This window comes from Blennius ocellaris, assembly GCF_963422515.1.
Source record: "Blennius ocellaris genome assembly, chromosome: 8".
Taxonomy (NCBI): Eukaryota; Metazoa; Chordata; class Actinopteri; order Blenniiformes; family Blenniidae; genus Blennius; species Blennius ocellaris.
Genome location: NC_137657.1, coordinates 18630379 through 18702467, shown reverse-complemented (window position 1 = coordinate 18702467; position 72089 = coordinate 18630379). Strand labels below are relative to the sequence as shown.

The 72089-nt window shown below is 40.8% G+C and overlaps 3 protein-coding genes across 4 annotated transcripts; 1 reads left to right on the top strand and 2 right to left on the bottom strand.

The window, feature by feature from the left end:
* Positions 1 to 16034: 16034 nt before the first annotated feature.
* On the top strand, positions 16035 to 22368 carry LOC308133226 (protein lifeguard 1; the record flags this gene model as incomplete). The annotated part of the gene is made up of 10 exons (XM_080500527.1): positions 16035 to 16139; positions 16444 to 16609; positions 17010 to 17088; positions 17521 to 17574; positions 17857 to 17947; positions 18105 to 18142; positions 18816 to 18903; positions 20962 to 21051; positions 21568 to 21615; positions 22216 to 22368. The coding sequence occupies 10 exons, from the start codon at positions 16035 to 16037 to the stop codon at positions 22366 to 22368; spliced, it is 912 nt and encodes a 303-aa protein (XP_080356653.1).
* A 788-nt stretch (positions 22369 to 23156) lies between these two features.
* LOC308133556 (ankyrin repeat and IBR domain-containing protein 1-like) lies at positions 23157 to 56397 on the bottom strand. Of its 2 annotated transcripts, none has more exons than XM_080500980.1 (20): positions 56263 to 56397; positions 54363 to 54648; positions 53382 to 53682; positions 52134 to 52316; positions 51506 to 51623; positions 46763 to 46971; positions 43511 to 43599; positions 43023 to 43167; positions 42214 to 42380; positions 42001 to 42089; positions 41162 to 41292; positions 37212 to 37346; positions 36581 to 36667; positions 36167 to 36233; positions 35240 to 35385; positions 34544 to 34722; positions 34308 to 34359; positions 30427 to 30538; positions 27738 to 27781; positions 23157 to 26473 (listed from the first exon to the last, which is right to left on the bottom strand). In XM_080500980.1, exons 2-20 carry the CDS (start codon positions 54548 to 54550, stop codon positions 25553 to 25555), a joined length of 3363 nt encoding a protein of 1120 aa, XP_080357106.1. In that variant the 5' UTR covers positions 54551 to 54648; positions 56263 to 56397; the 3' UTR covers positions 23157 to 25552. The 2 variants fall into 2 exon arrangements, with proteins under 2 accessions (XP_080357106.1, XP_080357107.1); XM_080500981.1 differs by lacking the exon at positions 56263 to 56397 and adding an exon at positions 55978 to 56113.
* Positions 56398 to 58025: 1628 nt separating this feature from the next.
* On the bottom strand, positions 58026 to 60982 carry eomesb (eomesodermin homolog b; the record flags this gene model as incomplete). Its single annotated transcript, XM_080501473.1, has 6 exons — positions 58026 to 58812; positions 58951 to 59012; positions 59242 to 59400; positions 59842 to 59963; positions 60214 to 60368; positions 60462 to 60982. The coding sequence occupies 6 exons, from the start codon at positions 60980 to 60982 to the stop codon at positions 58026 to 58028; spliced, it is 1806 nt and encodes a 601-aa protein (XP_080357599.1).
* Positions 60983 to 72089: the final 11107 nt, after the last annotated feature.

Genomic DNA, 72089 nt, shown 5'->3' with positions numbered 1-72089 from the left:
ATAGTGCTGCAGACATATTTGCCAGGGACAAGGCTTCTGAATAAGTATAGATGATACACATTAAAGTGTCAAACCTTTGAGGATTTGACACTCAAATTTAAACGCTTGATTTGATGATGATGCAAACAATGTTTTTTTTAAACAATGCCATATGTGGGAATCTGGATGTGAAACACTAAGAAAATCCACTTTATGTTAGCGCCACATTCACACAGCTCTTTGCCCACACTCCCCTGTACATGTAGATCAGAGATTACCTGAACAGGGGATTACAAAGCCATGAGCCAGATCCATATGACCTTGATATTGTATCAACTCAGCGTGAATGCTAAAACTCTTCTCAGCACATGACAACTTCCATCTAATTACTCACAGGGTGTCCAACTTAATAGGCCCCCTGTCTCCATCAATTAATTGTGGAAATTTTCTAAATTAGCTTCTGATGTCTTGTGACATGCTCCTGAAGGGAGCAGATTTAGTCTGTGTAGAAAAAGAAGGGGTGGGGGGGGGAATCATCTGCACACAACAGAGACTTCTTTTTCTCTTTCTTTGAAAAAGATGCTTTAGATGAGCCAATCACATCTGTCACGTAAGGCATTCTTCACAGCAGAAAATCACTTCTCCCACAAGGCAAATCCTTAAGACATCAAATTGATGCCGGTAATGTACTCCGCTGTAGGATGAGCCTTACAAAGGACAGGAGTGCGGCTTTAAAAACACACAGTGCATTATTGTCATTTGATCAGCTCTCAAAGCTTCAATCACAGCAGTCATAAAAAAAAAAAAAAGAAAGAAAGAAAACGCCTACGCTTCCCCAAATTCCCCCCAGGAAAATCCAGAGAAAGGGAACCCACAGCAGAACAGCAGAGCCTTCTTTTGATCACTCTGGCAAGTGAGCGAGTAATTGGACTTCATAATTGAAACAGCATATGTAATATTTTATTCAGAAGGTCCAGGACAACTGAACCACATTCCATTTCTCTCTTTGTTTCTTAGGACCTGCTTTCTTGGATTTTCCTCACATGGTCACAAAAACAGCCTAAACACATGTCCCGGTGGCTGTATGGTGAGCAGAAAGGCAAGAAACGCAGTGCATAATATAATAGAGGGAGATTGTTGTATTTTGTAGATACAGCATGTTTGTGTTTGCTTTCTACCCGCATCTAGTGAATATGCACTTTTGTGTTGGTACAAGTTCAGTTACTTCGATATGTTTTTGGGTTTTTTTTTCCCCCACAGGGCAGCATCCTGAGCGCTCTTGAATCAAGAATGTCTCCAATCTAGTTCCAAGTTTGGATTGCCAAACTTCGAGTTACAAGCTTGTTACCTCAACCTCTAAACCAAGGTGTCAACCGACATTTAATTCAGGGGCCACATTCAGTCCAGTTTGATCTTGAGTGGGCCTGGCCAAGAAAACACGATCCTATAACCTTTTTTATAACCTCAGTTTTAGTGTGGAAAAAAAATCTCTTCTGAAAACGTTTAGGCTTACGACACCTCTTACAAAGTCTATGCTGGACAACTTTTTTTCTTTTTAACTACGTATTTGTCTTCAGACTACTGGGCTTTCACTACTGCATTGCAATGCAAAGAGCATTGTTGGCATCTTTATCAATGTACATTTGAGCAGAAATAAGTATAATACATGAATATATATATGTACTCCACTGCAAGTATTCTTAATTCTTAAAGTAAGGAGTAGACGTCCAAAAACTAAATTTTGTAAGATTAATAAACTACTTGGATGAAATAATTCTATCTTAACAAAATAACACATTAAATAAAATAGAATAGAAATACTTCATTAATCCCAGAGGGAGGATTTAATGCTTTTTTCAAATTTAATAATCCCATTAGAATTTGTGATCAATGCTGAAGGAATGAAAACTGAATATTAAGCGTGTGTTTGAATTCAACTTCCTTGAAATAGAATAACTGGACCACACACTTGCTGATCAGAATATTTTCACTGCCACATCCAAAAAGACACATATGCAAAAAAAAAAAAAAAAAAAAAAAGCTGCAGTCATGAGCCATGAATTAGTTTGTGACATTTCTTCTTGTCAGTGAAATGTTGGAGTATGATTTATAACCTGTCAGTATAAATCATACGACACTGACATTTTAGATTTGTTATCATGCATGCTCTAAAGGAAGTGCAACTCATTTTGACCATAAAACTGAAGGGGAGGGGAAAGTGGGCCACATGTGATGCTATCTAAGCATATGATTGAGCACATTTGTCCTGCGAGGAATAATTACATGGTCTTTGGTTGATGTTAATGTGCCACTGTGGCACCCGTGGTGATTTCTGAGAGAGGATGGCTTAGGTTGTCCATTAAACAGCATGCAGACAAAACGCGCTGCCGTTCATGACAGGGATTTGTGTTGGCTAAGAGGCAGGTGTAAGTATAGGTTTATTAATGTGTTTTGTTGGGGGGGCGTTATTTCCTTCTTCAGCTCCATTCAGCATTTGGGTCACTGGCTGTGAACTTAGATATGTTTCATTGGGGGAAACAACATCAGAAGTAATGAGAGTGAGTTGCTGTTAAGAAGCAATTTTGGTGTCAAGGATCACTGAATGTGTGTTTTGGAAGGCCTCCTGCTCAGACAAGCTAAGAATTGCAAAAAAAAAAAACCCAACAACAACGAACCAGACTAGACTGGATTCAGGAATAAATTGTACTCTTCTGTTTTGTGCTGATGCAAGGTTTGATGATTCAAATTCATTTTTCACCATTTAAATGTCATTGAAAAAATTGAGACTCTACATAACTGCTGTGGTTTTTGTTTTTTTCTATGTAAATGGCTGTATAAAGGGAGGAGTGTGGGGGCGGTTACAATCTCTTCAGATGTCAGCGACAGTTTGATGGATGACCCACGCTGTCCCTGCAGTCTGCTGCCACTTCTGTTTGGCTCGTTGCTCAATGTTGTGCGAGCTGTTTCCTCAGATCCATGTAACATTGTACGAACATTGGTCGTGGTCACATTTAATTAAGGGTTGAAAAGCCTTCAATTAAATCCACAAGGAAAGTGGACTCCCCATGATTCAAACTTTTGTCACTTTCTGTACCGACTTTGGTTGAATCACGAAATAATCAAAGCTCACTGGTTTATGGAAAAGAATCATTTGTTTGGTATTGACTGAAGTTCGTCCTGCTTTTGTTTCCTCCACTTTCTGAAGCTCGAGCCACCTGGCCACCGTCTCCGAGTGTGTGTGGTCATTTCTGTGCTCTGTGCCACTGAGTGGGATTTGCATCATTTGCTATTGCTTCGCACAATTGGAGCCATATAGCGAAGGTCACATTCGTTGTCCTGCTGATTTCTAATGTACTCCAGCTGCCTCTGAATACATCTGTGTATGCTGGATGAAAACAAAATACGAGATGGGTTTTTTTCAAGACGATTACTCATAATTCTATTCACATTACATGCGTGAAATATCTGCTCAGTGTACTGAGAGAATTACTGAGCTGCGAAAAGCTTTGTGTTCACAAACTTTGTGATAATAAACATGTCATAACTGTGAAAGGAAGGAGTTGAAAATTTTATAAAAAAAAAAACAAAAACCCACAAGTGCTATATTTGTGACAAGGAGGTCATTAGAGTTGGGCAGAAAAGGTCACCCGTACCCGCACTCACTGACTCGCGTACATACTTTGTTTTCCCTTCATAGAACGTATAAGTGAAAACCAGGGTCCACCTTAACTTTGCTCAGTGTATTGATTTAAGCTCCCCACCTTTGTTGTTGTGTTCCTGCACTGTCAAACACAGCGGAGTGGTGATTTCTTTATTGGGAGGGAAGTTAACTGTATTCAGGTGTGTGTGGTGGAGCATACCATGTGTTAATTGACAAGGAATTCACTCTCACTCTTTGTTGAATTGAAGTATTTGCTGCACATGAAGGGGGGTATGCGTGAATGTGATTTTGATGATTTTTTTTAAGAGTAAAAAGTCAGAAAGATTGTGAAGAGGGTAAGATCCAGAGGGAAGGGGCTAACCACATAAAAGCCTGTGGTCTCCAATCCTCTGGGTGAGTGAAACTTGAGGGCACCTAACCAAAGACACATAACCTGTGAGGGACTGAAGCTTTCTGGACAGAGTGGGAGGAATCAACCTCAAATCTATAGCGCTGGTCACAATCATAGCACCTGCAGTCTGCAGGTGCATGTTTTTGTACTCACTCCTGGCACATAGCTGTGGGCGCAAAATAAAGTTGAAGTCGCTCTGGTTCACCTACTCTGCTGCAGACAGAAATGTCCTTTGTCATCACTGTATGTATCGCTCGCGTCTTCGCAGCCATGATGACGCCTGGTGAAACTCAACAAAGGAAGATCCCAATGAATAATATTAACTGAAGGAGATTTCCCATGCACTCACCAAAGCCTCCTTTTAGCTGCTTCTTAACTCATTTTTATTCGTATGGCAGTCCATTGAGCACTTGTTCAGTCAACTACTGCTCACAAGGTTAGCTTTAAGGTTTTTGTGAAAATTCCTCTTCCAGAGTAAGATATCAGTGATCACCTTTGCATAGTTTTGCAATGAGCTTGGCCTCTAAAATGTTCTCGTTTCTGCCCAACGATTAAAGAAAATAGTTAACATTGTATGAAACATTGCTTCTAAGATAACAGAGAAAGGAATCTTAATGTTTTACTGTTTGACCTTTCTTCTCCGGTTAAAATTTCACCACTCAGGCCTGCCGTATCTGTAATTTTCTGGTGCTGAAGAAGGAAATATTTGCCCCTTGTTTTTTTTTTTATTTGTATTACAGTTTTACATGCAGTCTCTCTGTAAGGTCAAAGAAAGGTATCCAGTTTTAAATCTAATTTAATAGAACATCTGTTGAACATGACTTGAAAAGTCCTCAAGCATTTGCTATTCACAAGTAAGATAGTTTATTATCTGGGGGCTAAGTTCAACAAGCAATCTATATCTTGAACTTCAGCAAAAATGTGGAGACTGAAAAAATTGTTTGTATATTCAACATCATTGCTAAGTCATTGTGTGAAGTTCCAGTTTCCAGTTTGAATTCTGCTTCAGTTGCATCCCTTTTACTTTGGATATCTTTGTACCAACTTCATTTTATAAGTAATGTCTGGTAGTTGGAAGTTGTTGTTTTTTTTGAGTCTCCAGTTCAGGGTGTTGCAGGTGTAACGGATGTGTTGTTTTGTTCAGCGATCATTTCTGACTTGGGATATCACCAAGTTGTTGGTGTTTTTTTTCCCCTCTCTTATTGTGTAGAATCCCAAGCTGTTGATACTTGACAACCAGAGGAGGGGAGTAGAGGTGAGCTCCTGGATACGTGTGATGCTGACAGTGACAGAGTGACAGGATATCCTGAAAACATAAACTGTGATATCCCAAGTCAGGAATGAACTCACTGCAGCATGAAATGCATCCAGTGCTTGGACAACATCCTGAATTGATGGTTCTGGGGTCAGAAAGCAAACTGCAGAAGTTTTACAAGTTGGCTTTCATACTTGAGTTTGACAATGATTCATATACATTAAAAGAAGCATGATTATATTGCACTTTTGTTTTTTGTTCAACCGACTTTTTCGCTCATCATAAACTCTAAGGAGTGACTGAAAAGACCTTAGTTTATATCCCTCCTTGTATTATCCTCACTTGAACTCTGATTAATTGAATAAATAAAAGGTGCTCTTTATTGCAAAGGTCTCAGACAGCAGACAGCTATTCCTGTATCCCCACTTAACTGCTACATTGTAAGTAAGATTATTAACCAGGCAGGCAATGTGATTAAAGTAGGAGAAGAACTGGCTGACATTTGACCAGTGGCTGGTGGTGGCAGTCGCTCCTCCTGTCAGCTATAACAGCAGTGAAATGCCACTGTCAGTTATTGTTCTGCGGTTGTCATGGCTTATGTGAAATCCATTTTCTCTGTTTGAATACACTCTGTCAGGGAAGAAAAGACCCAAACTCAAATCTTCTCTGCCCAGTTTTTGACAGGGACCATCTGACAGCAAATGGCTGTATTGGCCTCTTCGCAGATGAGACTTCCATCTGTCCGTAGACTGCCTGCTGTCCTTTACAATGGCTTCATTTTCTTTACACCACTTTGCTGTTGCTCTCCTGTTGTTTTGATCATCTGCCAGATTGGAAGGGAGAATGTGACAGAGTCAGCTCGGGCGTCAGTGCGTTTATTGTTATGGTTTCAATGACAGTGCAGAACGCTATTGGGGGAGAAAAAAAATCCTTGTTGGATCTATTTTTGTATGAACATAATTAGTCATGAGAGTACTTATACTTGCTTTTCTTTTTCATATATAGAGTTCAGTATGTGACCGAAGCTCGTATTCAATCACTGACATTATTTAAGTCGTAGTTGGATGTTGCAATTTGCATAAATAATCTCAGCATTCATGTATTTCTGTAGCAGGTGTACTATCACTGACATGACTCTTGTCAAATAAGCACATCGTAACTTAAAATAACATACAACTTTACAATGCAATGGCATTTCATGACAATAAGGACAAACCCATGTTAACCGGACCCTGTTTATTTGTGACTTGAAATGCCAGCTCTTTTTCAACTGCAGTGGAGATACTGATTACCACAAACTCTTGTATCCGCAGGAACAGTCTGTCAAATTCACCCACTGCCCCAATAGTGCTCGCAAACCACCGTTAAACAGAAGACAATTAAAAAATCATGTTGTGTTTCCCCTGGCCCACAGTATGCAGAAAGGATAGACGGTGAAAATGTACCAGACGGTTGACTTTTTTTTTTTTCCAATGAATTTGCTATTGAGTTGCATCCTAATTGAGGAAAATATTGCAGGAGACCTGTTCGATCCTGCCTGGACCAACACAAGTTTAGTAGAGGAAGAATCTTGATTTGGTGTTACTCCCAGTGTGTGAGGGATCTGCGCAATTTAAAAAAAATAAATAAATAAATAAGACTAAAACTCTCACCAGATGTCTTTAAAAAACTTTCACAATCCAGTTGTTTCTTCCTAATGACCACATGGTACCAGTGTTGTGCCGAACAAAATGTTTTTATCAGAAAAAAATATAGTTCTTTACTATATCTATTATCTATATATCACTACTTTGTTAGTATTAAAAGAAACAAGAAAAATCTGGAAACAGCCATATATGGCTACTTGCACTTAAAAGGTTTAGTGCAATGACGACGGCTTTCGACCCCGAGGGATTTCACACAGCTCTCGTCTGTATTTGACCTGGCAGCATGTACCCAGCCTGTCAGACACTGCCATGGCTTTGAAGAAACTTTCCCTCTATCCTTTTTCAGCATTTTGACATTCCGCTCAACCAAAACTCAACATCCAGCAGAAAAGTAAGCAGTCACTCGGGTCAGATCAAACTTTATGGACTTTAATTAAATGTTCAAGGTCCTGCATTAAAAATGTAGACATTTTATGATTAGATGCTGAAGCAAAAATATACCGCAAATGTGAGATTCATCAAATGCTACAAATAAATTTCAGCAGTATTCATAAGATAACAAAACTGTGTTTTTAACCAAGGGGATATATTTGAGTTCCTAATCAGTTATGTCGTCAATCTGATCTGACCTCTTACTGTTTCATCACGGAAAACAAAACCTCAAAGCGACTTCTATCATCTTTCCACTTTGATGCAAGTAACAAATAACATTTAAATAACTTGAGGATAGAGCTGATGTCGGCAATCGCTTCAAAACTACAGAAATGTGGGTCTTGGTCAACAGTATCAACCTAAAAGTGTTGAATAACAAGCTGAGTGCTATTTGTGGCTGATTAATGCAGTTATTTCTTTGATTAACAGTACTGATGTTTATATATTCCAGTTTTGTTGGTAAAAGTAGCACAATTGTGTGACAGCGCCCCGAGCAAAATAAAAAGTTAATTTGATGCCGTCTTAAAGTAAATACGAGTCACAAAGGAGTCAGAGAGAAATAGAATCTGCAGAATTTGTGCCCTCCAGGAGATACGTAAACATCTTGTTGTATTGTGTTTGCGGTCATTCTTCCCCACATCCTGTACACCTTTAACTTTCTTTTGATTAACTGCCAAAACTTACTTTGCCACCATGAAGGAGTTGGAATCATAAGGAGTATTTTTGAGTTTCCTTCCAATTTTGTGTCAGTGGTGGCCTAGAGGTTAGCGAGGCAGACGTGGGGCGTTTACAGGTTTAAATCCCACTGCTGATAAGACTGCCACTGTGGCTGCCTGAGTACAACCCTCAGTCCCCACCACCGGTAGCCAACCTTATTTATCATATATGTTGGCAATTTCACCTATGAAAAGGATGGATCCAATGCAGACAACTCATTTTAACAATGTGGTTGATAATGTATGCTTTCTTTATTTCTCATACATCAACTTTTAACAACATTTGCATCCCTATGTTTCATACAGGCAATTGGTTATTCACTTCACTCCATATCTAACTGAACTGTTTGTTGGAATGGATCTTTTCACCCTTCATCCAATGTATGCCTTGTTTTTCTTGAATGCTTTTTTGGCACAGGATAGATAAAATCCTTCTTCCTCTTACCACTTCACCAGTAGCCTGGATAAAACACATGATTGTATTTTAAAATCTCAGTAAAACAAGGGTGCCAACTCTCACGCAGGAGCGACAGTCACACCAATCACTGGAATTATATGTTTGCATATAGTAAGTATATCTAACTCATCTAAATACCTTTCTTGGTTATAGTTGTAATACATGTCATAACACATCAACCTCACTAAATTTCAAAACATCTACTATAGAGCATTTTAAATCATTTTAGTAGCTTTTCTAACAACACAGCACCTTTCGGTGGGTGTTAAACACCTCTTAGATAATACTGTTCCTGGCATGCACTTTTTGACCTGCTCAGTCACAAGTCCATAGATTCCATCCAGCATGGTCCATCTTGTTTCTGAAGCCACAATTCTGTTGTTATGCAGAACTGGGCCTTAATGCTGGGAGAGAAATACAAGACCACTCCACCTTTTTAGGTCTGTTCTCTGGCAAAAAGAACGCCGGCATATATTTGGATGAATACAGAAGTTGATGCTGGGTTTTCTGAGGAATTTAACATTAAATGATATTGTTGATTACAAGTGGAGAAGGACTCTTTATACTGGACTGCAACTGTGATACCTGTTATGAGTTGTGGTTGATTTCAACATGTTTAATCATTTGTTAGCATTGCATTTAGAATACAGTCAAAAAAGGGTCTTTTAACACTTTAAAATTGGAAATTGTTGTAAATCCTTTCTCATCATTTCATGTCAAATATTTCGAGGCATTATGCTTTTTCTGCTGGTTCTTCACAAATCTCTGACTGGATGTAACACACTGCCAGTTAAGGGAAAGGCTCAGAGAATAGTACAGAAATGAGACATGATGTGACACTTTACATGATGCAGTTAGTGCTCATTACTCATTTTAAAAGGTTGATCTCTGGCAGTATCCAGCTGCTGCTTGTGAGCACAGCTGCAGCTGCTCCGCCTGGCTGTGACGGGTGAAGCCGTGACTGGATATAGTTTTGTTCAGACCTCATCTGCCGCTACCGTTCAATCTACGATGCCACGGATGTGTCCTGCTGTGGCTATTTGAACCTGTGGTGCCTCTGTGACTAATATCTTCCAAACACATTGCAGGAGTTCACAACTACAGGGGCTTTATTGCAATGCCCAGCCAGCCCGGCTTACATTGCATACACTCACAAGAAATGTGTGTCTTCAGTCTTATACCTGATAAAAAAAAAAAAACAAATGTGTCGAGCGAGAATCAGACAAGCCAAAGCGCTACCATGGCAGCCGCCGCAATCACAGTGACAGCTGTGTCATCTCAAGGCTGCAGTCTTTATAAGAGTTAGTCTGACTCTGGTCAGGGAGAGAGTTGGTAAACCACCTCCTCTGGTTTTTATGCTGAACGCGGTGTTGCAGACGTGTGCCCGAGCAGACGGCTGGTTTGCACTGACTCTCAATGTGGTCACAGACAGTGGTGCTCCACTACATAATACATGATGCCGTGTCATAATACTGCTCAGCTTTCCCTTTGGGTGAGAAGGAAAATGCAAAGGTTAGAGGGAGGTAAAGTGATAGCTATGGCACGTTAACACAAACACAGTCACTTGACCTTTTAGGTGCTTCTTAAATGAAGCACAGCATATGAAGCCAGCCATGACCAGCTCCTATTTCTACTTTGCACAGGAGCTGTCCCTCATAACACTTGTTCTGAAAAGGTGCATAACCACGGAAAGAGTTTGTCCCCATTTAGTGGGGTGCCTAAGCAAAGAGTCCATTGACCTGAAGTCGTGAATTCCAGAATTGCTGAATTTAACAAGGCAGAGGCACAAAGATAACACAGACTCCTGTGGCGTTGCTAGATTTAAATCTAGATTTATAACCACCAGCAAAGCCTTAATTCAAAAACAGAGAGAAGGGTGATTAAAGAAGTCAGGAAAGAGTCCACAACAACCACCAGTCAGCAATGAACGTGTTGGAAGCTGGAAAGCAGCTCTGTAAATCTTCTGTGGGGAGAAAAGAATGTTTGGCTTCTCCTCGGAAAGCTCCAGGTGTGGGTGTCTGTGTGTGTGTACATGGGGTCGGGTGTTGCTTCGACTCTCTGTCACCGTGGAGCCTGAAAACCGAAATCACTACTTCATGTGTGGAGTTAAATACATATTGTGGATGGCCCCACACCCATTCACATGTATTCGATGGTTGATGTGATTAAATTAAGGTAAAGGATAGGATCCATGACGTCTGCAACAAGTGTTGAAATGTTGTGTGTGCGCATGTGAGCTTTTTTTTTTTTTTTTTTTTTAAAGAAAACCATGGTGACATTTCCAAATAATTTGATTGAAGTGTTGCATTAAATATGTTTTGATAGGTGTCCAGCTGAGTTATGATTATTGAAAAATTGGATTGCGTCGTTCATTTGACGCCATGGCTCTCCAAATGTGGAGCAGAAACAGTCTGAGGATCGAGGACGATGCCTTTTCCCAGCATTTTTTTCGCTTTTCATTTTTGACAAGAAATCCTGATAAAAAAGATGAGTGTAGGATAACAACAATAACAAAGTTTAGTGAACCAGCAATTTTATGCTGAATTGGTTGGTGAGCTTTAGTACAAAATCATAAGTGGACAAACAGTGACAGCCTCTATATAAACACTTTTCCAATCCAAGATTAAAAGCCTGTATCTTACACAAGAAGAGTTCAGCTTTTTAGTACCTATAGACCTCAGCATCCATTAACCGTTATGTCTTATAATGTGAAAAAATATTACAGAATTGGGTGTTGGACCATAAAATAGTGTTGGCCTTGAGACAAAAGGTGGACTCTTGGTTCAAGCTGTGTGTGCGTTTCCATCTTTTCATACATAAATGATTGTGACACTATGAATGAAAATGAATGGATTCAATATGGAGGATAAATGTATTTAAAGTGTGTCTGCTGCACAACTGATGATACTCCTCAGTTAAATTTCTCATTGAATATGTTTTGACAGAAGTTTTTGGAGAATATTTACGGCAACGGAGCGTTTCACTGCAGACGAACGAGCCTGACTCTTAACAGGGACAAATTCATGTGTGATTTGGTGCTCTCTGCTACAGTAGTGTAACGTATTAAATCAACTATGGATAACAGTCATTTATTCACTTAATTATGTCCATTGAGTTAGTTTGAGTGCAGCTGTGCCTTTTGTATCGCACTCATTTGCTTAACAAGATAATGCAAGTCATTCTGAAAACTAATGCAATGCTGATTTGGTCCTCTTAGCAAGTCAAAATATTGTCAGGATTCTTCATTTACTAAGTGGGGAAGGAATTCCTCCTTCAACAGAGCTGGACGAGCTGATATTAAATGAAACACAGTGCAGGGTGTCTCATTATTTAACACACACTGTCTCCCTGTGTAGTGTTGTAGAACTCTCCCACCAGCCATACATCCTGCTGAAATTCTACATTAGCAGCTTCAGGAGGGTTGTAAATTAGAAATGAAGAGGCATCCAGTGGCACAGATCCACAGACCTGCGTCGGGGCTCTCCGGGGCCACACAAAACACCATTTCAATTCTCCAAATAAATCCTTCTGTGGCCAGACTGGCCGGGAAGCAGTAATTCACGACCACATGCAGCGGAAAGAGAGACTCACATGATGGCTACATCTCTCCTCCGGTGACACCACAACACTCCCCTATGTGGTCCTCCGCCCCTAAAGCCCCAAAGAGTGTCGTGGCACTCTGACAAAACAGAGCTGTCAAAATCTGTCTGCATCCAAAGAAAAGACAGATTCACACTCACATCTTGTGTCTGTTGTTCTGTGCAGCTCTCTTCTTGCCTGCAGTTTTTTTTTTGATTAATTCTCTCTCTCTCTCTCTCTCTCTCTCTCTCTCTCTCTTCCCCCCCCCCCCCCCCCCCAGTCTTTTCGTTTACCAGATAACAGTGTTGGGAATAACACGTAAAGGAATAACACATTATGAAGTAACACATTGCTACTTTTGGCAGTAACACAGTAACAGATTACTATCAATAAATTAATAACTCGTTTCCAAAGTTTCTGTGATTGTTATTTGTCACTTATGTCGTAGAGGAAAACAGCTGTAGAGCTGTTTCCTTTCTGTCACACTCGCTCTCTGTGGCATCTGTGAGCTTTAGTGTTAAAGCTTTTTTTTTTTTTTACTCCCAGTACCTGTGATGTATGCATGGCCCTAAATGAACATTAGCTTATCTTATTAAGAGCTGTCTGCTGCTGTCGGCTGGTTGGTGGTTATCTCATCTGTTTTGCTGCTTCTTGTTCTTGTCGCCATTCATTTCTTCTGGTCTGCTGGGATCATCCTCACAGGAGCGCTCACATTCGAGAAAACTAAGCTGTGATAGTAACACAAACAGACTAAAATAATGTGCATCATCATTAGATTAGGTCATTAGATCGACTCGCAGAAACACTCCAATATAAATAATGTCCTTTATTGGTCCTGAGTTAAATTTCCCTGATCGTATAGCTATAATCAACTATTTATCATGCCTAATTCTTGCCCATGTTTATTTTTCCCCCTTTCTGTCTTTCTTCCCAGCCGTCCCTCCATCCGTCCCGTGCATGACGGTCTGGACACAGCTCCCTGCTCTGCACACATTGCGCTCCATGTGGCCTCAGCCTCATGTGTTTCTCCTGTTTGGACAGCGCTGAGGCAATCAGATCCGTGTTAAATGTGGCCTCACACTGGGCTCCACACTGATTGGTGTGTCAACACAGGCTGGATTTCAACTGCCTGCTCAAATGTGACCGTGTTTGTTGTGCCACCCATTCAAATCCGACTGAGATCTGACGAGTAGGTGAGCGCAAGCTCATCAGATTTGAGCAGGCAGTGTAAACCCAGCCTGTGTTGACTGACACACCAATCAGCGGAGAACAGAGTGAGAGTCTATTGTTCGTTGCAGGAAATCTGTCTCTACCTTCATTTGTGACCCTCGCCCCACAGAGTCTTGATTTTCTTCTTGTTTTTGCTTAATTTTTTTTATTCATTGCTTCCAACACCTAATTAAAAAAACATGCCTTCATTTGTGTTTGCGGGACTTTGAAAGAAACTAAAAGATGACACGTAGGTGAGGGAATTGAAGGACTTGATCTCGTAGTTAAAATGAAGAGGCTGCTGGTTTAAGAGCTCTCTCTGGAGGATTTGATGCTGCTGGTCGGGTAGGGAGGTGGCAGCCTGGGAAGGAAGAACACCACAAGCAAATCACTGCAATTAGCGGAGCAAGAACAGGAGACTAGTGCCCCCCAGTGTTGACTTGTTGTATAATTTTTTTTTTAAGTATGTTGTTGAGAAATATCTGGATGGAAAACCGTCAAGGGGGTATAAAAGAAAAAAAGAAAGCGTTATACCCCTAAATGCAAATACAATTAACTCAATTGTATCTTGTACATCGATGTCTTTCAGAGTCGAAGCCGAGGCCAAACTGTCGAGTGTGTGCACATTAGGAAGCCAGTCTTTTGGGTTGTTTTGCTGGAATGCCATTCAGAGGTTAAGCATCTAATCGCTATGTATGTGATCACTTTAATAATCACATCAAAACACTTTCTGTCTGCTGTAATCAAATGTAATCAAGGCTAAGAAGTAGAAATTATAATTCACTTGAGTGATCTTTTTATGCTGAATTGATTAATCCTGGACTGGTTTCTGATTCATGCATGACATCTTTCTTATAACCCTTTCAGTGACAGCTCTCCACGGGGAAGCATGAAGACTGAACTGACCTACATTACATGATTTTCCGTTATCCCTTTTAACCTTTTGCTGTAATCCCTTTATTATATTGTTGTATTTTAACTCATTCGAGCACTTTACTTTTACAGGATGCAGATATTTCAAAACTGCCTTTTCTCCTAAGACATTTTAAGGTTTTCAACTATTGCTACTAATACGACCATGTAACTGGCACGGTTTGGTGTTGTGGGTACATCGTTGGGTTTGAATGTGAAGCTCTCTGCTACCTGTGAATGCAAAGTGTCCCCATCAGATATGTCTGAATGAGAATCAGCTCAAGTCCCTAACAGAGTGACTGGTTCATGTATGAACATATTAGTTTTTATTTGGCACCAGATAATTTGCGTGACAAGGTTGCAGTCAATGTTTAACTCAGGTGAACCACAAAGGTCACATGACTTGGGGGAAGTTACACTGTCAATGTATGATGCATTTATTCATAATTGCTATTGCAACTCTTTCAAATACAGCAGGTTAATAATACACCATATGTGAAATGTAGATCTCTTCACAAACAATAAGTGTTCATTTAATTTGTGCGCATGAGTGAATGGGGGGTTGGGGGGGGGGGGGGGGAGCTCAAAGGTAAAGACACAATCTGCTTTGGTTTTGAGGACAACCTCAAAAAATGGTCTAAATATCTCATTGAGAATAATGAGGGATATACTTCCTTTTTCCACGCGCTGAAGTCCTGTCACTGTGGGAACCAACAGATAGCTGTTAGACTTTGCCCTGAAGGGGAACCAAAGCTACAGGAAGAGCAGTGGAGCAAATTCCTGGCTGCCGCGGCAGAGGTAAGACACATTCTAATAAATCTGAGTTATGATTCAATGATTCATTTGAGCATGCCCAAGTCAGAGAGAGAGAGAGAGAGAGACGTTGGTCACTTATTGAACACTCACACACATAATTTCTGCTTTCTCAAAGAGTTGTGCTTTTATCTTTTCTCAGAGTTGATGTTGAAGCGTTTGTGGCTTTGTAAGCGAACAGAAACAAAGTCCAATTTTAGCCTTGAGCTAATAGTTTTATTCTTCTCTGTACATCACACATTTTAGTTTGGCGAGTTCAACGGAGAAAAAAAAAAAAGTTAAAAAGCGATTATTTTTAATCTGGTAAATAATTTATTACTGCCATTGAGTGCAAAAGTCATGACTAATTACTGACATTAAAGGAAGTGAATATTGTTATTCATTAAACCATGCAGGAATTAATGTGCTGTGCTGATGTTTTTTTTTAAGTGGTTGTATGTACCCTGTAATAACTTCTTATCTACAGTCATTGCCGTCTTTGCTGCATTGCTTTTGTTCTACATCACACAGCATTGATCACTGTATAGCTAATGATGACTTTATCTCTTGAATGATTGTTGAAAACAAGGATGCTAACTGTCAATGTTTTGCTTCGTGTCTTCAAATCATATAAAATATGATCCCTGAGTTTATTATCTGCCTGTCCTTCATTATTGCAGCTGAATTTCCGCTGACATCAATTAACTACAATCTATTTGGCTATTAAATATACATACAACTCTATTAAATTGAGGTTTAAGTCCATAATTATGGATGTTAGTCATGGATGGCTCTGTGTTTGTGTGATGCATCATTTTGTAATTACCCGTTTATTTGTTCCGGTCTGACATTGCCCCCATTTGCCAATTTAACATCACTGATGAAAGCGCTGACACTGCCCAGAAGGACACTTTTGTGTCTCGGCCGTGACCTCAACTTAACTGATTCCTTCCCCTGTCACTATGTCTCCCCGGTCAATGAAAAGATTTGCAGAGTTTTGGTGGAATGGACAAGGCGAATAACAGCAGCAATGGTGGACATGGACCGCACCCTCCTCCCTACAGCGAGCAAGACTATGGCCAGAATTCTTCCACAGGGATGAGCTATCAGGTCAGCAGTACTTTTTTGCTTCAAAGAAAGATAGAAGGTGAGATACTGAAGCACTTTTCTTTTTTTGACTTTCATTTTGTATTGAATGTCTGAGTGTAATTCAAGCCAGAATTACACACAATTAGACTTTGATCATGGGATCACCAGAAAAACCTTCACTAATAACAACTTGATGTGTCTGCACACAGTTTATTATGCAGAAATTACTCATTAAATTCCATTAATTCGCTCCCAAAAAAACAACACAAAAAATCCATTAAAAGTCGTCATAATTGGAGGGTTTTTTCTGCGTTGGATGATTCAGGTTGGGAAAGGCGGCATAGTGGTGGTCTCCCCTTCCGCACCCTATGATACCACGGAGCATTCTGGTGGCCAAGCGGCATTCGTTGGCCAGCAGTATGGTGAGGCTCCACCTGAGTACGCTCCTTCCTCGGAGGCTGACTGCTTCAGCGACCCTGCCATACGAAGAGGTGAGAGGGTAAAAAAAAAAGAGGAAAGAGAAAGAGAAGCCAGAGAAATGAATGTTTTTGTTTGCATCATCGGGGACAAACAGGGATAAACAATATTTATACTCCCTGATTCTCTTCGCAGTGTTTTCTTAAAATTGATTTGAAATTGAAAGTTGTTCCCTGGTTTTCGCGGCGCCCTGCCACCGTTCTTCACCTCCTACACGGCACAAATCATTTTCAAATGAGAGGGCGAAATGCAGGGTTGGTAAAAACCTAAGGTTTTTTTTTTTTTTGCAAACGCCGTGCAGCAAAACAAGCCCCCTGCCTGTGTGAAAAATGTTGTTGTTGTCATCGTACGTCTCTCTACCTCTCCACCTGTCTCACATCGCCTTGTGACTGAATCCTTTTTTGTTCCGCACAGGTTTTATCAGAAAAGTCTATTTGACCTTGATGCTTCAGCTGCTGGTGACTGTCGGATTTATCTGCATGTTTCTTTACTGGTGAGGCGCCGCTACACAAGGGAATTCTTTCTAAAAAGAGATACATTCCTTCTAACTTTGCACCGTTTAGAGTACGTAGTCTGTGAGCGAGTGAGAGCATCGTCAGAGCGGCAGTACTCGAGCTGCCCGTCACAGATTCAAGCATGCAACTAACACTGTTCAAATTCTTATGCACTTGTGAACTCCGACATGATGACGCACAATAAAGGAGCATTTCCTCTCTGTGGTTTGTATAATGGATGTGGTGGATGGTTGCTTCAGTAATATCATCCCATAAATTGTCTTGAGTTCCCTTGTGCACAAAGCTCCATCCTGCGTTAATATTTAACAAAATCATTCCACTGCTTCTCTCAAATAAATGGAGGCTCAATCACACCGCCCCCTTCTTTTTCTGTCTCTGTTTTAATTCCTTTTTTTCTTATCAAATAACAGGGAAACACTGAGGAAGTGGGCATACGGAAACTACTGGTTCTCCTACTCGATGATGTAAGATTTATGTCAGATTGCATAGGTGCACAGCACACTTGTTTTTACAGATTTCCTGTTTGGGGAGTTCGCTAAATGAGAATGTTGCACACAGAAATCTCTCCAAGTAAATCCAAAACAGTCATTGCAGTCTGGATCCCCGATCTAAGAGAGTGCATGCAATACTGTGTATAAATAATGCATCCATGCATTCAGGTATTGAGCGCAAAGCTTTTTTCCCCCCCCTGTTTATAGCCTGTTTGTTTGCTATTTACGATACACTCTATATTCCGTGTGAAACAGGATCGCAGTGCTGGTGCTCATCTTGGCCTTGTCCTGCTGTGGCAACCTCCGTCGTCGAGTCCCCATCAATTTTATCGCCCTGGGCCTGTTTGTGAGTAGAGGCAGTACCAGCCAGGCATCAAATTAAATCGCCATCACACCTGCTCTATTTCACAGTTTTTTGTCATGTATTTACTTTCCATTTGTCTCTCCATTCCACCCCTCACTCTCTCTCTCTCTCTCTCTCTCGCTCTCTCTCTCTCTCTCAGACTATCGTAGAGGGGTTGATGCTCGGCTCAGTGACAGTGTGAGTGTTTGCCCCCCCATACACACACACACACACACACACACACACACACACACACACCTGATGCTGACTCATTTACACAATAATAATCCCGTGTGATCCGTATTTGATGCCGTGTTTGATGCCAGAGAAGGAGCCATCAGACCAGATGAGACGTAATCATTGGTGGTTTGCCAAATTAAAAAAAAAAAAGCATATGGTATTACATTTTCTAGGGTTTTGGGCTCAAGATAAATCTGACGCATCGCAAATGGTTGAAATCCAATTTCTCTCGACACACAAGTTACCTTTCTTCTATCTGTGAAACATTTCTTTTTATAGCACCCCCTTGTCTGTCAGGGGAAAAAAGACATCAGTTGAACCCGGGATATCAATAAAACATAGAAATTATCATATTTATGGGATATTGCTATAACTGAAACAGGAACTGATAGGAAATGAACGTTGGCAATGCATTATGCAGCTCACGTCCAGCGAGGGTCTCTGTCATTGCTCTTGTTGAGACACATAATACAGACTGTTTAATGAAGAAAAAAAAAAAAGTTTTCTAAAAGAAAGCAATGTTCCTCTTTTTGCATGGGACAGGGCCCCACTCTTCCTGTCTGCGATCTGCCTGCTGACTTGTTAAGAGATGACACGATGTGTCAAATTTGTTTGATCTTTCTGTCTGCAGGTACTTTCAAGCTGAGGCAGTTTTGTGGGCGGTCGGAGCAACGGCGCTTGTGTCCTTTGCCATGAGTGTGTTTGCCATGCAGTCAAAGGTAAGATCTGTCTCACACACTGAGCTCCGTTTGCAGTGCAGTCGCAAGTGAAATTTCATAAACTGCAGCGACTTAGTTTTGCAGCGTGTGGCAAACGTCCACACACCGAGCTGCGTTCCCTGTGCAGTCGGAGGGAACGCGCATAGCTGAGATGCTGCGGTCAGTTTATTTACTTTCTCCCTCCCTCCCGCAGAGTTTTCCTTAATGTGCCAGCAAAAGGTTTAAGACTCTTGATGGCTTTGCTGCTCTGGCAAAACTGTGATTACTGCTGAGATCAGGGTATTTGCCCATCACACCTAATTCCTCATGTCCAGTGGTGACACAGTGTTAAACCTGAGTCGCTGCTGTCATCATAGCCAAGCGAAACTCCCGCCGCAGATGTGGGGATTGAAAAATACTCAGGATGCTTGATTTGTTAAGTGACCCGTCTTCTTTCTTTTCATGTCTCTCCCCATCTCTTCTGATCACATCTAATGAATTCAACCTGTTACAAAGCCTCAAAAGGGAACATGTGATGCTTCTTCAGAAGGCAGAGTTTAATAACAAAAAAATGAATTTGTATTGGTTAAAAAAAAAAAAAAAAAAGCAACACCAAAAATACGAAAGGGTGATAATGGATCAGAGTGACACTGAAGTAGCTGTGAAATTGTTTCCTGGAACTTTTTTTTTCTTTTTTTAATCTCTGCCGTTCAACTAAACTCAGAAATGAAAAGATATAATACTGCAACTTTGTTGCAATACCTATTAAAAAGGTATTACCGTGTATCATTTCTCGTAAAGTGTATTTGAACCTGATTCTCGCCATCTGTCAACGAGAGAACAATCAAAATAGACTGCTTTGCATTTCCCGGCCACCCACAAACAACATCAATTATAATCCTTCTGTTTGGTTTATTCTGTGCTGACCTTTCTCTAAGACGTTATTCAGTTTAGTTCATGTAATACAGCCCATGCATGTGCATGTGATAATACGGGTTTTATTAGCCAGAACAAGTGTGCACAAGTCAGGAGACCTTTTGAGTCACTTCATTGATGACTTGGCGTGCTGCTTCAATAAGTGGCTCATATTCAGAACAAAAGTAATCACACAGTCAGCGGGGGTAATGCAAAAACAGACAAGTGAGGTAAATTGACTGCCTTGTTTAAGCTGCATTTAGAGTCCATTTTTAATTGTTCCTAAATGTACTTTGGCATCTTGCACATTTTTGTGGCTTTTTTTTCTGTGTGAAGGAGCTGCAGACATTTATTCTTTCTGCTTAAACCGGATAAAACAAGCAAGCAGGTGTCTAATGATGGTACTGAGAATATCTCTGGGCTTAAAAGCTTTCTGCTCATTATTCATCTGCAGCCAGACGGCACATGCATCAGGTTTAAATAGCCGGCATACAGAGGGAAACTGTGCTGTAAAAGTGACCTTACCCTCAGTTCATAATGCAGTTTTATCGGCTGAGCAAGTGGCCACCACCTAAAACACTTTGAGTTTATTTTTACGACTTCACCTTCATCTTACAGTTTGCCACCGCTGATGGCTCCGCAGGTCACGCCGTGTGCAGCGCTCCTTCATCTCTGTCGCCATGACATAAATGTCACAAGGACCACCATGCGTGTCCGGCTCATAGCTCTTCATGTTGGGAGCGTCGCTGGTTCCCGCTGCCATAGCTCGCGTCTTTATGCTGTCAATCTGAAAAGAGCACACAGACCAAAAGGCTGCGTCTCCACCTGTAATGCAGTTTGCTGACGAATCGTCCCAGATCGTTATATCGCGGATTGTTTAGAGCTGCGTGTGTGTTGAACTTCAGTATGTCTTCATGGTTTTGTAATCTGCAGCGCCTCACAGAACAGCTGCAGTCCAGATGACCTTGAGCACCCTGGCTTTTATGGCACTGATGAGTGTAAAATGTTCTGTCTACAGTTTTCTGTTTGAGAGGCTTGTCACACTCAATGTCTCTCTCTTGCTCTCTCTCGCTCTCGCTCTCTCTCTCGCTCTCTCTCGCTCTCGCTCTCTCTCTCGCTCTCTCTCTCGCTCTCTCTCTCGCTCTCTCTCTTTTGTGACACCAGTGGGACTTCACTGCAGCTAGCGGGAGCCTGTGGGTGTTTGCCTGGACCCTCTTTTCATTCGCGATGCTTTGTGCAATTTTGCGATCGCAGGTAAATCAAGGTGCTCTGTTTACACGCGCGTTTGCAGCGAGAGATTTAGAAAAGAACTGCAACGGTGTACATTCACAGGCCGGCAGTATATACGGCCTCGTAGCTCTTATCCCCAGAATGCACTGGCACTGACCTGTGTGCTGAGCAGACTATAAAGAAGAGAGCGAGCTCACCGAGACCTTGCAGGAGTTACACTTATCTCAGGCCGACGCATATAAATGTACACTCAGGTTTACTGGGACGGCTGTTCGGGGTTTTAGGTTTAAATATGCAACAGGTGCTCACAGAAATAGATCCAGAATTTAAAGTGATATTTCAGTGCAGGCAGAAGTGGAAGGGAATGAAAGTTCTATCAATCATAGCTACATTTAGATGCATGCACACTCTATCCTGATTGTGTAAAACATGTATTCTTCAGTTTATTCTTTAATCTGAAAAAATACAACCTATTGACGTCAAACGAGTGGTCTCCATTGATGCTAAGAATGCTGTTGCTGATTTTGCATTCCTTTGCAGTATCTTTACATCACATACGCCTGCCTGGGGACCTTGCTGTTTTCTTTGGTAAGTACAGACTTCCATGACGCAAAAATTCTGATTCTGTGACACTCGGAATCAGAAACGGAATAAAAATGACCTTTCAAAATGAAAGAAATCAACATCAAAGACTGCTTAATGTCAAGTGAGTGTATGTGATGTAAGATTTGATCCCGGGGCCAGGCAGGCTGCCACCAGTGTTTGTCACAGTGGTTAGTGTAAAGAGAGAGACTCAGATGTCCTTGTGCCCTTTAATTTCAATTATGCACTGCTTAGCAGCAGTGGGCTTCATTTTCACAGCCACCTCTCTGTGTGCCTTTGGCATTAACAGCAAATGTTGTGACCCATCCCATCAGCTGGTGGAACAAACTGCGGCTGCACACAGCTTTAACGGGCTGTCAGCAGCAAGTCACAACTTAATTCACGCCGCACAGCTCCCACCTACCCGATTATTTACACGGCGTGTTTATTTGCACGGGACCATCTCCGGATGTGAAAAATACTGCCTTTGTTTGGCCCCAGACTGAGTCCAGTAACCTGTCCGCTATCCCCCCCCCCCCCTAAGAACGTGCTGAATGCACACATCGGTGGCGCCTGGGCGTCTCATGTCACTCTGTCTTTCTGCAGTACTTGGTGGTTGATACGCAGCTCATCCTGGGTGGGAAGCACAGAAAAATGGAAATTTCTCCCGAGGAGTATGTGTTCGCCGCACTCAACCTGTATGTGGACGTTATCTCACTCTTCCTCTTGCTGCTGCAGCTCATCGGCCTCTGCCGCTGACACCGTGAGGCTGCAGAACAACCCTCCCTCAGCAAACACACACACACACACAGTTCATCGTGGGCTGTCCAGATGCCCGCTTTCATACTTAAGAACACAGATGTCTGCACGTTTTTTTTTTTTAAGTTTCACCTCTTATTATTAAACAGCAGTGGCAAACAACTACTTTGAACTTGTACCCATGCTACTTACTCTTTGTAGGATTTGTACTTTCATAAATATTGTACTCGCACTTAAAGCAAAGGTCACATAATATACCCTATATTACTCCATTCAAATTCATGCATTGCTATTAAATATTTAGTATTCACTTTTAATCTGTATTTGTCACAACTGTATTCTCTCAACAGAGATGATCCCATCAACATGTTTACAAGTCAGAGAAATGTACCTTGAGAATACAATAAAGCATCCAACAGTTACATACATGACTAATACTATTGTAGTCGTTTCTGAGTAAAATACTCAATGTAATGTAAAGACTGCAGTTCTTGTTACACTTCTGAATCTTATAATACTGTGTTTTTTGTATTTGTACAAGTTGTGAACAGTGTTGCTGAACGACAACAGTTTATTGGGGTAAAAAGATTAAACAATCTCAGCCAAATCTGGACCTTTGTAAATCTCAATAAAATAAATAAAATGTAAAGGAAATGTCAGTACGGATGAGTCGGCATGTCCTCCTTTTCATTTGATCGCTACCAACTGGTCATTTTCTTGAGTTCCCACAACAAAAACTGACATTTGACGAATAATATAATAAAAAAAAAACACAATACGATACAAAGTAAAACTCAGCACATAGTTTATTGGCATCACACACAAAACATTTTTTTTTTTGTTTCATAAAAAGAGGGAATGTATCAAGTATAGACTATGAAAGTGCAAATAGCATTTCAAGGATTAGTTGCTTTACAATAGAAAAATCTCAACCAGTTACAAAATCCCCCAAAAGAACATTATATGCCATTTGAAAAGGAATCACCCGGACGTTAGAGGTGACGTACAAACAAAGTCGAAACGCCATTTAGACTTTAGACCCATTTCATGCACAACGTAGTGTTCAACTAAAAGGGCAACAGATGTTATCTCGTCTGATTAACACTCCTACATTAACCAAGTCCAACAAAGTTAGCTCTATTAACCATATGGCACTCACAGTTTCACAACTTCAAGACACTTTTGCAAAGGGACCGCTATATTTAGATTTAATGTTGCTCTATGCGTCTGCTCGAGGAAAAACGTTATTTACTTCAGTCTATACATAGAACTCTTAGAACACAAAGCAGTGTCTGTTATTTCACAAGGGTTACTCACAGCCCCTGCTATTCAAATAAATCAAGAGGCCTCTGTTTTCAAATAAATACCTACTTCATATTGCAACTTTCCTCCATGTTTAGTGTCTTCATGTAAGATAGGTAAAACACATACAGCAGGTAGACTCATTCTGAAGTCAGTACAGTGATTTTAGTGTTGGAACCACAGGAAAGCCCATCTGTTTCTACATGTGGGCTCCAGTAGAAGCTTTACCACACAACAACAACCACCACACAAAGGAAATCATTCTTCAAAATACTTGGGGAGCGAGATTAAAAACTACGACATGATCTGCTATACCCTATCTCACCAAATCATACAAAAGTCAGTGTTATTCATTAACAAAATACCACAAAAAACAAAGCTTCATGCTACAATTATTTTCATTGCGAAAAAGTCACTATAAAACACTATGTGACAGAAATAACTTTAAGGTAACAGGTGTTTTTTTGTGTTTATACTTCATACTGTGTGTAATTAGCACTCAGTATAATATGTGGGGGGGGGGGGGGAAAGGACTTGAATGACGATGATTGACACAAAGGCACTGTTATCTCTAACCGCGTAGAGAACCTTTTCAACGACATGGGCTCCCCATGTGGCCGTGATGCAACCACACATTGGTGAACTCTCCACGCGTTTCTCTGCAGTCCGGGACATCTGCAGAGATCTGAGGAGGCTGTGCTCATTATTACACTTAAACAGGACCCAGACATAAATTACTGTGACTTGTGGCTTGATTAATGAATTCACCAAAGTATGAATATGATTGCCTGATTATCTCTTTCAACTGGCTTTTCCTGCAGCGTATAAACAAAACTACTGGTCGTTACTCTTACTTACTCTGTCACGCTCCACGTTCGGCACTCAAACATTAGTTTAAAGAGCAGCTACAATGGGATTCGGTATACGCTGTCACGAAGGTGTGAAGTGAATCACACTGAGCAGCCCCTCTGGGCCTGTCAGAATTTGTTGTTTTTGAAGCTCTGAAGACTCTTCCTATTCAAAGTGTGTTAGGACCAAGCCTTTGAGATGAATAACCATTGTCAAGTCCATTTTGAAATGTTTTTGAGTAAGCCACCTACTTTTCCTGTTGAATCATTAATCAGAGGGATTTTTTTTTGTTGAATGTTAATGTTTTGCAATTTTAAAAAAAATTTTGTGAACAGCTTTTTTTTTCCGTGTGGACAGCTTTCAGCCAGTGCGATTTGAAAGAATCACTCATCTGCAACCTCAAATGAAATATGGCTCTGAATTTTCACATTTTAGGTTTAGCTGAGTCGTTGATAAGTAGGCACAATTTGCTTTAAAGGATCCACTTGGTGACTGCAAACTGTGCTTCTGCTAATCAGTGTTTGGCACCTTCATATTGCGGGCAGATGTGGACAGGAGGGAGTACTGACTGTTTCCTCTAATGTTTTTTTTTTTTGTTCTCTCTCTCTCTCTCCATGGAGCTGAAATTCTCCTTCATACCCGATTCAGACTGATACAGTAGGTTTGCTCTAGTGCGGGGGTGGGGGGGGGGGGGGGGGGGGTTTGCAAGACTTTCAGAAAAAGCAAGTGGTTTGTAATTTATCAGCACAGGATATGTTTTAGGAGACACTTCCTTGAAACGGGTAATTAAATGTGATCTCTTTAGTTGGTGCTGTTGACAATATGGCCGGCGCAGGAAACCGAACTGCACTGAAATTAGGAGTGGAAACTTTCTCCCTCACTTTCCAGCCAAGCCTGTCTGAAACATTCTTCATTCTGTTATACATTCCACCTGAAAAGCGACTCCACTTTTCCCTCATCTCTATTTAGTTTGCAAACTAAAGTGGTTACTTTGGCCTTCTGAACAAGCTCCTTCCTGTCTCGGCCAATCAGATCACACCAAGTGCACTTGTTCTTCCCACTCGGAGGAGCTGGTGCTGGGCAGCTGGTCGGACACAGAGTCACATCGCGGACTGTCGTCCTGGCAGACCTTTGACCCTCTGCGCTCGCCGTGCTCTCCACTCGTGTCAAGGTTTGCCATGTAAGGTAGCGGCATGGTGTCCAGCCCTACCAGGTCTAACTGAGTCGGCCTCTCAGTGACGGCACACTCCTTCTCCTCCATGTCACTCAGCCTCTGAGAGCAGAAACCCACGTCTGCCATCACCTCCGGAGGTTTCCTGCTCTCTGTGGGGACGGTGACCCTGCCATTCTCGTCATCTTGCAGGCTGCCTCCCTCGCCTGCATGGAGTGAACACAGGTTTGAGTCGGTGTCCGAGGAGGTCGGGGGGACCAGGGTGATGCCTTGAGGATTCATGTCGTGGAACCAAGCCATGATGTTGCCCAGCAGGTTCGCGTTCGCCGCCAACGTGGAGGACGAAGACGGGTCTTGGCTGCCACACGTGGTTGAGTCTGTGTCAGTGGAAGATGAGAAAAGGCCTGTTGAGGAGGTGCTGCCACCTGAAGTCAAAGGTATGGGCACAGGAGCCCCAAACGCCCTGCGTCGGCTCTCTGAGTGCTGCACAGAGATGGAAACGCTGGTGGCGGCAGAGTACTGGCTGCTGATGTGCCCAAGTCTCGCCAGGTTATCGCCCAGCTCCAGCAATTCGGAGCTGCTGAGAGAAGCTCGGGGGCGAACCTCCACACCTGGAGTGGTCTGCTCGAGCCTTGAAGGCAGGGAGGTGCCAATGGCACCGAGGGACGCCTCATTGGCAAGAACTTCATGATTGGGCCCACCGCCCGCCATCCCCGAGTCTTGCAGCGACAACTGAATCGCCAGGAGGATGTTGGGGTCGTCATCATCCAAGGAACCAAGACCCTGGAAGATACAAAACATGTCCTCGAGTTACAGTGGATTCGGACTTGGGAGTTCAAATGCTACCAACTTCCCATAATTTAAGGCAGCAGCAGGTAGAACCTGCAGATGTAGATGAGGTAAGACGAAGAAAACATCAGCTGTTGTCATGTCGACATTTTGACACAAACTCCTGCAAGCAATGACAGGTATTTTACAGTTGCGTTGCTGTTTGCTCCAAGCAGGTTTTTGAAGTTTTACATTTATAAAGAGTCCCACATGGTAAAAGGATAAGACTGGCAATATTGTATTCTTTTGTTAACAAGTATGTCAACAGTGTCTCAGTACACTTCCCAAGCCACTCTGTAACTGTCAGCCTCAAGCCTGTTCATTATGAACAGCTCCTAAAAGGACAACAAAAATTCTACAAGGGCTGTGCCCTTCAGTTCTTCGTGAATACTACTCAGAAGAACGTCAGGGGATTATTTTCAGCTGCAGATTCAATGTGCTGGCGAGCATGTTTGGCCACAGAACTTTGTTCGTAGGACGGAATGATTGTGAAGGACAAATGTGTGGCTCCACATGACCTGAGGTTGGATTCTAGATTTTAGAGCTGGGAGATTTGAACAATATTCATGATCACAATGTTTGTCATTAAATTCATGAAACGTATTTTCTTTTTATTTGACATTTTAGATTTTAAACATTTGAAAACAAAAAATGTCTTAAGTGTTTAATAACCACTAATACGCTTTGAACAAGAATTATTGATTAAAAATAAGCCAGTTGAACAAAATCCAATTCAATCTGCATTGTATTAATACATTGTTTACATCCATTTATCACCATGTTGCACAAATGAATAATGGCTGATAATTGTGCTGTATCAGGTTGGAGGGAAAAAGCCAAACTATAACGGCATGGAAACACGTGTCACAGCTTAATTGTATGATATCCAAGCCTTTGAATGAACCCTCAATGCATTGCGTGACATTACCTATTATTGTTAATTATTTTGCGACTTTTTCAGTGCAAAATCAAAAGCAGGGTTGCATTATCCCCCCCCCCCCCGCCTAAATTTCTCCAAATTGCATTTAGAAAAAAACTAAGTGGCGCAGAACTAACCGAGCTCCAGAACAGCATCAGTTTCAAACCACAGTCTTATCGAGCCATAATACCTTTAAGAAAAACCTCTCACAACCAGATCAATGCTGTACTTTTCTGATACTGTCTGTAAAGTTTCAAAGCCTCAGAGGCTTGAGCTACAATGAAATGGCTGTGAACTCACCATCAAAGGGCCCTGCCGGCGTCCACCTCCGACGTCTTGTGTGTCTTCGCAGGAAGAAAGGAAGAAAGAGATCACAGGGGAAAACTGAGCCATTAAACCATTATATGAAAAGCAGTTGAGGCCAATGCTAATCATCACATTTACTAAAATCCCCATCAGTTGAGTAAATGCTGCAAAATGGATAATGGCAACTTAGCAGAAAGTGCACCTTCAGCATTCCCAAGGAATATTCATTAATTCAGTATCTTCTCCAGAAATCAATTAATCCTTCTTGGCACAACGGAGCCTATTAGCTGGCCTCAAAACTGCATGTTTCATCTATCCTTTATTGCATATGGTCAAAGACAAAGCACCACTGTGATGGGCAATACTGATGGATTACAAATATTGACATATTGAACTTTCGCCGCTGTGATTTTCCAGTGTTTTGACCCTAATTTATATTCAATTAAAAGGAAATGCATCAACATTTGGAAAGGTTCACTACATCGATGAAGTGTAGATTTTACACTGTTTGGGGGCGTAGTCTTCTCTATGAACACAGTGCCATGAGGCAGGCACAAGATCGGTCCTATGTAGTTACTGCAGTGTGGTAATGAATCCACTCCCACACCCAGAGCCGTACAGAACAACATTCAGCTGCAGGATGAGCAATAATACCTGCAACAGATGGTACAGACGAAAACACGGTGAGACCTCAAATCTGCTTTGAAAGAGCAAACCTGAGAGGCAACATGAGAACCTGTCTGTGGGCAAAGTGAACAGAAGTGCTGATTCAAAGGCAAGAGGTGATCACAACAGATGCTTAGTGTTTTTGTGTTTAAGCTTTGCTTCTGCAATCACTGTACATGACACTGCTTTTCCGTTTCGCTTTGCTGTTTGATAAGCTCAGCAGTTTGCAGTGCTGTTGGACTTAATATAAACTATACATCACATAGTCAAGCTCTTTCCCTCATTTCCTGATAGCAATCTTAAATAACTCCACCATCTATCTACTTTCCCACTTATTTCACCTTGGGTCATGGTGGCTGTACAGAAAGCAAAGCTCTAACATTCCAGTCATCTGTAACTTCCTCTCGCTATACTGAGGACCTGGAGCAGCTTCCAAAGCAATAGAGATATAATCTCTGCAGCAGGGTTCTGAGCCAGCAATGGCCCCTCCTGGTACACTTCTAATGGGGGTCAACCGGTTGGGCATCCTAATAGATGCTCCTCTAAATATTGAGGTGCAGCAACTCGACTCTGAGTCTCTCCTGGATTGTTCAGGTCCTCTCTGTCAAAAACAGCGAGGCCCGACACCCTTTGGAAAAAAACTTATTTCAACCACTTTTATCCGCGATCGCATTCTTTCAATCATGACCCAAGTTCATGACCATAGATGAGCTTGGGGAAGTAGACTGACTTGTAAACAGAGAACTTCACTCTACAGCTCACTTCACTTCAGCAATATAGTACTGTGACTGCATTACTGTGGCCGCTTGTTCAGATCTGTGGTGGATGTCTCATAAACTTCCGCATTGCCTGCTTCAATGAGGGGGCACGCCGTCATTAACTAACTCAAGTAAGTTTTCAAATGCTCCATAAATATTTAGCTGGGTCGAGTTTAGGTGAGGAAAGTCCATCGTAGTCAGCATTCGGCCTTTTCACTGAATTTTTATACCCACAGCTTTGAGGCGCCATTGGACTCATTATCCAGCTGCAGTGTGTACTCTTCTGTACGAAGATGCAGACCAGAGGGCGAACCATGCCAATAAAGAATAGAGAGCTACTTTCTCTTTAGTCACGGGGTAGCTGATTCAGTGCAGGTCCTATACTATAGCAAAATATCTAGAGACTTGAATATTCCCAGCACCATGTTTCACTGTGGGTTTGATACACTGCAGTCTCACTCCGTTGCAGTCATAAATCTCTGACTGGGGTTCATGAGTGAGACGCATTTTTTTTCGACTATCCTCTGTGTACGGCTGGTGTGGTTTGGCCTCGTTTCCCCTCCTGAAAAGAGGTCTGAAGATGTCTGCGACAACAGCTAGACGGTTTTCGTATGACAACTTTTGCTGGTTAGTCTTATATCCTTTATTCAGCAAATTCTGCATCTGTGACAAACTCCCTCGGTTCGCTCAGTGAACAAAGCCTGGTGTATCGATGCAGCGATGGTGTGATCACTTCTAAACTGCTTTAGGTAGAAGCGATCCAGTTTTCAGTGTTTTGAAGTGCTATGCGCTGCGCCCTCATGAAATCATAAGTCTAGTCATGATTTGTTGCCGAGTAAATCCCTTTCTGCTTCGCATAATAATCTGGCTTCTGACACTAGTTTCTCACTGTCACAATAGGACTTTGTAAGGAATGTCCTGAGAGTAGATTCACTTGAATAAACATGTGATTAGTAGATTAAATCATTGAAAGTGCCAGCTGAATGCTGCTTTAATTGAGGGTGGAAAAAAGAGTTAACCTGGTTGAATAGCTTCGATAATGTGACTTCAAAGCTGATTTCAAAGAGGCAATCAAATTAGGAGTTAATATTTAGGATCGTGTCATGCAGATATGGAATGTTTTAGTAAAGTTTATCGACTGTGGATGTACATAGACATAATTAATTTCTTTATAAAGGCTTTGCACGTGAATCTACTTGGCAAGAAAAACCCAAATCTCTGAGGGAGCATCTTAAGGGAGTTCATATCTGCTGCAGTACCGAAGGTGCTGTCGCTGAGGTCGTCGGGGTCAGGTGTGTTGCTACGGAGACTGGACATGTCGCCTCGCCTCCGCTGCCTGTGTCGCCGCCTGTACTGGAACTCTGCGTACTCCTTGGGGAAAAAAAGCACACATAAAACCTCATAGGTTGTAGTTTGTATTTGCTTCTTTTGTTCAACTCAACATGATTGATGTAATGTGCTCAACATACAGCTTTCTGGACAAAAAAAAAGTGATATTTGGGCTAAATATTGATTGGTGAATTAAATAGCCAAATGTGGTCTGCAAAGAACAGCAAACAGGCTTCAGACGCTTTCATCTTCAGACCATAACGTCAATCACTGTGTTTCTCAGATGAATACAGCCAGAACACACACACACACTTAAGGATTTACGTTTACCTTCCTGACGTACATTAATGAAAAAAAAAAACAATGTTTATTCCAAGTTTAATTCTCGTGAGCATGAAATAATGTAGCACTCTAAAAGCCACACAACAAAACAATATGTTCTATTTAATGCAGGTTGTGAGATAAGTGTAATGCATTTCATTAATCTGACTAACAGAGTGTAACTTGCTAGTTTAGAAATGTTCCCTCTGGGGAGTCTGATGCTGAATTCATTAATATAATTTGTGTGTTAAACAATGAATCAAGTAAAATTACAAAGAAGTGTGTCAAATGTGTCAAAACATCTCTAATTATGGGAATATCAATGGCGATCAACGTTTAAATCATTAATTTCACACTGATAAAAAAGACTGGTAATGCTTTGGCATTCAATTAGCATTCAGTGTCAACAGTGAACCAAAAGATTAAAAGAATATCTTAATATCTTAACTAGTCCCAATTATGTGTCCTTTTATTAGAAAACAGATTTTCATAAAGTCTTTCACAGTATCAGGATTCGGATAAATGAGATGGTACCTGTGATCTTTAAGTATCAGAAAATTTAAATATAACCATTATCCCTTGGGAGTGACTGAGGAATGCCAGACTGCATCGAGAAAGTTTACATAGAAGCAATTTTTAACAAAATCAAACGATTGACTGTAGTCTTCAATCAATCATCTTATTCATTTGGAAAACTCAGTCACATTCATTTCAAATCAAAGCCTGCCATCCAAACTCTTCTTTCATGTTTCCAGCACACTAAAAATAGCCCTCTATGAAGTCATTGTAAGAAGCATGGAGCGGACCATCTGTAGCTGTGCCTGTGAGGCAGTGTCATCCAGCTTTGATTATTTTTATGGTGTTCCCATTAACCAGTGCAGCTGAGGAACACGCGCTCTTAATTAGGGGACATTTTTAAAGACTCAGTGTTCAGCATCTGGTGGTAGTATTTAGCATGAACTGAAGAGGTACGTGCTCAAAAGTATTTGTTGACAACAACAGAGAATGATGCGATTGTTTGTTGTTCTAATCCAGTATGGGAACAAAAGGTGGAAGTGAGATAAGTGTCTCGCCTGTATTTACATTGATAATTTGTTCTTTTGAAGGCAAGCCGGTCTTTGTAGCCTCACTAATTATTTTCTCTTGCCTTATAAACCTGCAGGTGCTTCAGCTGGCTTGTGTACTGCATTTCTCTTAGGGATCGTTAACCGTACAGCACAGCACAGATACACATTAAGCTCTGACAGTTATGCAGTAGTCAGCACGAGAGACGCACTTTAGTTACTTTAATTCAGTGAGACTGTGTTCACAAAACTTTTATTCTGAGGTGGAGAGGCAGAGAGGAGAGATGTGATGGCAAAATTCTGAATACCGGGTGTGTCAAACTCATTTTAGTTCAAGGGACACACGCAGCACAGTTAAGCTGCATCTCGCATCAAAGATCGCGAGTTAAATTGCAAAGAAGTTGTTTACATTTACTAAATAACTTGAAATGTATAGTTAAAATGAGGTGTAATCTGATAATCTACCGGCCAAGTCGCTGCCTTGGCCGAACAATTTCTGTTGTTTCATGACTAATGACAATGCTGTCATCTGCTGGTCACTTCCCACTCAGTGTTTTCTTCTGTCCCTCCAGTGGACAGATGAGGAATGACTGTTGTTTTTATTCTTCGTGATTTTTCACAATATCCAAAGGCATTATGTGGGCCAGATTGAACCTGCTTTTCATGATTAACAACATATGAGACGATCATCTTCATCCTCTTGCAGGTAGCACCTCGGTTGCTTGTTGGGTTTCTATCTATTAATAATTCATTAATATACTCATATTTCAAATTGGGTGGAGTCAATACACTGGATCCAGGATTGGATGTCAAATATCTGCGCATCAGTGGCTGTTTACTCAGTAAACCTTAAGTAAACATGCGCTGCTGCATGGTGCAAAGCAAGCAGCGGGGGGAGGAGGAAGATTCAAAACTTGTTTATCATCCTGGCAGACAGGGCTGATCTTCTCATTTGTTTCTCTAATTGACCTTTTTCACAGCAGACATTTTGACTTGTCACAGTGGGAAAGTGCAGAGGTATTAATGATGGCTACATCCCACTTAGGAGAGGTCCTGCTCTTGTGCATGCTGGTTCACTGGCATGGCTGACTGGGACACTTAATGGAACTGAGCAATCATTAAGCCCTGCCTTCACCCGCTGTCACAAATCAAAATGTCTGCAGTGAAAAAGGTCTGCCGGGAGATGTTGTGCATTACATGAGTTAAAAGATGTGCAAGAAATCCCGCAAGGCTCATTTCTCATGTAAAATTAGCATTTTGATGTCACATTTTTAAACAGCTACGTGAAGGACATAAGTGATTGGTGGCTTTCAGCTGAGTGAATTTTATTCCCATGAAAAACCTGGATGTTTAAGGACTGCCACAATGTATTGAGTGATGTGCCATTGTGTCAAGCTGTGCTGAAAAAGGAGGCAGGTCAATACTCAAACCATTATGTGGTCGACAGTTTTATGACTGTAAGTGTTAACTGCAAACACCTGATACTAATGTGCAATGATCGGGAGTAGCCTATTTAGGTGTTTGCCAGAGAACTGTGCTTTTTAGTCATTCCAAATGGGTGCACAGGGGAACACTGAACCATCTGGCTCGCTACAGTGTGTTGAATAACACCGTGATCTTCAGGTCACCACGGCTTGTCAGTGTTCCGCCATGAAATTCCAACCAGCAACGTCAAGAACACTTCCACACACATGCTGAATTCATGTAAAGGTATATTGTGGGATAACACATTTTAAGAGCAAAAAGACATGATTTATGTTTGTGTAATAACCAAACCCAATTTTGTGTTGTACTAATACAGGAAATGGGGCTTTTCAAAGGATGGCCCCTGCAATCCTCAATCAACCTCCTTGAACCTCTTAGACTGGACCTGCTTTGTCTCGCCAAGTAAGAATCATTTACTTTGATTCTATTTCACATTCTTTTTCACATGATATACTATTAACACTCATATTTCCATGGGGTGTAAAAACTATGACTCTTCTTGTGCTGCTTAAATGATCTGGTTTAGATATTTCATCTCAAAAATAATGAAGCCCTACTTATTTACTACTAACTGATGTGTTACATCGGAGCACACTGATGAGCCACTTTCAGACCAAAATACTAATGTGTCAAGAGTAATGTAACTGCAACTTCAGCATGAGCTCCTCATCCGATGTGACTTATAGTTTTTTGTAGCTGTAATTAGGTTTTGCACCTTTATATCCATTCACCAATTGTCTATACTGTTATACCAGCTGACGAGAGGCAGAATGCAATGTACTGAAATGGTCATCATGCCACAAACACAGATTTGATGATAAATATCCGCAATCAACGTACAATGTCGAAACTTGTATGATTTGCACATTTGTGGCTTCAGCACTTGTATTATTTAACTATACACAATTAACTGAAAACTATGGAAAGCATTGTTCCGTTACCTCAGGTGATGCAAAGCCTAAGTACTCCCAGTCCCACGGTCCGCCAGCAAAACTGCAAGTCAGCAAGAGAGAGGAATGTCACACAAGGGTATCAAATTGTGATTAATAGATGAAAGTGTATCATTAATTGGTCACACCTGATCATTTCAAAGGTCAGATATATTACACACGGAGCAGGGTTTTTGTACGAGACAGATCACAAGTTAACACTCGGCAGCTTCCCGTCGGTGTCTCACCTGCGCCTGGGGGCATCGGGAGAGTCATTGGGGGCCACTCCTCGTGCGACTGAGGCCAAGAACTCCTGCCTTTTCTGCTGAACCAGGCACGCCGCACGGATGATCTTGTGGCGCGGAGTTCGCAGGTAAGGCCTGTTCACCTTTTGTGCCAAGTCCTCGGTCACCATCTCCAAATCCGTCTGACAAGAGAAAGAAAGCTGGCTGAGAGATTTTTTTGGAGGTTTTTTTTTTTTTTTTTAATCAAAAACTTTGCAAGAGTGAATTTAGGGTATGATTACACAATCTGAATTTTTAAAAGGGCTCACTAAACTTTCCGTTCGCAAACGGGAGTGTTCAAGGATAGAGAGACATTAAAAGTGGCGCGACAAGTGAACTATTTTTCAAGGAACTGTTTATGTTTCGACTTCACATTGCATTAATTTTACAAGCCTTTAGGAAGCCCTATGGGGTCCTTGCTCATTTATTTTAAAGTGTCTGAAATATAAAACACAGCATGAAAGTACATTTTGTACTTATACTGGCAATCATTAAGAATTGGGTACTGGATGTTTAAATAAATGCTGAGATATGCAGATATAACCGAGGCAGATTGTGAAGATCATGAGGTAGAAAGCTTTAGTCCCACATCTCTAATGGCCCATATAAGACTGACTGCTGTGAACATTTGTCTTTCTTCTCAATAAGTACGCCTGAAACCTGCATAAGCTCGTAGATCTCTTTCTTTGTGCTTTTGGGCTCCAGAAAGAACCCGTAAGGATAAGAGCACTTGAGGATGCGGCGGGTCTTTAGTAGTTCTAGGACAGCATCTTCAATGAACGTAGTGTCGGGCGGGCCTCCTTCTCCTGTGAGAGAGAAGAAGAAAACTGTCAGATAACATAAAATCATTGTCTGCTTTACTTCTTTAAATGACAAACCTTATTCCAGCCTAAATTACTTGAAGCACTGAATTATGACATTTGTTTAAAAAGCAGGTCCAATGTGCTAAATTTAGTGTTACTCCTGATTCTTTGTTCCATTACCATGTCAAGAATTATGGGAAGGGAGGTGAAACGGCCTCTTTAGGGGTTTATTCAAGTTTCACTCAAGTGAATTCTAACAGTGTTATTTAAACATTTTGAATAAAACATTCAACTCCATTTGGGAAGTGAAATGTACTAAACATTGATTTTGAGATGATTACTGAAGTAGAAACCAGTTTGAGATTACAGAATGTAGGGGTGAACTATTCAATCTTGGAGCTGAATCAAAGTCGTGATAGCTGAGTTTGTCATTTCCGTCAATGGAAACCAAAATGAGTGTTACCGCTGCAATAAAGATCTAGTTAAATTTCAGCTGTTGCCTATCAGAACAGAAACTGGTGATGCTGAACAGACTGTAATTGCCTGTACAGATTGGTGTTTTAAAGGGCTCGAGACAATGCTTATTCACAAAGCCACACTTTCTTGTTACTTAGAAGTGCCTGGTGAGTAATAACTCTTCCCACTGTTGTTAATACATTATTAAAGCACCTTGGTGTTTTCTCCCACCTGCCTACTTCTCAAAGCTCAATATCAGAGGACTAGATTAAGATGCGTCGAAATGTGTAATAAAGATCGACACTGTTATGGCAGACTGCACACTCACTTCCACTCAGGGCCCGACTAAGCTGCTCCATCTTCTCTTTGGCTGTTTTTAACAGGCGCTGCTCCAGCTATTGCGAGGGAGAAAGAAGCCGTTAGGTTTTACTGTTTACTGGAAACTCATCCTGACGAGCCCACCCAACCAAACAATGGAGACACATCCGAAATACGAGATTACATAAATTAGTGAAGGTGAGAGCTGCAGACTACATTTACAAGGCTTTGTGATGTGCAGAATACAGTCCTACTTTATTTTCAATTCTGTAGTTATGAAGTTTATTACATTGGGCAGTATGTCCACCTATGAGGCCGTGTACCAACTTTCTGCTCTGGTGCAGGGAGCCGACTGGCCGCATTCATTGCATTCGTACACTATGCAAAACAGACATCATTGGAAGGCAAAGCCAGACCGGTTTACCTGATAGCTGTGCTCATGGTTCTTGAAGCGTGTGTAGTAGTGCATAAAACGGTCGAGTTCCTGAAAACTCTTGTGCTTCTTCTCTGCCTGCGAAAGCGTGATGAGACACCAGTCACAGTCTATAATCTCTGAGCATGTTGTTCCCTCCCATACAGAAACTGTAAATAATGTGGCCGTGAGAAGTCAAAGTAAATAGTGCTACTGGTAAAGTCTCTATTTGTGATTGCGATAAATGCAAATAACGACCAAGTATGAACAGTTTTTTTTAGCCAGGGAGGATGTATTCTGGATGGCCGAAGACCAGCTTGCATGTTTTCTTTTACTTGGGGACATGCGGACTAACGCTTGTACCCTTCTCGGCTGTTTGCATATATTTTTACATTTACCCATGTAATATCGCTGCAGTCTATTTCCATTTAAAACTAACATACATTAAAAACAACAGGAGGCACAGCACAATATTTACTGTGTGCCATCTTAAAAAAAGATGCTACCTGAGAAACACAAGCCATAACTCAAGGCTGTCATATTTTATAAAGGATACAGTTAACCGTGCTGGAAATATATAAATATATATAAAAAAAAAGGATGAAAATAAGATAGTGCTGTGCGCCCGTGTGTATGCGTCTACCTCTTCAGTCATCTCCTTTGACTGCTCCTCCACCTGTTGGATGACCTCGTAGCGCGTGCAGCGGTAGTAGCCCCCCGTCGACGAGCTGTGCTTTTTCCACTCCTCCAGACAGATCCAGCAGAAATCGTACTTGCACTGCAGAAGCAGGGTGCAAAGGGGAAGGTTCCGTTAATTCTGCTCTGGTCAGATAACACTTTAAAGAAAAAGAAAAAAAAACGATGACGACCATTTGTTGACACTGGTACAGGTGTGCCAGTGAATTTGAGATGTCATGGCACACTGAACAAACAATGGAAACCACCCCTTGTGTGACATGCGACACACATAAATCAGCTGCTTATTTGCACCTGATTACTGCTACCCAATTCAGCTGGAACAATCGAGTATGAGCAGAACAAGATAGAAAAGTTGTTGCGGTGTGCCTCGGAGGGCCAATGTGTGGGATTTCAGTGGATCTATTTGCAGAAATGGATTTGGTATTCAAAACAGTGTTAAGTCGGGGGGTCAGTCTGTGTGAAATCTGAACAGACCTCCTGCTGCGATCCTGCTTTTCTTTATATGAATTTCAGCCAGCTTTGACGAGGAATGCTTGCATCTTTAGACATGCAGGTCACAGAACAACCTTGGATCATTTCAACCATGTAATACACAGGGAATTCAAAAGTAAACTTTTTGAGAAGCACTTAATAAATTCATACCAACAAAGAGACAACAGAAATAATTTCCACAATTGGCACATTGATGTTATATGCATGAAATATAAAGCAAATTCAATATGTTAAGTTGAGAAGACTCAGAGATCTATTGATAATACATAGACCCTCTGTAGTCTATAGCCGCATAACAATAAGAACTGTTGCATTTGTAATCGTTTATAAAGAACAAGTACTTTGTATCTAGATGGTAAATAATTCATCTTTATTAGAGTACATAATACAGTAGCCCAGAACATACCATATCCCCTCTGCCATGTTTGTGTAATCTTTTTATGACACAGATACCTATAAAAGAAGGAAAATTCACTTGGCTGCTATCCGTAACATTGATACTCAATGACACTATATCCTACAAACTTTGCATTGTACTGCCTAACCAAGTTACAATTAGGAGCGAAGAGCATCTTTGTAAAGATTCTATGACTCATCCTATTCATCAATGTTTTTCCTTTACAGATGACGATTCACAAGAGACGTGGCATCTGTTTGAACCTCTGAGTGAATCCTCGACGCTGCTGCCACTAGAAGGCACTCAGACTACATCTGTGATCAGCGAGTTCCACCGGGCAACAAAACACTACAGCCTCTCCAATCTGCAGACTATTTGGATGTAAGTGATTTTTCTCTCCGTGACACAAGTGCTTCTGTGGGTGACAAGTTCGCCAGACTAACAAAAAAAAAAAAAAACCCCAGCTGAGATCAGTGTTGTCGTGGAAACACAATGTTTACATGACACCTGAGAAGACTCAATAGCGAGTAAAAGCTGAACCTGGGGAAGGCGTGAATGGAAGGACAGTCAGACAGTAAACACCACATGAACCAGAGACTTGAGATCTAAATGTGAGGAGCCATGCCAGATAGAAGAAAATGGCAATGAAAAGACAAAGGTTTCTTAGTGACGCTGAGTCCTGTGTTTCCAAGCAACAGGGGTGAAGCCATTTCTTAGCGCGTAATAACAGGTCAAGAGGCTGGGCCCTCCATGGCCTCTCAGCCCCATGAAAGCTGTGCCATTTCTCCCAAACCAATCTTCATCTGTGGTCGGCCTCTTTAACCAGCAGAGACGGCGGCAGGGCTGTCACAGAGACCAAAAAAGATCCAGGCTGCATGTCTATAACGTGCTCCTTTTCATGCTCTGCCCTCCAGCAACAGAGACACAGGTGGGCAACATGACAGTGTCTATTTAACCATCTCAACTCTCCACCACCACCAGAGTCTTTTTTTTTTTTTTAAGGCCTGAGTAGCGTTGAAGCTTTCTGATGGATATTTTTTCCAATATGACAGTAAGTGTCTCTCCAGCTTCTGCTTTTGACAGCAGGTCACCACAGCAAGTCCTTCCAACTTGCACCGTAGGTTTGGCGAGTTTTTACACCGTAAAACTATTCCTGCCACAGCCTGAATTCCAACCCCAGTCAAGGTCAAAGTTTAACCCCATGCCCCACCTGAAGGAAAGCACTCCTAAAACTATAGCTTATAATACTAATACTGCTGACTGCACAATTGCAGGTGTATAGGTAATGGCCTATAAGCTACAACCCAAGAAGAATTAAAACGTGCTTTCAAAATGTTAGAACTGCAGCCAACAATGTAATATGTAAAAGACACTTGGAAATATAGGATTGTTCACTTTTGCAATTTGCTTATTAAATACAGAAGATGGCATAGTTACCACATGCATTCAATGTGGATATATTGATAAAACACTCTGGTTGTAAAATTACTTTATGACATTACTGGTAAGTTGTTACATTATGGGCATTATTACATTTCAATATTCAAAATTCTTACATTATAATTTGGTAGGTATTATATTATTGCTTGCTACAAGGTGATATGTAGTAAATCTGAATACTATGATAAATATAGTTTTCTTGTTGTTGTTTTTTTATTTCTTATATGCTGTTGAAGTTCCCACTAGCAGCATTTCAAAGTTGTTTTTTTTGCCTTGAGTTTCATGCTTCTGATTTCCTCCCTGTGGGAACCAGGTATAAAATAATTAACTTGCCAATCAGGTGAAATGTTTGATTTCGGTAATCTCAAAATTTGATGAATTTGTTGCCGTTAATAACACTTCTATATTAAACTATCTGTAATTTAGAATTTGCAGGGCATGAATGGTCAGTGCATGGAAACAGAGTTTCTCACAGCTTAGTCAGTCTATTTGTGATACGGATACTGTGCATGCTGATCTCACAATGTTAAAATTGTGATACATTGTGCAGTTTATAACAAGAAACTATAAACGTCTCTCAGGATCCAAAGACTTAACTTCCAAATATTAAAGTGCTGGCTGACAAAAGACAGAAGATTAAACGTATCTTGTCAGATCTCACTGCACTCACAAAATGGATGGATATCTGCCCAATACATTATGAAATATCAAACCTGAGATTGAGGCTTGAGCTCAATGCAAGTAGAAGGCTTGTAGAAAATCTAAAAAAAATGGATCACTCTGGTGTTTGAGTAGCACATGTGTGCTTGGTTAATTTGGCTGTAAGATTCTGATTTGTCTTCCGAGGTTCTTACTGAGTGAACAAACTTCATTCTCAGTTGAACTGCTTGTTACCACGAGCCTCTCTTGGGTACACCAGCACTGGTGTGAGCCAAATCTCGTATAAATGGTTGAAAACTCAAAGAATTACACACAAATGAGTAACTCAGGTGCCTATGCAACGTTTGTTCACCCATTATAACAACGTGCTCCCTCAGTAAATGGTGGAGATGTTTTTAGATGTCAGTATAATTGAAAACACTGTTTTACATTTCAGGTAATCACAATTAGACACAATCTACATTGTTTTATTTCAACACAATGTCAAAAACTGCAGTTGTCTGTTAGTTTGTAGGAATTACATTTCATTTCAAACACCAGTACACTGCTCTGAATACACTTAAAGCAAGTTAAGTTCATATTGAGAGCTATAGTTTTCAAAGTGTGGAGCGGGCCTCCCCTGCACACCTCCCAGGTCTTTTGGGAGGAAAAGCTACAACAGCAGCAGCAACAGCAGGAGGAAAACCGAGGTGTAAGGAGTTTTTTTCTGAGCAAGATTTATTTTTTCTTGAATTATTTAAAACTCAGGATTAAAAACACACTCACTCGCCCACATTTTCAAAAGTCCAGTTTAGACTGTTTTCTCAAAAAGAAAACAACCTAATAATAGTTCTGGCAAAAGCCGGTGAGAGTCACTTCATTACATATCACATTAGTAAGACAAGTGTAAAATCTCCTTAACTCACCTTCGCACACTGCATGTGATTACAGCCCTCGTTCTTCTGTATTGGAGATTTGCAGTTGGCGCAGGATTTGGAGTTAGTGAGCAGCCATAAGCAGTTGGCCGCGTCCTCGTAAGCTTCACTCACACCAGCCACTTCAACAGGAAGAGAGGAAAGTAAACAGAACAAATAAAGGCATAATGAGACAGAATGAGAATGGCTATTACTACAGCATCAAAACAGAGCACTATACTGAGTGGGAAATTGTCCTGCCTGACTAATGTGTATTGCTTATATATTTTGCTAACATCTCCCAAGATGCTCATGCGCCCACACACACACATGCACAGACAGAATAATTGGCTATTATCAAAGAACCTCTGATGGGCTGTTTGAAATGCCAAGATAAAACAGAATCTGGGGAAATCGAAGGGGAAGATAGTTTTGAAACAAAATAATTTGCTTTTATCTTCTGACTGTCACATCAACAAAGTGGCACTTTGGAGCGACTCGGGGCACCTTAAATCATCTGTTAGATTGCCCTCAGACCAATTACTGCCTCTAAGCATTGCATACTCTCACTGAGTAGGTTGTTCATTTTAATTAATAATTCATCATCAACATGGTGGATTTTAATTGGCTCAGTGCTAAACTGTTTGTAATTACTGAGGTTGAGTTGCGGGGACATCACCTCGCAATCAATCAAACTTGCAGCCCCCAAAAATGTCTGAGAGAGTGACAGGACTGAATTACGAGCTAAACACACAAGCTTAAACGACAAAGTAGATAAATACAGGAAAATGGATTGACTCCTATTGAATAAAAGTACCAGCCGAAAAGAAAACGGAATAGGCAACACTCACATTCCTCTGGTCTCATCTCAGTGACTTTGTGGAGCCACAGCTTCCAGGTCTCACAGTCGCAGGGCTCGTGGGCCTCACCCTGACACTCCCTGGAATAATGAACGCACAGAAAACCACCGTCGCCATTAGGCCAGCATCTTTGAAAAATCACAGCAACAACAGAAGGGGTTCACTTTTCATCTTCACACATGTCATGTTGCACTGATGACTGACCAGCAGAAGAGGTGGCCTTTGCCACAGTCTACAGCAGGAGCCCGGAGGAGAGGAAAGCTCAAAGGGTCCGAGGTTGAAGTTCCCGGGCCCTGTGTGCTCAGGCGTACTGCTCTCTCACAGCCTGCTTCTGGACACCAGCGGATTGCTGAATTGTTTTCAACAAAAGCCTGTCAACAGAAGGAAAAAAAAAAAAACAAGGCTAATCTATATGAGTTTATAGTCCAAAAATCTACTGTTCGCTTAACAAAAAAACATTTTTTACTGAGGGGGAAAAAAAAAAGTATTTTTATTTGATAGTGTACCCTTAATAGGAATTTCAGTTTGATTGGTTGGCTTAATTTTAATACATAAATAGCACAAAGGAAGGAATGTGTTGTTAATAGATGGAATAGTTATCAAAATACCATACAACCATAAAAAATTTGTTAATCAAAGTGTAGTAGTTTCCAGCTGTATAGTTATTAATTTTATCCAATTATACCTAACCACATGTTTCTCTCCATATAATATGTTAACACCTAATGAATGACACTGTGGTATTAAAGCGAAACCTTGTCTTCTCAAGTTCAGACCAACAGGTAACAAATCAAAAGAGATCCTGAAGTCGCTCTGTGACGGATTTAGAGGCACAACAAAAAAGACAAAACAAAAGGAAAGTTTGAATTAAAAAGAAACAGAAAAGCTCTTCGCTCCTCTGACAACACAAACACACTGGACATGTTCAGTGTTCATCTCTTCATGAGAGTGTATTATTTCGATCTTCTACAGGATCATGGATCAGGACATGAGTGTTTTATATCCCCATGTACCTTGATGTCAAACTGGAGGTAGCGCCTGTCCATCTCTCTGGAGACCACACTCTCTATGACCTCCACCGGCACCAGCTGGTAGCAGTCAAACGCCGGACAGAATATGTTGTGTGCTTCTCCTTCTTGAATCTTTAGATTCAGAAACCTAAAAACAAGCAAATGTAACAAGTATAACATTTATTTAAATTAACTATATACAGTGGTTTGTCATGCAGTTTGAAATAGTATGGGGGAAAAAAAGATGGCGATGCATATTAGTTCTTATGTTAGTAAGTCTCTCACTTCACTTCTGTGGAATAAGTACATTGAATATTAACACAAAATGTATTCAGTGTCATCTTTATTTAAACAGCACATCAGGTTTACTAAGAAGCAGGAAAAACACGATAAAACCACAGACACAAATATGGAATACATTTTTTTTTATAAATGTACAATTTAGAGTAACATTCAAAGTTCAGTGACATGGCGCTACCCATTTGACTCACCCTTCCCAGCATGCTCTGCAGAATTCATGGCCACATGACATGTCAACGGGCTCCTCAAATTCAGAGATGGAAGACATGCAGATCCCACACTGTGAGAGAGAGAGAGAGAGAGAGAGACACACACACACACACCCAAGGTCAAAAAACCAGAAAGATCAATGTCAGACCCCCCTCCTTCAGTCCACTGGTTTTAAGTTATGGAAGAAATCAACACTTGTTCATTCAACCTTGATTTTTAATTTCTTTCAGTGTTATATTGTTTTTTGATACTTTGTCTGCCTCAAAATTCTTTTTTTTCCGTCATCATTTCAATAATCATTAACTTCCGTGACCTTTGTTGTTTTGTGTTGTCAGCCCTATAACTCTAACCTAAACAAGCTCACAGAACTCAAAACTTTTTGTGTAACAGATTACACAAGAATATTTAAGTGATGTTGTAAAATGTTTAAAGATAATATTTAAATAATTTCTTTCATATTAACTTAAAACACTTAACATCACTTAATTATTATTGTGTAATCTGTTCCAAAAAAGGTTTTGAGTTCTGTGAGCGTGTTTGGGTTTACAATGTGAATCAATCTTCATTTAAAGCACTATTACCGCCTGAAGCATAAACAGCCCTTTAAAAAGGTAAACATTTTGCTTAAAATTTCAGCCTAATCAGGCATTCATTCAAAATGACGTGATTGGTCTCCTGATTTTTAATATCGAATGGAATTTCATGGATGGGAAAGTTATACTTGTATCATTTTGACGTGGGAAACTGCTTAGTGGATGAAATTAGACACAATAGTAGCCCTGGAGTGCTGGAATTATGACTTCTGCTCATTGTGAGGCTCACAGAAGAGATTCGTTCTGTCATCAGTTGCATTTTCTCACACCCACACAAAGACCAGCCACAAACAGAGGACGAACACAAAAGCCTTGTTACAGTGAGAGACTGACCCTCGCGGAAGACATAAAGAAGGCAGTGTACTTGAACAATGTAAGTATTGATTTGTGAAAGAGCACAATGCGATATTATCAACTGTAACCTTTAAAAGAGCCCTTGAGTACACTTGTTCGATTGGCACCGGGCCGGGTGAGACATGCCTTCTCAGTTCCAAGAGGATACTGTCAAGACAAATGCAAACTCTGATTCCTTGCGAAGTAATTGATTACTCAAGTCTGTCAGCTTCAACTATCATTTTTCAACACGTTACTTCAAAATCACCAAAAAGATAGGTTCTTTCATACTCAACTTTTCAGAGACCGACAAAAAGCCACTTTCACAATAGGCAGGTGTCAGAAGCATCATAAAAAGTACTACTTTCACACTTTTGTGCATGGTGTAATTTCGTCAAAGCAACAGATCATAGTAATCAGAGTTCATGAATTCTGAATGACAAACTTTTTTACTCTTCATTGCAAATTCTGCACCATGCTCTTTAAATGCATCCGGTTTTGCGGGTTGCTACACAGGAAAGTTACCAACATAAAGCAACGCCTATACTACAAGGTACAAGCTTCAACTAATAACAACCAAAAAATATGTAATGAGCAAAACAATACCACACTGCATCTAAACAGCTCAAATACTGTTCCGTGTCTCCCTCTAAATCAAGCTTCTTTCTAAAACAACTCCACTCATGGGCCACTTTGTTTATTTCCTGGTTATACAGGAAGTGTTCGTAGATGGCATACATGATGATGTTCTTGCATATTCAAGTACTTACTAGTAGTTGTCTCCGATTCAGTAGAGGGTGAAAACATGGAGTTAAACTGAAACTTGTTAGGGCTGAATTTGCACAAGCCCTGACAAGAAAAATCGACAAAATCATGTAAGCTGATGAAGGCCGTCAGCCTGGAAATTTTATTTGGGTACCAGGCATAATAGTGTATTAGGCGTAATTTTCACCTTCGCAATTTGTCAGAAGACGGCAGAGGAAACATCCATGCATGCTTGTTAATTATGTGGATGTCACAGACAAGGTCAGATTTACAGGTGGGCAATTTAACAGAGGGTGTGTAAGTCCTCCTTCAGCAGGGAGTCAATAGAAATCCATGATAACCTTGCTTAAAAGCAGATTCTGTGTCGAAATAAACCATCCTTTAGGATTTGATGGAATGTTTATATATTCATAAATGTCTATGACAAACAACAGCTTTGTCCTACTGGTTAAATTGTAAAACAGCTACAACGACAGGTATTTATCTCTCCATAAGCCGTCCATTCATTAATGTGGGAACATTTTTAACTTTTAAGTTTGATCCAGAAGAAAGTTAAAAAGAAATGTAATTTTGTGTTTACATTTTCAGTTTCCGTCCTGGGAGAGCTGAACCTTAATAACATACTTTAATGAAAATATAAATTTTATGTTGGCTCCCTGCATATATCAAAATGAACAAAGCAGCGGTTCTCCTTGGAGTCAACGAAGACCTGCATTTGTTTATGTTTGCGGTGCAGACCACTAGAATACTAATGACTGTGAGCAAATTAATGCTGGGTAAAAGTGAAACATTATTTGGTGAGACAGGTGTGATAGCAAAGATTTAAATAATTCAGTGGAATCACTTCAGGAAACGTGTGGCACCGAAGGGACTTGATTTAAACAAACACCTGTGTACAGTTTTTATAGGTACACTGCCAGTTACAATTTGTCTCTCCATTTCCAGGCTTGCAGCTATCCCTTGTTCCTATAGCAGCTCTGTGGTCAGGAGAACATGCTGCTCCCTGAGGCTGCTTGCGCTTTAATTTCATTTGATTGTTCTGCACCGATAAGTACAGTTAAACAGACACTGTAATAATGGTCTCATCAACTACAATCGGCTACTGTCCATTCAAGTTCTCTCAAACTTTCTTAACTTAGAAATGCTGGAAAAAAATACAGTTCAAGGCACGGTCTCACTTTGTGCACATTCATGTCAGTGCTGTCACCGGGAGGCACATATGAATAGCATCTCCAACTGCAGCCTTAAGGAGTTATTGCCATGCATGATTTAAATGTCTCCCTGCTCCAACACAGCAGATTCACAAGGACGACTCATCATCAAGCTCTGCGGAATTGTGATAATGTGCCGTCATTGCAGTCAGGTGTGGAGACATCTAAACCAGGAGTGGGAAAAGTACAGTCCTGTAGAAAAACTCTGCCCTACTTTTTCATTTTTATATTTCCTACAAATGAAGCTTAACCTTCAAATTTATCAGGTTAAAAAAAAAAACCTGACTCATTTCATTTCTTTCCTGTTAGGGGACTTCAGGACATCCGTTACCAGAGTAGACTCCTCGTCAGCAGGCACAAGGCTGATTTGGTCCGGGGAGGTGATGGACGAGCGGGTGGTGCGTGGCGTTCGAGGTGAGGGCAAGGTGTCCCATGCATTATAGCCACTTGGAGGTGGATTGGGCATCTGCACCCCTGAGCGATGACAGCAATCCTCTGCATTGGTCATCCAGGCCTCTAAGAGCTTCTCTCTGTCCCAGTCTGATGCAAAAACAAAAACGACTTGTAAAGGAACAGACACACAACATGTAGGACGAAACATAAAATCATTCTGAAGGAACTCTATGACAGTCTAAACAATGGAGTTGCATGATCTTTTAGTGCGTTGGTAATCAGATTTTCTCCCACAGTCCAATAAGGTTCATCATACAGGTTAATTGGTGATTATAAATTACCTGTGGGTGTGACTGTGTTGCCTCTGCCTGTGTTTGCCCTGTGATGCAGAAGCAACCTGTCCAGAGTGAACCCTGCCTGTCAGCTGGGAGCAACCCAGACTTGGATAAAGCAGTACTGAAGACTGATCCAGGTAAACAATGGAGAAAAATTCCACTGCATATACAATCAAGGCTATAAATCCTTCGTTTTTCAATGACTCGAACTACATATAAACATTGCAGTCCTGTTTATTTAGTCATGTTATGAGAAAGGAGGCTAAACTCTGTTACATGAAGGGTTTTTAAATAACATCTCCAATCTAAAATCATAGGAATGGTGAAAGCTCTTATACAACTTTAATTCAGCCCGTTACAAGATTTGTTCTCAACTGAACACCTGTTTCTTCCAAATAAAATCCATTTCCCGCACTGCATCCTGTCTTGTATTTGCTGGAATTGAGTTAAACATAAATCCAGCCAGAGTGGCAACAACGCCATCAAACCTTTCCAAACGGCCAACAGTGAAGACCTGCTGCCATCTGGTTTTCTGTTTTAGAACAGCTCTTCAATGTCATATTCTCACAGGGAAAGCTTTGAGAGCCTTCCAGCACAAATGCTGAACGACTCGTGGACTGTGACTGAGCCCAAATATTCTCCTCTCCTAAAATAAGGAATGTGACCCGGTCAACAGTGCAATTAGGTCTTTATCAGCCTCAAGACACGCTTCACCACCAATCAAATGCCTCAGACTCTAAATGGCCTCGTTTAGATAATGACTGTCGCAACAATTCCCCTTATTTCCATTCAATTACAACTAATCAGCTAGTGTGACCCTATCTTCATGCCTTTGGCCATTAAAATGAATCCAAAATTACAAGGCTTCCCGATTAAGTCCTAAAACTCAAATATTAGCTGGGAAATACAACTTCTCAGAAAGAACAGAACGATGGATTTGCAGACTATTCGACGTTCAAAAAACAAGAGAAATGATAAAGAAAACTGACAGCATTATTATTAATTAAAAAGTGAGGAATTTGTGAAAGTTTTCAGTGGAAGAGGACATGAATAACCTACAAGCCTAAGACCTCCCCCCTTTTACCACAATCCTGAAACCCTTCACTCTTCCTAAACAAACGGCCAACCCAACACGGTCCTGATCTGTTGAATAAATCCAGCACCACTCGGGAGCTCTCAAAACTACCGTCTCACTTGCACAGCACACAAGCAACTCGGCTTGTTTAATTCCAGTATGAGGCAGTTGTAGAGTTAAAGTCTAACTCATTTTTAAGTGTTCGACCAAACTGTGAATCAAGTCTCATTAATCAAGCGATCTTGGCAAAGTGTTGCATTAAGCTCGTAGGACAAATTGCTGCTATAAAACGGGTCAAATCAATGAGCACATTTACAAGACCATGAACATCTTATAACTGGGAGCAATCAGGTTGCTGTAATAATCAGATCGATGTGTTTACGTGCACTGCAGAAATGTAATGATGGGAAAACTTCAGGTTTACATGTGAATATGCATGGAGTGGTGTCAAGACTCAAACTTTCCATTATTCTCAAAACATCTGTTCTTGTCTTGTTGAACATGGCATCGTTTATGTTCTTTTAGCTTTGATGAGAGTTTCCATTTCATTTAACATTAAGTTTGTCTTCTCTTCACACCAGCAGTGGCTCTTTGTTGACTTTTTACTGCTGCACAATATCCTGGTTCTCTTTAGTCCTCCACTCACATCATAACTATGTCCCATCTATTTTGAAACTATTCTTTTATTTACACATGCGTACATTGAAAATAACAAAATACATTTGATTAACAGGTATATATGCACAAGGGCACGAGCATATTGTGCACAAATCTAGGAATGTTAATCAGATTTCTGATCATCAGATATCTCCAGATCATAATTTGAGTCTTCATGTAATCAAATACATCCAACTCCATACAAATTCAAGAAGTTTAATCAGACTTTATAACACTGTGTTGTCAAACATAGGGCCTGTGAGATGTGTGTTTGACAAGAAGATCCAATCTGAGAATACCATCCTTCCTAAGTTTAAAAGTAGAAAGAGTAACTGTTGTTCCTTATGTATGTAAAGGGGATTTTTATTCCGTTAGCAAGCATGACGGACATAACACAATGACGGTTAGGGTACACCAACCTCAGAACGAGTGGAAGAAGTGATACGTTTTGGCCAACATTAGTTTAAAAAAAAAAGAGATGTTGTTGTAGACAGGAATTTTGTTATAAAACAATTCATATGTTGCATTGTCGGTTGTAGCGAAGTTTAAAAAGAAAAGAATTTGAATCAAATGGTGGGCATTTGACAGTAAACTGACAGTTAAGTTAGTCAAGAGTGTTTATTAAATGGACTTTTAAATTATGCTGTCATACATTATTGCACAAAAATAAGAAAAACAAATGTGGACCACCTAAGATTAAAAATGGACGTACTTTGTAGATCCTGAACTGAAATGTGTCTTGACAGCCTTAATATAACATGTCAATATATCAATCCATACCTGATACTCAGAGAACTTCTGCTAACTTGTTTATACTTTTGAAAAAAAACTATAACCACACAAGTTATTTGACCAGAAAACAGTCAGTGTTTGCTTTATGCAACTTCCCCGAGTGAGCAGCAGTCTCCTGCACACCATACTTTCTAACAAGAAAGCAACAGAAAGGGATTATCTCAGGAAATAAACAAGAACTACCACTGAATATACAGTTCTTCCCCCATGATAATACAAGTCTACTCTATATTCAATCATCACAAAAAAAAAAAATTTATACACAAAGATGCATCACTAAGATTGTTTGGCCCGGATCTGTGTTGAGGGCAATCTTGTTTAAAGTGCCAAGATTGTGAGTCGCCTGCATAAAATATGCATATAAAGAGGGTTTGCCTCCTTGTGCAAAGGACACAGCAAGTAGAGTTACATTTGGTGGAGGTGGATACAAAACTCTACACTGTCAAGTTGCATTGTTGAAGCATGTTGTGTGTCATTTCAATGAGATTAATCTCTAATCCAACCACTATTTTCAAAAGGCAAAGATAAACTATAATGTTCAAGCATATGAGAAAATAACAACTCCTGTGAAACAATATCTGGTAATGAAAGTTTTTGTGCCAATCCATAAAAATAATACAACCATTTCTACTGAGAGTAAGTCACATAGAAGAAGTGAGAACACTTTCCATGTTTTTCTCTGCCAAAGCAGATCAGGAGAACCAGTTTAGTGTCATTGTTTGGCTGTTACGGGCAGGCCCATGAGAGATCGATGGTAAAGAATCACAAATCAAATTAAATCTAGTACACATGATGCATTCAATACAACTGCTTTGCAATTTTATTCTTCCTGTGGAAGAGGTTCATTGTGGAGGGTGAAACTTTTAAGACTGTAAAAAGTCGAATCTGAATCACTATTACCCGGACTTGACTGATGCAGACCAGGAACCGAAGCTTATCAAAAGCATGAATTATACAGGCGACTTAGCTTCCCACAGCAGTCCAGCTTTCATGTAGCCCGCTCAGAAAATGAACTGTCTACCTCTGCATGAATGACAGACTGACAGCTGTCATATATTAACCTCTAGTGTTTACTCTTTGCAGTGTTCTCTTGGTCAGAGTGCGACGCAAACCTCCCAAAAACCTTAAAAGACCTTCAGAAAAATCTGTTACTTATGAATATAGCCAAATTATTGGAAATAAATCAGTTTTACTATCTGCAAACTATAAGCCAGTTCAAAGAGGAAAGGATCTCCATGTAATGTCTCTTAACACAGTGGGTGTATCTTCATCTGAAAGAAAGAAAAATCAGGTTCTAAAAGTGTGCCTTTATCAAGAAAAAGTCGTGTGCAGAGTGGTAAGTATATCAAAGGATGCAGTCAACTTACTAAATAAACTATCTTTTTAACTCATCTGGAGCATTTTGAATGAAGCCATCAGTCTGAAAGCTGAAGCTGAATCTGAAGTGGGCTTTAAAGAAGGTCATTCAAAACACCAGACAACAGCCCTGCTTTTCATTTAAATTCCACTAGGATTTGAAATGGGCATAAATGTCCTTAAAAAAAATGTTGCTCCTGAGGAAATTTAGCATGGATGAGTAGATAACATGACTGAACTTGTTTTATGAATGGATGGGCGAATTTTGTTCAGTTATTTGAAGAATTGTGTAAAGCTTGGTTTTCGTTGCGGCCACAATGTTTAACAGAAACAAATGTTTGCCTGTCGAAATGTTTTCCTTAAAAAAAAAACAACAACATACAATTGACCTATCAAGCATTTGATTCAGCAACCATTAAGAAAAGCAGTTATTCATCTATAGCTGTGCGTGTGTCTTTAACAGTACCGTGGGCACGTAGCAGTGCTTCAGCAGTGAAGAGGGGGGCTTGCAGCATGTCGGCTGTCTCCACTATCAGCATGTCCTTCAGTCTCCGCAAATCCTGAGGCCGCAGGCCCTCATACAGCTAGAGAGAGGGTGTTAGAAAGAAGAGAGCAGAACAAGTGTTTAATAACAAGAGCCATGGTGGGGAGGATAGAGTGAAGGCAGAGAGGCATTAGCAGAAAAAAGTAAAGAAGGTGGCAATTTAGGATGAGTTCAGGGGAGGACAGGGAAGAGAGGCAATGAGGGTGGGAGTAGAAACAAATGACAGAGGGGACAATAAGAATAACAAGGACCTCGACTATAGATGATCACTGACACGTGACTTAGCTAGACCCAGTGAGCTCACAGACTGATGACCGGCGTCACATGCCCACATGGATGCCCTGTTTGTGTGCGTGACCGTTTCTGTTCCCTGATTTTAATTGTCGTGGTGTAGTTCAGTGGATTAAAATGACAAACCCTGTTTTATTCCATTTACCACAGCTTGGGGACAATAGCGAGGGTTGGTGCAGGTCACAATGGAAATGATGCCCACTGAGAGTGACAAACAGAAATTTGTGTACCCACTGCCTCTTGGTGTGTTATTCTGTACCTCTCTTCGGTCAAGAGCTGCATACTCTGCCTCTATGCCCTCCGCCTCGGGGGCAAGCGAGAAGACCATCTGCGACTCCAGGCGCAGGGCCAACTCCTTGTGGTGCTGCTTCTCGGCACAGTCACATGGAGTCTCGCGGTTCTCGTTCTCCGCAAACAAGTCCGCCTCTCTCTGCACCAGCGACTGATCAAGCAAAAAAAAAAAAAAAAACAAGTGGAAAATACAGCTTTGAGTAATTGGACCCATGCTGCATTCAAGAGCAAGAATTAAAGTTACAATTTAACTGCCTGTAGCTACAGAAGCGTTGGAGTGTTCCAAACTACACATGTAGTCAAAGGAAAAGCAATACAGCAAAAGAAAAAAAATCATGATTGTTGGAAAAACTAATGTCAATGATTCAGAACATATATAAGTGAGCAGCGTAGAGTTTAGTGCCATGCTCAAGGACACTTAGACAAGTGAGTGAACCTATGAGCTTCTGACTGAGAGACAACCCACTCTAACCAATTAAGTAATAGCCATCTAATTAGCTTAAATACATGTGTATTTGATCAGTGGGAAGGAAACGCAAAACCTGGAGAACAACCCACTCATGCTCAGGGAGAAAATACTAATTCCATACAATCCAAACCAAATTAAAACACATTTCCTCTTAGTGAAGCGTGCTAACCACTGTGCATCCTGAAGAAATGACAAAGAAAATGAAATCACGTAAAAAAAATTGCCAATACTTAAAAGGCACTATGTTTGCAGTAGGTTGAGCAGGTACATTGGATTCTACCTTAAATCATGTTTACCATTCTTCATCCTGCACAATGACAGCAAACATTTTAACAAACTCAGGTCTTTAAAAGGCCGACTGTTGACAGTCAGAACGATTTGGCGCTCGGATGTGATGCATTGATCCTCAGGGACTAATAAAGATGCATTATGTTGCACAGCATTTTCAAAAACACACTAGGGAGGGCTTTGATGTAATCATTATGAGCATGTGAATTATGGTTCCTTGCCCAGGGTGGCAGCTACATCCACCACAAGGTCACACACCAGGAACTATTTAACAAATATTCCTTGTACAAAAAGGCAGATGTTGAATAATTAGTGGTAACATCGGGGTTTCTCTTGCCTCTTTCATCCTCCAGCTTCTGTAACTGCCCCTGTCTCATTGACACTCATCAGTTTCCATCCAATTAATTTCTCATCTACAACTGAAAAGCTTTAGAAATATGTTGAAAATGTTAGTCTCACCTCCACACATGTCTTCATGCCTGAAGCAGCAGCATAGTGCAGGCAGGTGTTTTTCTTGTTGTCTGTGGCATTGACATCGGCAGTCTCGTACTCTCCATGGTCCAGCTTGGCTCCGGTCCAGGAGTAGACGACCTGTAGGCACTCCGCCCGGCGCTGCTCGTCTTCGTAGGGCCGAGTGATCCGAGGCTGCAGTGCCCCCTCCGAGGTCAGGATCTGAGGCCCCATGCAAAGCAGGTGCAGGGAAGTTTCATTGTGCACATTACGCTTGTTAGGATTGCCATCTTTGCTGAAAAGAAAAGACCTGAAACAAGAAGGCAGAGACCGAATAAAGGTCATTCTAATGTTTGGCGGTTATGCAAATAATCCAAAATGATGATGGACTCTTGATAACTCAGAAATGGTTTTACTCTTTGAGACAACAAACTGATACACCGTCACACTTTTCAACAACATAAAACAAAAACATGACAATAAATATAGCTATTGACATGTCATAGTTTTCAAAATAATAAATAAATTTTTAGGTAGAAAGACACACATAATGCAAATCTATTAAATCATGTTCTCATAAAATCAGTCTAAACCCTCAAATTTTAAAGTAGGAATGCAAAATTATAAGTAAGCTAGGCAATAAGACCATCTGATTGAAATAAAGACAAGTGCGAGGTTGTTCACTTGTACGATAGGAGGTTCTTGGAACAATGTCCTATTCCAAACCAGCATGTTGCATTCCTGAGTGGCACTAACAGATGGCTGTGTGCAGAGACAGATGGGACAGAAGCATATAGAAGCAAAACATGAAAGATTTCTTCTTACACCACAGTGACGCAAAGATCAATGGAAGCTAATGATCAACAAAGAGTGCTCAGAAGTGCCCCGACACAAAGATCACAACAGAAGCCACCCAGAAAAACTTTAAGACTGAACTTTTGAATTGAGATCTTCTCGCTTCTATGATTTTGACTGCTTTGTTGTGCTCACCTGAGTAGGCGCGTCATGGCGTGCCGGGCAGCATAGTGCAGTGGAGTGTTGTGCTGGTACGACTCCCCGTATGTGGAGTTGGGATCCAGAGCCTCCTTAAACTGTGGGTTGCTCTCAAAGAGTTGGCAGGCCAGCACCTCATCCCCGTTGATGAGCGCCTTGCGGAACTTGGTGGCCGTGTTGCCCATTTCTTCCCCCTGCCGCGGGCTCAAGCTCTGACTGACGCAGAAGCCTAGTAACTCGCTTCCAGCTCGTTCAGGTCCAGTAAGCCAGCATGCTGCATGTCCTGCACAAGAGACGAAAAATAAGGGCTGAATTCCTTAATGGCTGTTTATACATCCAGCAAGGCCTTGAAAACCTTGAAAATGGATATGACGCTTGCTTGAAAATATTTTAAGATAAGATAAGATAACTAGTTTATCTTTTTTTAAAAACAGGAAAAAAAGCAGCAGTTCACTCCCTCTGAATCACAAGGACAGAAATTCCATCTTCAAGGTTGCGCAGTCTACTCTGCCACATGCTCCTGTGTCAGCATCACCGCCGCACTGTAAACCAACTCCCCCCAGTGTGACCCTTTTTTATTTTTTTGTTTTGTTATTGGAGACCTAAACATAGTGAGAACAAAGCTCACACAGAGATGAGGACAAGACTTCCTCTGGCATCACCAGGAGCTTCCGTCCTCTCTGTGCCAACAGCGCCCGTCCCACTGAGGCCAGGACTCATTGTGAGGAGAGACATCCTCAGCTGAAGAAAAACACACAGCGAGTCCGCATCCCGCTTCCACCAGAGCACCATATGGTCATGACTGTTCGGGCAATGTGAGCCTTTTATGTATTTTTGGTGAGCTCCAGCTCAAATCTACAAAGGATAGTCAACCCTTTTAGTCCAGTGCATGTCCCACTCATCACTTTGCAAACCTGAATGTTTAATGTCATATTGGTTTAGATAAATAATAAGCCATAAATGCACATATTCCTGCTCTAGTTAATCACAGTAAAGCATGACAAGGCAGTTCTGATATTGCATTTGCAAGACCACTGATTACTTCATGCAGTTTATGTAAAAAAAAAAAAAAGTTTCTGGCAGCTTGATCCAATTTGTTTATATTACTGTGTACTTAAAGGTTAAGTGTAGTTCTTTCCAATGTGGACAGTTTCATAATGTAAACAGTGCAGCCAGTGGTACAAGTCAACTCATCTTGCATTACAAAATGTGTGTCAACTATGTGCCATGTGAGGACATGAGGACAGGTCCACTGACACAATGAACGCACACTGTCCCACCATGACGAGCGCTTGTAAACACTTGATCTTGAGCTCGTGCATGGCGCAATCTAATTATGCTGGCTAACAAAGGTTAATGACCCCCCACACACACACACACACACACAACAGCACCACACACTTCACACCGTGGATCCCAAACAACACCAGACAGCTTTTTAACATTTGCAATAGTTTACTGCCACTCGTCACTAAACTGGAGCCCCCCCCCCCGTGTCGTGTGGTGTTTACCATCCTCGCTAGCTCGAGCCGACGGCAGCGTGTTGCGTTTAATGACCAGCCCTCTTTGTCATATTACTGCTGATAACGCAACACCTCCTCCAGACACTGACCTTACAGCAGAGACGGCTTGCAAACAAATCCCCGTGTTGACAGCGCGAGTTGTAAGCACAGTAAATACAACCTTGCTCGCTCGCTATATATGATATTCAAACACATATAAAAAAAATACAAAAAAAATTAATAAATAAATACACCATGACGCGAGCATCTGCGTGGACTAACGTCAGCGCACGCGCTAGCGGGAGAGCTAATCGTGCTGCTAGCCAACTTCATGCTAGCTTTAGCACAGTTATTAAAACTCTGGAAACAGTGACAAACAAAGTGTTGCGACTTACACTGGGGGATACGTCACGCAGACGAAGGCGTGTCCGTGTACGTCGAGCGTTGGCGGCGGGCGCAGGAAGCAGAGGGTCTTTTGGTTGAAGCGAAGCAAACCTTGTCTATAAATAATATGCGTTGCCTCTGTCAACTCTCCAATTGATTCTGCTGCCTGGCCGCTCGGGTTGCCAGGTTTCAGTACAACCCCCCCAAAACAGGCGGAGAAAGATGCGGCTCTGTCGTTTTTCCAAAGCCACAATAGTGAAATACAATTAAATCACGCTCCCAAACGAGGTCACAGCCATATTAATGTACGTAAAGATACTTTTTTGAGTTTCACTGTGGAAAAGCTCGCCAGTGATCTTACTAAATTTGAGGAAATAAGCTTGTTTTGTCTCTTTGTTCTTTATTTTGAATTTTACCATTCATTCGTTCCAAACATGTCAAAACCGTGGTATGAAACACAATGCAAGCACATACAAATAAAAAAAAATCGCTTTACACTAATATAAATTCATCTTTTACACAAACTCTCTCTCTCTCTCTCTCTAATACACACACACACACACACACACACACACACACACACACACGCATGCATGCATGCATGCATGCATGCATGCATGCATACATACATACATACATACATACATACATACATACATACATACATACATACATACATACATACATACATACGTACAAAACGCTGTAAATAAATGTATTTATGAATATAAGTACATATACACATTATAAATAACTATGTACCCAATGGCATGCATACACATAGAAATACATATATAACATATTTCTCATTTACATGTCTGAAAAGGGGTAGGAAGAAATAATACTTCGAAGTTGTCAAACAGCTCCAACAAGTGAAGAGGAAGAGTTCCCACTGTTCCGTTGCAGGCATCTATGCAGAGTAATTACTGTATGGAACGGATTTTGGTCGGTATTGGTAATAGATTGAGACGAAGAAACTCGATAGGTATGGATCAGGCTGTTGGTGTAATATCTAACAAACACCACTAGAGTGCGACAAACTCCGTAAAAAGTAAACACGCTGTTAACGCTGGCCGTAATCTTTTTAGTGTGCGCACTGCTCAATATTGCGTTACGCACAGTATTGAATAAATTCTTTTTAAAATTTGCATACCACGCCTTATTGTTGTGGAAATGTTATAGATCATTAAATGCAGTGTGTCTCAACAGGATCAAGATATTCATTAGAAATAATCACTTTGCATACTCAATAGAACATATATGCCTTTTATTATCAAATATCCAAACTTTGCAATGAAGGTATATACAGCATGTTCCGTTTACATCTAGCAGTGCACACATTCAGAACAACAGGCCTTTGATAAACCTGTAATGTGTAAACACGCAATCTTGGATTTCTGCAATCATAAAACATACAGAATACCGTTTAAAAAAAAACTTAAACATGTACTTTGGCACTTTTAGAAAACCAAATACATTGTTGCATCAATGGCACTTAATTGAAAAAAAAATCACAGCCAATGAAATATAGGTGATGGAAAACTACATCTTGAAAGGGTGAAGTTAATGTTACACTTCTCTTGACATGTAATGTTATCAATCCTCAATATTGCCTGTGCCATTACAGTATAAAAAAGAAACAATTACCACCACCAGATTAAAATAAGAGGACTCATAGAAAAAAGCCAAAGTTATCTGTTTTATTCAGTGTGTGCAGTTGAGTGATATACACTGACTGAGGCCCTCTTTTCTCGGGATAAAACATTCAGAACATTCAGGGATTTGTGTAAAATGAGTAGTAAGCGGTCATGCCTTTAGATGGAAGGGCTTCCTTGCTATAGGAGCTGTTGTTGGTGACAACCGTGGCTAAATCCTCACACTTGGTGTTGGTGGCTGGATCATCTGTGCTCGGCCCGTTCAGAGACAAACGCCTCCGTTTGCAGGCCATGGAGTAGCTTTCAGCTTTGTCTAGGGGGAGAACTGGTGGCTGTGTCTCTGTCCAGGAGGAAACCAGTGCACTACTACTGTTCACATCCTCCTCTAGCTGCGGTTTCAGTTTGTCAGAGTCTTCTGGGAAACCAGCAGTGGGGCTGGGCCTCGGAGACCATGGCAGGCTGGGAGCCACTTTTCTTTGGTATGGCGCTCTGGGCCCCCACCCTGCAGACATGGTGGTAAAAGGGGAGTCTGGGTAGTAGCTCAGAGCATGAGATGTTTGCATGGACAGTGATTTGATACCATAAGGAAGAAGGGAACTTGAATATTCCCCCTCATAAGGTGTGAGATCTATCTTGTTGCTGCTGCTTGTGCCGTTCCCCCCCTGCTGCATAGAGGTGACAAACCACCTCTGTGAAGCTCCGTCTTCTGTCTGAGGTGAGAGGAGGCTGTTAGTCTGCGGGACGGCTCTCTCGCTGTTGTAGAAGCGATTCTGTGGAAGGTTGTTGACAAACTGGTCCTGGAAGAGGGGCTGCATTGTGTAGCGGGTGCCGGGCACAATCTGGTGGGCACGAGGAGAGTCAGTTGGAGATGGTGTGAGGCGGTCACTCTCTGGAGTTGTGTACATCCTATAGGAAACACAAGCCAAGACAACACAGGAAAGGTGTTTTCAAGATGATGTGGATGGACGTGCATTAGAATTAAGTGTTCCTCTGAAAAAGAAATGGTTATTCATAACTGAACATTACAGAAAAAAAAATACTCACGAGTCATAATTATCTCTGAATCCTTTCGCAAATGGGTTGTGGTCAATTTTCAGTTGTGTAATCTGAAGCATAAGGAAATAATAAAACACATGATGAAAAAATAGGAGCGCTCACAAGAAATTTACAATTTACTCTCGATTAGTAATAATTTACTTGCAATAAATCACAATACCAAATTTATATATATATATATTTATTTTTTAAACATGGAGGAAAAAAAATACATTTTCCAAAACATAATCAGATGAGCTTTTCTAGCCATGTCATAGCTGGGTAATAATCAATACTTACATCAGTGTTCTGGTAAGCAGTGACTGCTATAAACTGAGTCTCTGGGAAAGTGAAGCACTGGGTCTTGACTTCACTGTTGATCTCCTCCACCGCCTCATCTGTCACCTCCACGATGTGCAGCCGCGGCTGGTACTTATGCAGAGACTGCAAGACGATCATCTGCACAACAGACACAAAACATCCGTTAATCTTAAAAAAAAAAAGAAAGAAAAGAAAAAAGCACATAACTATTGATATGATATAAACAGTTTTTTTTTTTAAGAATTTGAATTTATTCTGCATATCATTTGATTGGAAATCTATACTGCAAATAACAAGAACTACAACTACTATGTGGAGCTAATAAGAAATTATAATTAAAAACCATTTAAAACATGTGAATGAATTTTAGTGTTCTTCACAGAAGCGATCATTAGAAATAACGTTCCATTGATAAGAGTACAACGCCGTCCAATTACCATATGAAAATAAGCATTGCATACAATTCTGTTGTTTTTTTATTATTATTATTAGTGGTAGTAGTAGTAGTATATGAATTATATTGTTGCGTGTTCTGTGATGAATTGTGTTAAATCGATTCTATCTGAACCATCACTGTACCTGGGATGTATTGTGACTGGTCCCTTTATTGTTGGTGAGTTTCAGCTTGCTGAAAGATATTTCTTGTCTCATCCAGTGCGCCCCTGTGTTTGGGGACTCTGGGTGGATATACATTTTATTGCCTGTAATACAGAAAAAAAGTCGTTTATTTTAATACATGTTAATAAGAAATCACCCCTTAAATTTAATATATACATTAAGATATATTTGAAGTTATTTAATCAAATAAAAATAAAAACGTAATTTCTTTAAATAATTTTTTTCTTAAATTTTACTGTAAACTAATGCAATAAAACGCGCATTAAATAATTTAACACACAAGATCAAATTGCAAGCAAAAAAGGAAGTGTGGGTATTAACCTTTTTCAGTACCTTGGCTGCTGCTGTCCGCCTTCCCACAGGTGACCCACTTGCCGCCCTGGAACCTCCAGTGGTTCGGGTCTGCCAGCACCACCTCCACGAACACGTTGTAGTGCGCAGTGACGCTCAGTCCGGCAATGTTAAAGCTCAGGAAAGGAAACATCCGTCTGCACACACAACATCACAGGTATGCTATATTTTACTGATCTTTTACTTTTTGGGGGGTTTCCAGTTGAAGCGCCCCCCCCCCCCCCTCTCACCTGCCCTGCTTGGTGATGATCATCTCCGTCTGGTGTCGGTGAAACTTGAGCCACAGTGGCCGGTTGCAGAGGTAGACCTGGGCCCTCCCTCCGGGCCCTGCGCCGGGCAGAGCCATGCTGCTCAGGGCGGACCCAGAGCCGGCGTAAGGTGGGTAGAGGCAGCCGGGGCTCTGCCCGAGCTGGTAAGCCGGGCTGAAGTGACTGCGCCCGGATGTGGATGGGGGGAACCCTGTCGGTGGTAATACGGAGCTCAGATGGAGAGATGACGGATACCTCCCGGCGGGGGACGCGTTGTAGACGGAGCCGCTGGGGGTGTACGGGATGAAGGAGCAGGGGTTGGCTGATTCCGGGCTCTGTTTGGAGATAGGTGTGATGTAGTACCGGTCGGCCCCCGTCCCGTGATCCGCGTACCTGTTGCTTCCAGCCGGATCGCCCCCGTCCACTGCCGGAGACTTGCGCCTCTCATCTGCTGCGTCTTTTGTGGATGAATACGTGCTGCTTTCTCCCTCACTGCCCAACATGACTGCACTTTATCAACTTCTGCTCGGCCTTGTCTTAGACGCAAGATCCACACGTTGATCCCCCCCCCCACCCCCCTCAGGTTGACTTGTATTCCTGCAGGAATCTGAACTGCTGGTAAGAGAGACAGTCTGCTATGAAGCCACCACAGCTGCTTGCATTTAAAAGGCCTCACCCCGCATGCAAATGATGTGAGATGGTTGCTGATATTCAACACAATGTGTCGGTCTTTATGGGAACTTCAATGGAGTTACTGAAAAAGAAGAAAAAAATGCAACACCAAATTCCAACGCTTAAATCTGCAGAAAATTGAATTTGATGTCCACCAGATTGTCGTACTCTCAATTTTTTTTAAATGTATTGTTAATGAACAAACTATTTTCTAGAAAGAACTATTTCAAGGTAAAACATATTGTGCTTTATTGCTCAAATGTTCACGTTTTTCAAAACTCATAATCTATTTGTATCAAATGGACCTTAATTGAACTTGTTAATTCTAGTCATCCAAATGAATCAAAGATCAATTAAAGCTGAGGGGGAATTACTTAAAAAGTAGGAGCCTATTTCCTGTAAATCGTATGACAAACTTGAAGTAATGCAGAGATTTTTTTTTTTTGGTATCTTCCAAGGTGTGAAAAGTTAACCTGAAACGTCGCCCACTAATCATGAGACTCTATTTATGGCATGGTAATGTTTATTTAAACTACATACAAAACTGGATATGAAACATTATTTTACATAATTAAATGATTTATAAAATGTATATAATGTGAAATGTAAACCCTGCACTATAATGTGTTTAGTTATCTCGTTGCTCGATAATCCCATCATCATTCAGAAGTAACGAATTTGCATTCATTCAATTCTGGAGTCCCCGCGGGAAAACCGACGTGAAAAAGGGAGATAGCCAATTATTTTTCCGTTTGAAAAAATCTGTGATGGTCCTCGGAACAGACAGTCAGATGATAGAGAAAAAAAGAACAGTCGAATCTAAACAAATCGAATAAAGAAATTGAAATCAAGATCAACATAAATATTTCTTTTTGGGAAATCTGATGTATATTGAGACACACTTTTCACTCATTCATTATACTGATAAATGTAAAAACAATCTGGCTTTGTCATAAAATAACAAACAAATGGCAGTTGATTAATACCTTATTTTTGAAATATATTGAAAACCCATAAACTTACCAAGCAGTTATTTTCCAAGGTCCGTTTGTAACTTAATCTCAAGACTTGGGGTGGGGGGTACTAATAACTTTGTGAGACTATATCAGTGTGCGAAATGCCCAAATGTGCCATCTCGGAATAGGATGGATGATTTAGAAGGCGGGTTGATCTGAGTTGAGCGGAGTTGTGCGCTCCTGCGCTCGCCGCTGCTCGCTCCTTGTGGCCATGACGCACAGAGAGCAGCTTATTATCAGACTCCCCGCCGATCACTGGAGGCAGGGGCGGGGGGATCCTCAGCATCATGCCCAAGGTGTGGAAGAGCGAGCCTGCCCCCAAATCAGCCAGTCACTCCCACAAAAGACACGACTAGAATAACACCCCAGTCGGAGGTGTTCTTCTTCCCGATGACTTCACTGTTTTTGGGATAATGCTGTATCTCTACTATGGGGCCAAGAATTGAGGAGCCGCAACCAAGGGCGTAGGAATGTGTTTAACATTGGAGGGGGGGGGGGGGGGGGGGGGGGGGTTGGACATATATTGAAAACTTGACAGATCCATCGATAGTTTAACAAGAAATGTCAAAAATTAACATCGCAAACAACTCAGAAAAAACGCTTCTTCCGCTTTCTTGACGATAAAATGGCTTGAGACTTAAACAGAGCTTAAGGATTATGTCATCACAGGACTTACTAATACTTCAGTAGCACAAAGACACATTTAGTAGCACACACGTGCACAGTTTGATGTTTATATTGGTCAAAATCCATTTGATTGTGGTAAAAAATGCATTTAATGGTTGTTTGCCAATTGAGCTGGTTCTTTCAGTAACAACTTTCTGACAAGACGAATAATGTGACAAAAATGATTCACTTTTGAATATCAGATGATTAAAATAAAAAACTGATAAGTTTTAAGATTATATACCGGCAATTATACTTTTTAATGTTATGCCTTCTACTAAAACTAAGTAAAACATTAGATCGTAAAATAGACCTACTCAGTTTGAAACTCAATACAGAAAATTTGGACAACGAAAATAAAGCCTAATAAATAAGCAACATTTGTTCTTTCCCATGGTTCAGTGCAAAAGTCTGGTCATCAAAAGTAAATACAAGGGATACCTCTCACATCAAACACAGAAACGCTTACTACCTCATTGACACTCAGTGTATGCCTGCTCTTTACAGCCCTGCATTCAATAATTTGTATGTCAGAGGCTTTATTCTGTGTCAAGCATGAACCGAGACCCCAAAAGGTTGTTTCTTCCTCCCTCCTGTCATTTGCAGCCATAAATTCCTCACTTCTTGTCCAAGACAGCTCCAATAAAGTAGAATAAGTTTGAACTAAGCAGCTAAAATATTTTTACTTTTTAGTGAACTTTTATGAAACATCTGCCGTTATATGTTACTCTTTCTTACTTGTTGCTCTGCTACTGTCTCTCCCTCACTTTGCATACTTTGTATTGCATACTACACTTTGTACAAAATACATGAACGTGAGTTAAGAATTGAAACATCAAATATTTTTCTCCTCTGTGGTTGTATGAGTATTGGGGGAGACAATGCTCAAGTCTCCAATATTGGGGGACACCCCCCCCCCCCCCCCCCCCCCCCCCCATACCACCTATGGCCACAACCAAAAAGTAATAATATAACGTTAATGACGTTAGTCACACTTTTGACTGCTCAATGGATTCAAATCAGACTCAGTCTCTCTTGATTAATTTTTCTTGTTTGTCAGTTCAGAGAAACCCAAGACCTTGAATTATGCTTCATTGCTGTGTTAGGGACACACCTTTTAACAAAACCAGTTTCTTCTCCCCGACGCCTCTCAGCTGCTGCTGTTTGCTGGGAGGAAAGTTTCCATGATAAAGGCAGTAAATAAAGGCCGTTGTCCCTGAAGTAACATCAAACAAAACAAATCAAAACAGTTTGAACAGCAGACAGTCTCCAGCTGATACACTTCTGATTGTTCTGACATACCTACTGTGACTCTTTTGTGTCAGAACCCAATGCAAATGTGAGAAGACTTAACAGATCAAGTATGAATAAGGGCTTTTGATGGCCCTGAACTTACTTGGACCTGGAGGTATTTTTCCCTCACTCACCTTTTTGAGAGCAAGACAACAGCCTGAACTGATGAAGCCACGTGGATACGGAGCAAAACCTTTTCCAAGATGTATGACCAAGTCCGGTTGACCTAATTCGATTGTTTTAGGATAATTCTCACATGGACAAATGAGAAGATAGATAGACTTATCGTTTATATTGTTATAAAATACATCTTTTCCTGCATGTTGCTAATGTAAATCATGTATGGAACGCAAACAACATTTTCAAGTCTTTCTTTTCCTTTTGTAGGCGGACAGCTGACACCCACCTAACATCACATGCTCCGATGGTTAAAAACTATGAGTCAGAAGTGAGAATTCTGCCTCAAAAAGTTTTTAATGAATGTGCTATATAAGCTTCTGTTTGGCCCAATGGTGCTGGGACTTGCAAACCTTCTAACACATTGAGCACTGGTAAGTAAAAAAAAAAAAAAAAAACAGCTAAAGAAACTGCTACATTCACAGTCAATATGTGTATGCCATCTACCTAAAGGTCTGGTTTATTTGAAATGTGGATACTGTTGGTGAAGAGCAATGCACAGGCAGAGTTTGAGACACAAATCCTATTTGCTCATGTAACTGCTTAAAGATGAACATCATTTTAGATCTGAGTTCAGTGCATTGTGGTCTTGAGCCATTTACAATCAAATATGCAGCTTTGACAAGTTGGATGTCAAACTTTCACATCTCCAGAACACAAACATGAAGAACCACATTGTGGGAAGCAATGTGCCAAAACATTCAATGCATTAATTGAATTTTATGATTGAACACTTCTGGAATTAATCTTTAGTACTTTTCAGCATGTTATACGTAATTGAGGCTCAAGCAAAGCAAAAATACAAACTGAAGCTTAGAATATTGTATCGCATGTCCAGAGCGTTACTTTAAATGAAACCCTTTGAGTCTATCACATAATGCTGTTTGGCTCGTGTTTATTCAATGGGCAGCCAGTTTGTGATATGGCCTCAATCCTATTTCTGCCACGCTCAATGAACAGCTTCCCCTAGCTGTGCCTGCTTTTTGACACGTCTAAAGGGCCGTTTCTGACATCTTGCCATCCTGCCGGTCACCCCTCCTGCAGCGCTCATGCCAGGCAGGAGGAAAAAGCTGGTGACCTGGCCGTCACTGCCTGCCCTAGGCCACTGCCACCCTGCTGGCAGCAGACGGTCTGTTGGTCTAAAGCCATTGCAGGAACGTTGCCCACCACAGCTTGTGATGTCACGACAGACACACTCTCTAAAGGGAGATCTGATTGGTTTGGGGGGGGGGTACCTTTCTGTCTCTCTCTGGGAAATGCCCTTTCAACAAATTTCAGACATACAAAACAAATTAATTGCCACTTTAATTGAATGTGATTCCAGTTTTGTGTCCTCCCGTAGCCAGAAAAGCACTTCACTCTTCATGTGGAATTATCTACATATGTAGGAGTTTTGTGAGAATAAAAGGGAATACATGAATGTCTAATTTAAGTTTTTACAACTCATCTTTTACTTCCTTTTCTTAATGAGTTGCCACTGCATAAAAACATACTTTATTTGAGCACACTCCATTTGCCACGTTCAAAGTGAACTTTTGTCCTCGGATACACTCACAAACTTCCTATCTCACCCATGAGCATCGCCAAAATATTACTAGTAGGAAATAATGCAGAAGATTGCACAAAATGAAATGCAAAAGAGTGATGATAAAATCTTGATAGATAGATAGTAATGGTGTACCCTGGCTGGTATATTGATTCCAAAAACAAATCACAATTGAAAGAGTGTACATGAGGATGTCTTTACATACAGTCAGTATAGAGCACAAAAATCAAAAGGAGGCGATGTCTAAGAAAACCACTTCCTTGCTTCCCCCTATGCTTGTATTTATGGTTCAGTCCTACATCCTGTTAAGAGTAGCAGCAGGAGTGGACCATCACATTTGGTGCTCAGCGTGGGGGCGGTTGGTGAACTGTCATGTTCCAGCTATCCCATGGAGATACACTTCTGCCTCTCTGTGAAGATTTGGTGTTTTCTCATTTGCATTTGCTAATGAGATCCCGTTTGCATGACTTTATACTGCAAGGCTATCTCTTCTAGCATCTCTTTACAAATAGAGGAAATGGATGAAGTCCCATTTATTTAGCATTTATGCACCAATTAGTCCCATTAAGATGAAGAGAGTGTTTTTTTTCCCAAGAACAATCTGGCACAAAAGCTGCATGGTAATGTAATGATGTTGACAATTTAAGTACCATGTTTTGGAGGTTTGTGTCTGGGCTTTACGTTCCTTTCGCTTTACATTTTCAAATTTGATGAAATGCAGGAGGAATACCAAACAATGGGATGTTTCACATTCAAAGCGAATCCCTATAGAGTGGAGCAACAGTTGCAACAACTTCAGAATGATCCCCTGAAGACACAACCATCTTCTTCTTACCTTGGCTGATCTTTAAAATGTGTCTCAGACAAAGTACAATCCTTGTTTCTTGTGGTTTACTGTTTGCACATAATACAGCAAATCATACCATTTCATCAATAATAGTTGCCCTTGCCAGTTTGCCCAATCACAACTCGACACATAAGATTCACCCTCCCAGAAGCTTTCCTCAGCCAAGACCAATGACTTCCAGAATCACTTATCTGTCAGGAAGTTCTTGAAGTCTCTGGCCAATGCCAATTAAGGCCTGTTTAGAGCACTCCCTCGTTATTGTCACCCAATCTGTAGTGTTATGAATATCTGCCCAACCAATCTGCCAGTGTCAGCCATAAAGTAGAGTCACAATATGATCCCAGGTCATAGCCCGTTTAAATCCGAAACTGATCCTCAGAGATGTTGGAGCAGTGGAAGGCATTTAATGAGATAAAGGCAGCAAATAAACATATTTTGCAATGTCCTGTGTGAATGCACCAACACTAGAAAATACTAACTGACAAAAGGTCTGAAGGATGAAATTATTGGCCGCAGATCTGGGATGTAATAAGCTCAATCACCTCGATCAAACCTCGGTCAAACACATGAACCACGAGCCAAAACCTGCCCACCAGTGGGTCCAGTCCTGCTGGTGTTAAATAGTGTTAAATAAAAAAATAAAAAAATCATTGACTGCAATTTTCAGTAAGAGTAACCCAGTTTTGTCTTCCGTTCCTTGATGCTAGCAAAACAAGATGCAGACATACTGTGAACGATAGATTCAGATTGATGGTTTTGTTTTGGTGAAAAAAGAAAAACAAAAGATGTTATTTCAATGTTAACATTTTTGGAATTTTCTCCAATAATAATTTTGAATTGTTGTTATTGTGCTTTCCTTTTATATCAGATCAAACTGTCCAGGACATGGCCCCTGAAGTAAATCGAGTTTGACGCCCCAGACCTTGAATTATTATCATGTTGTTTTTTTATCATAGCACAATGTGGATCTAGAATAATGTTTTATGGACTCAACTTCTATTTGTCATAGCCCTGTTAATATGCATAATGATGAGCTCTATTGAGGATAAAAAAGCCTGTCTCCCACTTAGCATGCACATAGAGTCAACAGATGTATGCCTTCACCAATGTAATATTGGGTGAAAAAAGCCATCCTTATATTGTTTAGAAGAGTGTCCCTCTCTCCAGTGGGGTGGAAAGAATATTTTCTGCATTATATCCCCTCTCATCGCAGACAGGCGGGACCCGGAGCGTGTTTTTTCTCATATGAGGAATCTGCTGAGTGCGGTATCACATTATGATTAACAATTTAACTATGATCTCCCTTCTTTCCCATTGTTATTCCACAGATGACTGAGACTAAGAGCAAAATACCAGCGATGGTACGCAGGCTTCATTAGATTCATTGATTGATTTATTGTTTTCCATGGTTGTAATCACTTCCCCTGAGGTAATTTGCGAGCTCTTTATGGTTCAGAGGTATAAGCCTGAGAGTTAATTAATCAGCTTTGTTTGGAACTTTGGAAGCAGAAATGGCCCCACTGAATCGAACAACTGTCACTGTGCCTGAGAGTACCTTGTTTACAAGGACAAAAGATCAAAACTGTGCAAGTAAACAGATGTAATCGTGTTAAGCTGATTTCTGCATTCTTTTTTTATTTTTTTTAATATTTACCTAGATCCATCTTCACATGTTTTCTTTTTTCCTTTTCGAAAAATCCAAATGGGAGATTTTGCCAGACGTGCTTTGCAATCTTGATTTAAAAAAGGAAACTACACAAAACAGATCATGCAATACAAAATTAAGGTGGAACTTTCCATCCAATAAAGATTCATGACATGGTTATACTTGCCTTACCAAACTGTCAGTAATCTGACATACACTTACAATTTTCTGGCATTCAGTCTTAAGAAATATTACATAATTAGACTGAGACTTTTACAGTATCTTTCCACTACAAGACCCCTTTTCTTGCTTTTATTCTTCACTTTAATCATCACTCATTGTGAATTTAATCATCCATGGATCATGTAATGGTATATTTGTGTTCTGACAAATTTTTTTCAGTTAAGCTAAACACACACACACACACACACACACACACACACACACACACACACACACACACACACACACACACACACACACACACACACACACACACACACTCCTGCTCGCCTACAAAACTTCCTAATATTGTCTGGTCTTTGTGAGGCCTAATTGAGGTTCAGGCTTGCTTTAATTGACTTTTCAATGTGAATGAGAACTGCTGTTTATGGGTTAAATGCATCTTAATCAGTGCGTTAATCCAGTCATTAGCAGAGAAACATGAGGTGTTGAGAGCAGTGAGGAGAGGTTGATAATTGAGAGGCTCCCTGTGCCGTGTGTGTATGTGCGTGCGTGCGTGCGTGTGTGTGTGTGTGTGTGTGTGTGTGGTGTGTGTGTGTGTGTGTGTGTGTGTGTGATTACTTCAGCAATATGAGGCATTAATCAGGAGAAAGGGAAGAAGACAATCTGGAGTAGAAGGAGGAATATCTTACTAAAGTTAACAATGTCAGTGAGAATTTAAACAGAATTAAAACATATATTATCATTGCCTTTTTTACTTCTTTTTTTTAACATAATTTCCTGCACATTTCCATAGATTACAGATAACTGTCAGTCTACATCAATATATGAAATAAAAAATTTGATGATGAAATATGTGATATAAAATAAAGACAACCAGAAAAACTCAAAACAATTCAGCTATATATTTATTTCATGATGAAAATGTAGTTTGTATCAAAACTGGTCGCAAAAAGAGATTGTTATTGTCTCCTAAACACAACTCTCCATATCACCCCAGTCCTCTCTATTGTTCAGTTGCCACATTCTCACTGAGTTTTTCTCGCTGTATATTTTAGCACCTACCCCCTGTGCGAGGCCCGTGTTCTTCCGTACCCCCACTCCCATCCCCAACACACACACACACACACACACACACACTCAGGGTTGAATGAGCATGTCTATATTGAATAAACATGCTGCTTTTTAGATAGGCTTGTGATTTGCATCGTGTTTTGTGGGGTGTATTTTTCACCAATCTTGTGTAATTTATCATAGACTCAAACGCACCTTCTGATCCTATAAAAGTACTGTCAATTGCTCACAAACACTCACTGCTTGTCACTTTCTCGTGAGAGAATCATTGGCAAAAGAAAAAGCACACAAAAAATAGCCCATTTGGGAAATTAGATCACGAGAAAGGAGGCACATTTTTGACATGTCTTTACTGAATTTACAGTTAACATGTATCCGATGTAAGTCTAGTATTGATAGTCAACTTTCTGTTATCGTACCACTTTTAAAACTTCGAGCTCAGTGAGGTTACCTAAACTAACTTACGAAGTACACCATAATACGTATAACCAAGACACATAATTTGTTCCTGTCTCTGTGTACATATTACGGCTTCCCTGCTGTGTATGCGTGTCCTTGCTATGTGTATTAGTGCATTATCTCCAGGTGTAAAGGGCTTAATGACAAGCTGAATACTCTGGGTCAAGCTCGACCTCATCTGAAGCTGCAGCACACATGACTTTTCCTGTGAAAGTGTGAAAACATTTATAGCCATTCACAGCTCTTCACAGACACTTCTTCCCAGGTCAATGGGTCGTGCACTCACAGATCTCAAGTCTGACCCAAAAACAGGCAACATCTCTGTCTATCTCTGAAGGTGATAGAGGCGAAAGAGGATAAAATAATCCTAATATTCTAGGCTATAGATTGACAACATATCTGCAACATGAGTTTACTGAAGCATGCATGCAATACAACAGAAACTAATAGCTTAATAATGTCATTATAATGTCTGGGTTATACTTTTGTGCATTTTACAAGTCACAAATGTAATTTCACCAGAGTATACACATCAGCGCTGACTCTCACACATGTACACACCACTGCACATACATGCTTACAAAAACTTCTCTTTCTTCTATCCATTAAAAAACTATCGATCTTGTGCTTTGCCTTCTTTGCTTGAAGGGTTGTTTTTTTTATTTTTTTTATGTCATAATGGAAAGTCTCCCTGGCCATTTCTTCAGCCTATTCTTCATTTGGAGTAATTATAGATGGAGAGGTAAAAGATGTTTTTTCCCCTTTCTTTTCTTTTCTCCTTCCTACCTATCTTCCTCTCCCCTGCGTGCATTCAGAGCTGCTCTCACCACTGCATTCTTATTAGGGACATGTCTGAAAGGCTCTCCGCAGCATGTGGTGTCCTCTGACCATCCGCTATGACTGCTTTTTGTTGGCATTAACAAGCCAAGCAACCAAGGATAGCTTTTCAACAGGTACAAACTTTTCCTTTTAGATAATTAACTGCATTCAGACACTGAGCGCAGTGTAGGCAATGTCGGTACAGAAGCCTGGAGGATCATATTCGAGGAAAAAGGACAGAGAAAAGGGAAGAGAGATGAAGAGAAAAAAAAACTTGATCAAAAGACAAGATGTTCTCTTTGGTGTTGTTTAGTGCTAGGGGGATTCTATACCAAACTTCTATTCAAATGGTGTGGTCTCCTTTTCTGCTCTCCTCTTCATCCTCATCTTGGTCCTCTTCATCTTTTCATCAAGATGGACCGTGTAATGAGGGAAAACTTTGGGCATTGTGGAATGGTCAAAGGTGTGCTGCCTTAATGAATGGAAGAAACACAAGAAGGGCTGTCCCTCGTTCCTCTTTGCCTCGCCTGCAAAAAGCCACAGGATGCCTCCTGAAGAAGGTCTCCTCCATCCACTGCCGTCTCATCTCTTGTTAAAGGGGGCATAAAGCGAAGGCAGAGGGGAAAAGTAATTTTCTTCTCCTGTCTCCCCATTCTTTTGGTGGGTTTCTTCTACTTTTTGCTGCGTACTTTCATAAAGCTTATAATTATCTTGGCGAGAGCCCCTCAAGTGAGAACGAATGGGGTCTTTGTACCCTTCTCTCTTCAGCCCTCTCCTGTTTCTGGGAAAAAGAAAGTCATATTAACATTTGGTCTTTCCCTTTTACAGATGCAGTGAGAAAGCCAGATGCGTCCTCACAAAAAAAAAAAGAGAGAGAGAAAAAGCTTTTTAACAACTTAATTCTAAAAATGTATTTTTGGAATTCTGACTGAACATGACTGAAGCTGAAAACGACTGAAAGGAGCTATCAAAGTTTTTGTTGTACTTACAATCAAATCCAGACTAATTGCATCATTGTAATGAATGCTGCGCAGCAATGATATGTAAAACGAGACTATCAGATCAGTCACTGAATTATCTTTTTCTATGCCTCCTTGTAACACGATCATATACATGACAATCCTCATTGATCTGGTTTACAGCATCTTTATAAACAGCCATCAAAATCCTTCCTCTGCTCGTCCACCCCTCCCTCGATCCTTCTGACCTCCAT

Excerpts from the sequence above, each read along its gene's own strand:
- LOC308133556 (XM_080500980.1), bottom strand. The coding sequence starts at position 54,550 with ATGGGCAACACGGCCACCAAGTTCCGCAAGGCGCTCATCAACGGGGAT. Across the intron at positions 46,972-51,505 it reads AGCACTGCTACGTGCCCACG|ACTGGGACAGAGAGAAGCTC; the intron begins GTACTGTTAAAG and ends TTTTTGCATCAG. Across the intron at positions 41,293-42,000 it reads TGAGATGAGACCAGAGGAAT|TGGCTGGTGTGAGTGAAGCT; the intron begins GTGAGTGTTGCC and ends TTCCTGTTGAAG.